This window comes from Capricornis sumatraensis, chromosome 17 (assembly GCF_032405125.1).
Source record: "Capricornis sumatraensis isolate serow.1 chromosome 17, serow.2, whole genome shotgun sequence".
NCBI classification, from domain to species: Eukaryota; Metazoa; Chordata; class Mammalia; order Artiodactyla; family Bovidae; genus Capricornis; species Capricornis sumatraensis.
The window spans coordinates 36,601,644-36,673,732 of record NC_091085.1 but is presented as its reverse complement, the minus strand read 5'-3'; positions in this window follow the sequence as shown (position 1 = coordinate 36,673,732).

Sequence of the window (72,089 nt, the reverse complement as noted above, 5' to 3'; positions counted from 1 at the left end):
GAGAAGAAGTAAGTGAGTAGTGTAATAGTCAGCATTCTTGGTTGTGAACGCAAAATCAATTCCAGATAGTCCAGCTAAATTAAACAAAAAATGGATTTATTAAAAAAACATTAGGTGGCTGGAGGAATTTCCAGGATTACTGGAAAACACAATTGATATTTCATTGCCATGAAATATTGCAGCCATGAACAGTATAGCTAAGAAAAATGGCTAACCTCTTTAAACAATTATTCTAGGAGAAGCACATCCCTACTACCTGCTGCCACGTACCATGCCCCAACCCTGAACCTGATGTCAAAATCTGTGCCACTGATGCCCCAGAAGACTAAGACAACTTGACTACTGATATTATTGGATAAATCAACAAATTTCCCAGTGCAAGGCCAACACTACAAGTCTTGTGTGGCTAAATCTGTTTGGCAAAGCACAGATCATATGTTTTTGCTCTAGCTGCAAAGGAGTCTGGTGAATGTAATTTTTATATCTTACTTTTGGAAGGCAGAATTGACAGTGTGGAAAACTATAAAGATATAAGAATGATTTTGGGCAGCCACAAGTGATACATTTCCAACATAGATTTGTGTTGTAGAAAAGGGGACCTGTTGATTTCATGTAAATTCCTTGATTTAGTTGTACCTAAGCCTGGAAAAGGTCAGTTTTCATTCCAATCCCAAAGAAAGGCAATGCAAAAGAATGCTCAAACTACTGCACAATTGCACTCATCTCACATGCTAGTAAAGTAATGCTCAAAATTCTCCAAGCCAGGCTTCAGCAATACGTGAACCGTGAACTCCCTGCTGTTCAAGCTGGTTTTAGAAAAGGCAGAGGAACCAGAGATCAAATTGCCGACATCTGCTGGATCACGGAAAAAGCAAGATAGTTCCAGAAAAACATCTATTTCTGCTTTATTGACTATGCCAAAGCCTTTGACTGTGTGGATCACAATAAACTGTGGAAAATTCTAAAAGAGATGGGAATACCAGACCACCCGACTTGCCTCTTGATAAACCTATATGCAGGTCAGGAAGCAACAGTTAGAACTGGACATGGAACAACAGACTGGTTCCAAATAGGAAAAGGAGTATGTCAAGGCTGTATATTGTCACCCTGCTTATTTAACCTATATGCAGAGTCCATCATGAGAAACGCTGGACTGAAAGAAGCACAAGCTGGAATCAAGATTGCTGGGAGAAATATCAATCACCTCAGATATGCAGATACACCACCCTTATGGCAGAAAGTGAAGAGGAACTAAAAAGCCTCTTGATGAAAGTGAAAGAGGAGAGTGAAAAAGTTGGCTTAAAGCTCAACATTCAGAAAACGAAGATCATGGCATCTGGTCCCATCACTTCATGGGAAATAGATGGGGATACAGGGGAAACAGTGTCAGACTTTATTTTTGGGGCTCCAAAATCACTGCAGATGATGATTGCAGCCATGAAATTGAAAGACGCTTACTCCTTGGAAGGAAAGTTATGACCAACCTAAATAGCATATTCAAAAGCAGAGATATTACTTTGCCAACAAAGGTCCGTCTAGTCAAGGCTATGGTTTTTCCGGTAGTCATGTATGGATGTGAGAGTTGGACTGTGAGGAAAGCTGAGTGCAGAAGAACTGATGCTTTTGAACTGTGGTGTTGGAGAAGACTCTTGAGAGTCCCTTGGACTGCAAGGAGATCCAACCAGTCCATCCTAAAGGAAACTAGTCCTAAGTGTTCACTGGAAGGACTGATGCTGAAGGTGAAACTCCAATACTTTGGCCACCTCGTGTGAAGAGTTGACTCATTGGAAAAGACCCTGATGCTGTGAGAGATTGGGGGCAGGAGGAGAAGGGGATGACAGAGGATGAGATGGCTGGATGGCATTACCGAGTCGATGGACATGAGTTTGAGTGAACTCCGGGGGTTGGTGATGGACAGGGAGGCCTGGCGTGCTATCACTCATGGGATCGCAAGGAGTCAGACACGACTGAGTGACTTAACTGAACTGAACTGAAGCTTGCCCTTGGATCTTCTTGTTTTGTGAGAAGATAAGTTTCTTCATTTAGTTAACATAATTAACAGTTTTTTGGTTGATTCTATTAATATTTAATGTTTTTATAAGTATAGCTGTTTTTTTTTCCTTCTGATTTAAGCTCCACTATTACAATATCCTCTCAGTTGGTGTTTTACTCTAGGCCTGCCTTCTCTCCCTTTTGTTCATTTTCTTCTCTGGAGTTTTGGATAGTCTTTCATCAATGTAAGCCTGTTCACTCTTCTGATTAAAACCCTTCCTGACTTTCCATTGCCTTAGGATAAAAACATAGTGTTTGTACAGTGTACAGCTCTCTATAATCTGGCCCTCCTTTAGTTTATTTTTTGCTGCTTTCTCTGATCACGTTCTTGGTAGGCTTCATTTTATTCTCTTTCATATCATGTTTTCTTTTCACTTTTATCTGTGCCTTTAGACTGTTTCTGTATTCCTTACTGAGGACTTAAGCCTGGGATACAGTCTCTCATTTCTGAGAGACTGTTCCAAAGAGGTAAGCAAAGGAAGAGACAGAATATATAGAGGTTTTTTGCAAAAACAATCAAACCAAAATAAAAACCAGGCAGTTGAACATCAAAGGATTACTGCTAATTAAAGAAAAACCACACACCTCTAGTTAATGAATTTTCTCCTTTTCTGTGTATGGAAAGATACTGTACAAGAGTCTGGGCTTTTTGAAGCTATTCTTTTAATATGCACATTAGCTATCTTAAGCCAGTATCCTGTTATTTCAGTCCTGTGTTCCCCTCTGGGTGCTAATGAGGGTGGCTGCAGTTGCTGAAGGCTTTTGTCTGCAACATCCTTTGTTTACTGTAAAAGTCTTTGTTCAAGTCCTTGACTTTCTTCTCATTAGGGTTCTTGAGAGAATCAAATGATGTGTTCTGTAGAGGGTCTTCTGGTACAGTGGTCCCCAACCTTTTTGGCATCAGGGACTGGTTTTGTGGAGGACAGTTTTTCCATGACCAGAGTTGGGGTATGGTTGGGGATAATTCAAGTGTATTATATTTATTATGCACTTTTTGTCTATTTGGGCTTCCCTGGTGGCTCAGAGGTTAAAGCGTCTGCCTCCAATGCGGGACACCCGGGTTCAATCCCTGGGTCGGGAAGATCCCCTGGAGAAGGAAATGGTAGCCCACTCCAGTATTCTTGCCTGGAGAATCCCATGGACGGAGAAGCCTGGTAGGGTATTATGTCTATTATTATTGCTTTGTGATATATAATGAACTTATTATACAAGTAACCATAATGAAGAATCAGTGGGAGCCCTGAACTTGTTTTTCTGTAACTAGATGGCTCCATCCTGGCTGTGAAGGGAGACAGTGGTAACTGCTCTCCAGTGCTGACATCACTGCCTCAGCTCCACCTTGGATCATCATGCATTAGATTCTCATAAGGAGTGGGCAACCAAGATCCCTCACATGCACAGTTCACAGTAGGATTTGCACTCCTGTGAGAATCTAATGCTGCTGCTGATCTGACAGGAGGTAGAGCTCCAGCAGTAATACAAGCCATGGATGCGTACATGCTAAATTGCTCAGTCATGTCCAACTCTTTGCAACCCCATGGACTGTAGCCCGCTTGGCTCCTCTGTCCATGGGATTCTCCAAGCAAGAATACTGCAGTGGGTTGCCATTTTCTCCTCCAGGGGATCTTCCTGATCCAGGTATTGAACCTGTGTCACCTGAATCTCTTGCATCGGCAGGCGGATTCTTTACAATTGAGCTACTTGATCTGACAGGAGGTGGAGCTCAGGCAGTAATGCTAGCAGTGGAGAGAAGCTGTAAATACCGATGAAGCTTAGCTTGCTCACAGGCCGGTCACCTTCTGCTGCGCAATCTGGTTCCTAACAGGCCACAGACTGGTACTGGACTGTGGCCCGGGGGTTGGGGACCTCTGTTCTAATATAAAGGTGTACTCAGTTATCTTTTGCATGAGTCACAGTGCTGGGTTCTTCCCTGAGGTGAAGTCTTTGCTGCCCAAGGCAGGAGTGACTTAAACTCACAGTGCGTCTCCTATTTCATTAGATCTGTCCCACCTGATATGTCTCAGATGCTGGCTTCCCCCTTCCCTGGAGTCACTAGAGCTGCATTGTGTCTTAAAAGGATGGACCATAAAAGCCTTTGTTAAGTTGTCCGTATACCCTTTATGTCTGTACTTATATCAGATTGTAAGCCCCTAGAGGAGCAGAGCCAAGTTGTTAACTCACATTCATGGTTCTAAATTCAGTGCAGTGAGCAGATCGGGTTTATCATCATCATGATGAAGAGGAGCTGGAAGATTTTTCTTCCATTATATTGAGTACAACTACTGAATTTTATAGGCTCCCTTGTAGAATTTTCTGGATGGTCTCTTCTTTTTCACTTGAATACCTTATTCCCCTGAAGTGAAATGCAGGATAGAGAGGTAAATGGTCTGAAAACAAATGTACTGTAATACATTCACTTTGGCTACAAAAATAAAACAACCCAAACCTAGTTTTTCTTGCAGTCTTTAAATCCAGATGGTAGTAAAATTTGACATTTCAATTCTGTTTGTGAAATTCATTTTGTTTTTAAATTGGGAAGAACCATAGATCTAAAAATTGTCTGAAGTACTAGGAAGGCCTGGTGAGACCTCTTTAAGAGTGTTATTAATAAGGGCTTCATATTTTAAAGTAAATTTAGAGGCACTGTAAATAGAGCCTGCAAATAACTGTAATGATTGTGACTAAGGACCCTGATGTCAGGCAGTAGTGTGCTGCCCCATACCTAAGATGAAAAAGGCAGAGGACTGGCTTGGACAATGGAGGGAAAAGAGAAATCTGGACAAAATTAGAGACAGTTTAGTAGCTAAATGTAGTTAATATTTTTTAGAGTTCTCATTTTTGTTTATAAGTCTCATTCCAAAAGATACGTTATCACACTCAACAAGTCTGTCTATAAAGTTCTAAAATTTAGATCATGTAAGGTCTCTTTATAAGTAAGTATTTATACTGTAAGGATCCAGTTTAATCAGTTAAGCTCAAGATTTAAAGGTCCAGTGTCCAGAGTGTTCAAAACCTGAAAAAAAAAATGACCCCCTTATACCTCTACCCCTCCATTGACAAGGATTGTTTCTGACTGGGTCTGATCTATATATATATCCCTGGAAGAAATCATAGAAATGAATCAGCAGCTATGTTATAAGTAGTGTATCGATTAAGTTTGTTTTGGTTGAAAGTGAAGAAAGTTTAACCTAAATGATTTTAATTAAAAAAGGAGTTTATTGGCTTTTTAAACAGTCACAGTGAGGTGACTGGCTTAATTGTTGCTTGACACAGATGCTTCAGAAATAGTGTCAAGGGCTGTGTCTTACCTCACATTTTCTCTCTTCCATGTATAGATTTCGTTCTTAGACAGAATTATCTATTGGGGCAGAGAATACTTCTCATTTTCAGCTGATGACCAAAAGCCCTGTTTCTGGTTCTCAATGCCTGCAGCAGGTCATATACTCATCCTTGAATCAGTCACTTTGTGTAAGAGAATTGAATCTGCTGATTAACTTAGTTCTGCCATGCCTTGCTCTCAAGTTAAGAGTGGGGACACGTCATTCATATCACATGGTCTTAAGTTGGTGGGAAGGTAGTTCCTTTAGGGAGTTTCATGATGAATATAGGGGCCAATATGATAGATATCAGCTATAAATAATATTTAGTTAAACTACTTGAAATTTTGATGGAATATTTACTTAATATTGACTGTTTACTGTGTGGTGGAACATGCGAAGATGAGTATGAAAGGTCTTCTCCTTAAGGTTTCTTATGGGGAAACCTGGGAAACCATCTAACTCTTAAAGTAAGGCTGCTATGAGAGCTTTATGTTTTCTAGCTCTGATATATTTAATTATAAGAGTCCGAGTACCTGAATGCTTTGATATATTGTAGGAAGCTACTTTCTCCTCACCTTTTCTCCAGGGAAGCACACATTCTCTGGAGATGGGAGAGAATAAGTTTTTTTGTATTTCTCTCTTCCTTTTACGAACCACATTCTGCATATAGGCTAAAAGGAGAAAGAGTTATTTCTGGCATTGGACTGAAGGAAATTCCTCTGTGTTTATTGCTGCTGTATACATATACTGAACATTTTGTGTGCAGTGACAGTTATAGTTTCCTCCACTGGCTCTGGTTCATGTTCTTTTCTCTCTGATGATTTCTTCTCCGTTTTCTTCCATGTCTTTTCTTCTCCTCCATAAATGCATAATACATAAATGTGTGTGTGCATGTGTGTATAAACAGTTGATATGAGAATATTTAACAAATGGTATGTCTTATTCATTTACTAATTAGAGTGGATGCCACCTATAAACAACCAGCACAGTTGTAGTGGGACACAAAGCCTGTAAAGAAACAGAAACCATATCTCAGATGAGAAAGAGGAGATTCAGAGATACGAAGAAAAGTGTTAGGAAGCCAGTCAAGGGTGAGAGAAGAGAAGAATTAGGTTGTAAGAGAGAGCAAAGTGGAGAGAATGCTCAGTCTCAGAGCTACCTCTAAATTGAGAGGATTTCCTTTTCCCCGAGGGCTGTCTGTGCAAGTTCCTTTGAAATCCTGTTTCCCTTATTGCTCAATTGATTCTTCCACTAAACCACCCTCTTCCCTGGAACACATGTAAGAATTAAAGATTTTAAAATTTAATAAAAATAAAAAATAAAAAAAAAAAAAAAATAAAAAAAAAAAAAATAAAATCTACCTGAGGGACTTTGTTAGCAGAAACTAAAGCTAGCTGTCTAAAATGAGTGGAATCATACTCTCTATAGTGTTTTTTAAATTGCTGTAACAACTTCGTCTTTCTCTTATCAATAGCAGACGCCTCTCAGGTCAATAGATAACAGAACAATGTCATAGCTCTTGTGGCATCTGGTCTTTGTGTTAGATACCTCTATCTCTCATACCTCACATTCTCTCAGCCCCAGTTTTACTCCAGCCATTGCACAGGTGTTACCTTACATGTACCTGCTTTACCTGTACCAGGTATTCCTGTTTCTGCCCTGGGTTTCTCATATCCTATATGGGAAATCCATGGGGACCCATTTAGCATTTGAGCATGGGCATACTTGAAGTATGAGGGAGTTAAACTTCATGGGAAAACCTTCACCAATGGGGTATGAGAGTTGGTGGGTAAATGTTCCCTGATTCTATCTCCTGGAAAGGGACACTGTACATAATTCCTTAGAGGCCTCCAGTCAGATCAAGCTTCAATTTCCCATAGTTTCTGGTTTGGAAATAGACCTTTATATTGGATTTTCCTTCTTCCTGGTCCCATTCCTCCTGGTCCCTTACTACCATTCCCTGGGTTCATCTCTCAAAATAAACTACCTGAACTCAAGCCCTTTAGATTTCTACTTTATGTCCAGACCTAGTCTGAAACAGTTTTGCTTTGCCCTGGATGCATTCTTATTTATTATTTGCTTTTTAATGGACACGTTGATCATTTCCTTTTTTCATTGTTATAATCAATGTCGTGAGGAATGTTCTTATAAATACATCTTTGCATACTTGATGCTTCTTTTCATAGAAAAATATGACTATAAGTTAACTTGCTGAGTCTATTACTGATCAACAGGCACATACATTTCAAAGGCTTTTGATACATACTGGAGCAAAAACATTTGTATTTAACAGTTTCATATGTTTGTCAAAAAAAAATTAGCCACTAACCTGAGTGCATAATCTAAATGACTGATTAGATGTTCCATAACTATAAGCTAGCAGCTCAGTTGTGACTGAGGTGGAGAGACTTGCTTCACTTGATCCAAATAAAACTTACTGCCAGATTCTTTGGGCTTAATTTTGTCCATCACACTTTGGGTCTTTTTAACACTATGGAGTAATAAGTGGCAAGAGATTAAAAATATTAAAATTTAATCAAGAGGCTCACTTTTAGATATTATAAGATGATCAGGCTAGTGATATCGCTGCTCAAGAAAGTTTTCAAAGACACGAAGACTTTTAATCTCTAATGCTGAAATTTTTAAGTTTACTACAAGAAAATTTTTCTTGAAAGAAAATAAAGGGACACCAACAATTTATATATCTCTGTGTCAGTATCACTGAAAAAGTCACAAGTGGCCCTATGTCTCTCTTCCTTGAAGATGCTGTCAGAGTTGACCGAAAGTAAGCCTCCTAAATTCTGAGTCCTTGGAAAAGGTGCCTCTCACCTTTTGCTTTACTGAAGTGATAATAAAGGGAAAGTTATCAAGTAAGCAAAGAAAATGGAGTAAGTGTTGATAGCATATCATATTAAATGCATTCTTATGATTGGACTACCTTGATTGCTTACATATAGTTTAGAATAATACACATGGTGGTGACTTATAGTTGACAATAGACAGTGATTGTAGGCTCCACAAAGGGGTGCTAAGTAGATACTTCGTTAGAAGTATAGCTATTTTCACAGAAAAGAAAATCCTACTGACACTATTTTGACTTATAGCACTTCTTCCACTGTCTTGACCTGCAATAAGTGTGTTGGGCATTAGCTCCTTAGTCAAGAGTGAAAATATTTGTAATGACATTGGTTCTCTGGGAAAACTAAAGTCTATTTACTTTATGTTGATTTAAAATAGCTTTTCCATGAACTTAACTCACATAAATGAAGAATTACTTGCCCTGCAATTTTTTTCTCTTTGTATAAATTTATAGGATATGTGGTTTAAAATATTAATACAGTTTAAAATTGCTTCTCTGTACTACTTCTGTTGATTAAATTTGGACAGAAGAGGTGGAGCCAGAACTTAGAAGCTGAGATATGACAGGAGTTTGAGATAGGCTATGTGGAGCCATTTAAAGCTTTTGAGACTTGAACTAATCAGAACAAATCAGGATTTTCAAAACTATAATCTGGCCAGGATGTACATTTTAGGTTGAAAGAAAGTTGGGGGATCAGTTAAAAAACTGGCTTAGGTGATAAAGGCCTGAGCTCGTTGTGCTGGCTCTAGAGGCAAACATAAATGAGATAAAGGAATAAAAGAGTCATTTGAAAGGATGCAGTGTGCTGAATAATAGAAGGACTGGGGAAAAATGGTCAGAAGGACTATAACTTTGTGTTTGAGTGACTAAGGGCAAGAACTTTGGCTTTTCCACCACTATATCTTTAGTGTCTAAATCAGTGCTTGGCACAGAGTAGATAAATATTTTCTAAAAGAGTGAAGGGCATTTATATCACCAAAAATGAGATGAAATTACCCATATGACCTTCTCAAATTAATTCCTCACTTGATATTTGTGAACCACCCACGTGGGACCCAGTGCAAATATTTACCAACCATATAATGTACACTTTTTCTTCCACCAGCAGACGTGATTTGGCAGATTTGTTTTGTAACATGTACATCATGTTAGCTTTTCAACTTCCTCTAGGAGTGAATTTTAGTCTCTCTAAGGGATAATGCTTATACGACTCTTTCATCTTTGGAACAACAAAGTGATTTTCTGGTCGACCTGGCTGTTTATTTACTTCCTCATGAAGTCATGAAGAGCAACATGTTGCATTAGTATTTGCTTGTTTTGCATGGTATACGGAAACTGGAAAGAAAGGATTGACTTGCAGGGAAGAAGCCTATGGAGCCAGAGTTTATGCCTACAAAATTACTCATTAAACAAGGGTTATAGAATGGAAGGATGATCTAGAAAGCTGAAGTCCTATCCTCAAGAAACTCAGGTGGAGGAGGCCAAAATAGTATGGTAGAAACAACCTATGCAGAAAATAAAGAAATCTCAAGTGACAAGTCTCAAAGACCCTTTCCTGACTCTTATTTTCTTCATATGTTAGAAAAGAGTCTTGAGTTAGGTACTGTTAGATTGCTTCCAGCCCTAAAGTCTACTATGCTTTTTCTAACCTTCAGTGCATTGATAAAAATGTCTATTCTTCACGGTAGCTTCTGTTCAATTTCCTTCTGAATACTTATCCCGTGTTCCATGTTCCTTTTAGTACTTGCTTTAAGCCCTTACCAAACATTTTCACTTATGGAACATTTTCACTATGTTCTGTAGCTTGTTATCATGGCAGCAACTCCTGCTCATTTTGTTAAGATTTGATTACTTAGTCTAAGTCAGACAACACAGCAGTTGTGTTTGGAACAGCTAGTTTGATAGGGTTGTAAAAGGTATCCAGAAATTTGTTAAGAGCTGCCTCAGAACAAATCAGTTTGTCTGCCCTTAGCTACTGTTTATAACCTGCATATTTACACTCTCACCATATTTCTCCTTGAGCCACATTATTCCACTGAGGATTTGGGGACTGTGGTTGGCCCTTTCAACTCTAGTCCATCTCTTGAACCAACTTTTTTACCTAATGCCACATGGCACATAGTCCTATAATAAGCATTATTAAAAGTAAGCAGGTTTCTTGTTAGGTGGCATCTCCTACTTGCTGTAAGAGAAGATCTGAGTTCTTTCTCATATTCTTGATTCAACAGATTTATTATCAGATCACTGTCTATTCTGTTTTTTGAAAGACTACTACATTTCTGAAAAAATTCCTAAATAAATATACATAGTATTGTTGACCCCAGATTTCTTCATATTTATTAGATTTGAATGGTAGAGCTTAACAAGGATGGCATAGATTTCCATTGACAATGTGGTACAGTGTCTGTGGGGGATTGATTCCAGTACCCCACAGATACCAAAATCTGTTGGTTATTCAAGTCACTTATGTAAAATGGTTTAGTATTTACATGTGACTTACACATATCCTCCTATATATTTTATTATTTATTTGTTTACTTTTTTTTTTTTTTTTTTTTTACTGTGTTGTGTGACTTGTGAGATCTTACTTCCCTGACCTGGGATTGAACCTGGATCCACCAGCAGTACAAGTGTGGAGTTCTAATCAGTGGACTGCCAGGGAATTCCCTCATCTTACATATTTTAAATCATCTCTGAATTACTTATAACACCTAATACAATGTAAATGCTGTGTAATTAGTTGCTGGCACATGGAAAATTAAATTTTGTGTTTTAGAATTTTCTGGAATTTGGGGAAAATATTTTAATATGCAGTTGGTTGAAACCACACATGCTGAACCAGTGGATATGGAGTGCCTACTGTGCTGGTTATAAATTATTTGTAAAGATTGAATAGAGATGCAGGGTTTCAGTAGAACTTTCAACCTTTGCCAATAAATGCAATGGTGTTGACTCCTTTTAAAAAGGTGCTTTAAAAAAAAAGACATGAAAATAGCATACAAGTGCTTAAAGGTACTAAAGACCCAAGGTAAAGTGTTACTCCTTTCTCTGGTTGTTGTTTGGATGCTTGAGTCACTGTGTGGGTTAGTAGCTGTCTCATTTGTTGTTGTTCAGTTGCTCAGTTGTGTCTGACTCTTTGTGACCCCATGGACTGCAGCATGCCAGGCTTCCCTGTCATTTACCATCTCCTGGAGCTTGCTCAAACCCATGTCCATCAAATCGGTGATGCCATCTGACCATCTCATCCTCTGTGTTCCCTTCTCCTGCCTTCAGTCTTTCCCAGCCTCAGGTTCTTTTCTAATGAGTTGGCTCTTCGTATCAGGTGGCCAAAGTATTGGAGCTTCAGCTTCAGCATCAGTCCCTCCAGTGAATATTCAGGATTGATTTTCTTCAGGATTGACTTGGCTTGATCTTGCAGTCCAAGGGACTTATGTGAGCTGTCTCATTTATGAAGTTCCAGTGGGGACTCTTGTTAATGAATCCCTCATTCAAATAAGAGACCAACTAAGGCTTTCATTTTAGGAGCTTGTTTCTTAGGGGAACTAATTTACCCCTTGATAAATTCCTCATAGGGAAGTGGAGGCTTGGAGAATGCTTATATTCACATACATGGCATGGGCTTTTTAAATATCTAGACAAAAATAAATCTTATTAAGACTGGATTCCTTAAAGGGTGCCTGCTTTGGTAACTCTGTAGTCTAATAGAGCCCCCACACAGCCCAATTGTCTGTGGTTGGAGATTTCTTTACTGTCTAATCTCATTCAAGTTCACATGCTGCTGAGGGCTACCCTTTTATGAACCACTGCTCCTCTGAGTGTCATGCACTTAGAAGTTTCCTAGGATATCCCTTAAGACACATTTCATATGGAATTCAGCATGCTTTGAGGCATGAGTGGGTATCTATCTGTTAGATGTTTCAAGGATCATGTGTCAGCCTTTGTCAATAGTGTATTTTCACTCTGAAGTTTCTTAGCATGGCTGACACATGGTTTTCATTAGTATGATATTGATTAATTAATGAGTATTGGCTCAGCTTCTATGTGTTTCTCTGGTATTAATTACCATGTGGTTCTTCCAGGTCCATTTTAGTTGTTTACAAAAAAATAATCACCTGCACCACTATTTTCCTCTGAACTCCAGCCCAAGGGATCCTGGGAGAGAGAGATTAACCTGGGAGAGACCAAGAGGATCATTTGCCTTTCTCTAGTCTCTTCCAAGTTTATTATTATGACACAAACTCAGTGCCCTGCTCCTGCAATCATTGCGGTAACTGTCCTAATTCTCTGTATGGCAATGTGGGTTCTTGAGATTGATGAAGATAGGATCCAAGGAAATTCAGAAAAATAGAGCCATAAAGGTTAATGTTTTAAGATATGATTAATATGTCACTACATATTTCAAAATAGCAACATCTAGAAGATTTCCTTACTTTGAAGTTTTATGTAGATGTTGAAAGTAACTGGTGGCCCAACTGATCCTAGATTGCCAAAAGACAATTGCATAAGCTCTCCAAGGGTTCTGAAATCCCTGAGAAGCTGGTGAGAATGCAAGTTGAGTAGCTCAGAGAAGCATTAAGGTTAGTTTCCTGTTCTTGCTCCATGTGACCTGGGGAATAAAAGACTGTGAGTTTTTTTTTATTACTGATTCCAGTCTGTGCATTTGCTCATAGTCCAGTCTTTAGCACTGAGGCTTAATCAACTGATATCTGTGGGATGTTTGCCTCTCTGTGAAGATTTCAGTCAAAATTGGAAGTGGATGTGTAACACTATAGTTCTCTTTCTACTGGACTTTATATATTTATGTGTATGTATATATGTATATATATATATGTCTGTATCTTTCTTAGCAGATAAATTCTTTCTGAGGGATCAGATCCTTTTGTCCTATTGTGTTGATGAGAGAGAAGTTACAGAGTCTGTCTTTTCCTTAAATAATCAAAAAATTATTTATTTATTTATATTATTGGCTGTTCTGGGTCTTTGTTGTTGTGTGGGTTTTTTTTTCTAGTTGTAGTGAGCAGGGGCTATTCTAGTTGCAGTGCGTAGGCTTCTCATTTCAGTGACTTCTCTTGTGGAGTGCAGGCTCTAGGTGCATGGGCTTCAGTAGTGGCAGCCTGCAGGCTCAGTAGTTTCAGTGTGTAGGCTCTAGAGTGTGGGCTCAGTGGTTTTGTTGTACAGGCTTAGTTGCCCTGAGGCATGTGGGATCCTCCCAGACCAGGGATTAAATTTATGTCCAACTACATTGGCAAGTGGATGCTCCACCACTGGACCACCAAGGAAGTCCCTAGTGCCTGATTTTGGTAGCAGTTCCTCTTTTCTTGTAGTCCCCGTGTGGGTAGTCCCATAGAATATTTTGAGTAACAAATTAAAAATTCTCCTGGACAGCAGTGGCTTGACGTGTCCAAGCGGACCTTATGGACTGTAGCTTGCCAGGCTCCTCTGTCCATGGAATTCTCTAGGCAAAATATTGGAGGGGGTTGCCATTTCTTTCTCTAGGGGATCTTCCTGACCCAAGGATCAAACCAGCATCTCCTGTGTTTGAAAGGTGGATTCTTTACCACTAGTGCCACCTGGGAAGCCCTATAATTATGATTATGTAAATATTATTCACATTTATCTAAGTCATGAAAACATTTACTTCTCTATACAACTTTTTGTGGGGTTTTTTGGGAATTAGTAATTTCCATGTTTACAAATTCATTGAGTTTTTTCTGTGCTTACAGTGTTGTTGTTGTTCAGTTGCTAAGTTGTGTCTGACTGTTTGCAACCCTATGGACTGCAGCATGCCAGGCTTCCCTGTCCTTCACAGTCTACTGGAGTTTGCTCAGATTTATGTCCACTGAGTCCGTGATGCTAACATCTCATCCTGTGCCACCCTTTTCTCCCTTTGCCTTCAATCTTTCCCAGCTTCAGGGTCTTGTCTAATGAGTCGGCTCTTCGCATCAGGTGGCCAAAATATTGAAAGTTCATCCTCATCAAGAGGCTCTTTAGTTCCTCTTCATTTTCTGCCATTAGAGTGTATTATCTGCCTATCTGAGATTGTTGATATTTCTCCTGGCAATCTTGATTACAGCTTGTGATTCATCCAGTCCTTCCAATGAATATTCAGGATTGATTTCCTTTAGGATTGACTGGTTTGATCTCCTTGCTGTCCAAGGGACTCTCAAGAGTCTTCTCCATCACTACAATTTGAGGTCATCAATTCTTCAGCAGTCAGCTTTCTTTATGGTACATCTCTCACATTTGTACATGACTGCTGGAAAAACCACAGCTTTGACTTAATGGGCCTTTGTTGGCAAAGTGATGTCTCTGCTTTTAATACTTAAAAGTTATGACCAACCTAGATATTATATTCAAAAGTAGAGACATTACTTTGCCGACTAAGGTCTGTCTAGTCAAGGCTATGGTTTTTCCTGTGGTCATGCATGGAATTCTCCAGTCAAAAGACATAGAATGGCTGAGTGGATTAAAAACAAGACCCATCTATATGCTGCTATGAGAGGCTCACTTCAGATGTAAAGATACCACAGATTAAAAGTAAAGAGATGAAAAAAAAATAGTTCATGCAAATGGAAGCCCAAAGAAAGCTGGGATAGCTATACTTATATCAAACAAAATAGGCTTTAACACAAAGATTGTAATGAGACACAGAAGGGCATTACATATTGATAAAGGGATCAATGCAACAGGAAGATATAACGTTTGTAAATATTTATGCACCCAATGTGGAGAAGGTGATGGCACCCTACTCCAGTACTCTTGCCTGGAAAATCCCATGGATGGAGGAGCCTGGTAGGCTGCAGTCCATGGGGTCACTAAGAGTCAGACACAACTGAGCGAATTCCCTTTCACTTTTCACTTTCATGCATTGGAGAAGGAAATGGCACCCCACTCCAGCGTTCTTGCCTGGAGAATCCCAGGGACGAGGGAGCCTGGTGGGCTGCCATCTATGCGGTTGCACAGTCGGACACGACTGAAGTGACTTAGCAGCAGCAGCAGCATGCACCCAATGTAGAAGAACCTAAATATATAAAGAAAAATATTAACAGACTTGAAGGGAAAATTAGCAATATAGTAATAGTAGGGGACTGTAAAGCCCCACTTATATCCATAGATAGGTCAGAAAATCAGTAGGGAACTATCAGCTGGAAATTACACATTAAACCAGGTAGACTGAACAGATATATACAGGACATTCCACCCAAGAACCCTGGAATATACAATCTTCTCAACTGCACATGGAACGTTCTTTAGGCTAAATCATACATTAGATCACAAGTCAATACTTAATAAATCGAAGATGATTTCAATCATATCAAGTCTTTCCCAACCACAATGGTATGAAGCTAGAAATCAATTATAAGAAGAAATCTGCAAAATTAAAAAAAAAATTTGGGGATTAAACAGCATGCTTCTGAACAACCAATGAATCAACAAAGAAATAAAAAGCAAAATTAAAAATATATATCTTGATACAAACAAAAATGTAAATACAACATGTGAAAAATTAGGGGATGTAGCAAAAACAGTTCTAACAGGGAAGTTTGCAATGATAAGTCCCTACCTCAAGAAACAAGAAAAATCTTAAATAGGCAACATAACTATACTTCAAGAAACTAGGAAAATAAGAACAAATGAAGCCCAAAATTAGTAGAAGGAAGGAAGTAACAAAGATGAGAGCATAAATAAATGAAACAGAGCCTAAAAAGGCAATAGGAAAGATGAGTGAAACTAAGATTCTGTAAAAAGATAAACAAAATTAAAAAACATTTAGCTTGACTCATCAAGAAAAAGGGCAGATTCAAGTATAAAATCAGAAATGAAAGAAGTTACAGCTGATACTGCAGAAATAAAAGGATCACAAAAGATTACTCCTTCCTGAGAAAAAGGTGTGTGGAATAATTTTTTGAAAGATTATGTAGTTAGGGTTTTGCCCTGGCAGCTTATTTGAACACAGGCCTTCTTAATTAGATGGGTGTATAAAATTACTTTGTAGAATTTTAGCGAGATATATGCCCAGGCTTGCCTTGGAAAAGAACAGAGATCATTCTGTCATTTTTGAGATTGCACCCAAGTACTGTGTTTCAGACTCTCTTGTTGACTATGAAGGCTACTCCATTTCTTCTAAAGGATTCTTGCCCACAGTAGTAGATATAATGGTTATCTGAATTAAATTGGCCCATTCTGGTCTGTTTTAGTTCACTGATTCCTAAAATGTTGATATTCATTCTTGCCATCTCCTGTTTGACCACTTCCAATTTACCTTGATGCATAGACCTAACATCCCAGGTTCCTATGCAATATTGTTCTTTACAGCATCGGACTTTACTTCCGACATTAGTCACATCCACAACTGGGCATTGTTTTCACTTTGGCTCCATCTCTTCATTCTTTCTGGAGTTATTTCTCTACTCTTCTCCAGTAGCATATTGGGCACCTATCGACCTGGGAAGTTCATCTTTCAATGTCATATCTTTTTGCCTTAATGACCCAGATAACCATGATGGTATGATCACTTACCTAGAGCCAGATACCCTGGAATGCGAAGTCAAGTGGGCCTTAGGAAGCATCACTATGAACAAAGCTAGTGGAGGTGATGGAATTCCAGTTGAGCTATTTCAAATTCTAAAAGATGATGCTGTGAAAGTGCTGCACTCAATATGCCAGCAAATTTGGAAAACTCAGCATTGGCCACACGACTGGAAAAGGTCAGTTTTCATTCCAATCCCAAAGAAAGGCAATGCCAAAGAATGCTCAAACTACCACACAGTTGCACTCATCTCACACACTAGCAAAGTTATGCTCAAAATTATCCAAGTGAGGCTTCAATAGTACATGAACCAAGAACTTCCAGATGTTAAGCTGAATTTAGAAAAGGCAGAGGAACCAGAGATCAAATTGCCAACATCTGGTGAATCATAGAAAAAGCAAAAGAGTCCCAGAAAAACATCTATTTCTGCTTTATTGACTATGCCAAAGCCTTTTTGTGGATCACAACAAACTGTGGAAAATTCTGAAAGAGATGGGAATACCAGATCACCTGACCTGCCTCCTGAGAAATCTGTATGCAGGTCAAGAAGCAAAAGCATCACTATGAACCAAACATGGAACAACAGACTGGTTCCAAATTGGGAAAGGAGTATGTCAAGTCTATATATTGTCACCTTGCTTATTTAACTTATGTGCAGAGTATATCATGTGAAATACTGGGTTGGATGAAGCACAAGCTGGAATCAAGACTTCTGGGAGAAATATCAATAACCTCAGATATGTAGATGACACTACCCTTATGGCAGAAAGTGAAGAGGAACGAAGAGCCTCTTTAGTTGCTGAAAGTGAAAGAGGAGAGTGAAAAAGCTGGCTTAAAACTCAATATTCAAAAACTAAGATCATGTCATCCGGTCCCATCACTTCATGGCAAATAGATGGGGAAACAATGGAAACTGTGACAGAGTTTCTTTTTGGGGGCTCCAAAATCACTGCAGATGGTGACTGCAGTCATGAAATTAAAAGATGTTTGCTCCTTGAAAGAAAAGCTGTGACCAAGCTAGACAGCATATTAAAAAAATAGAGACATTACTTTGCCAACAGAGGTCCATCTAGTCATAGTCTAGTCATAGTCAAAGCTATGGTTTTTCCAGTAGTCATGTATGGATATGAGAGTTGGACCATAAAGGAGGCTGAGTGCCGAAAAAATGATGCTTTTGAACTGTGGTGTTTGAGAAGACTCTTGAGAGTCCTTTGGACTGCAAGGAGATCAAACCGGTCAATCCTAAAGGAAATCAGTCCTGGGATGGTCACTGGAAGGACTGATGCTGAAGCTGAAACTCCAATACTTTAGCCACCTTATGCGAAGAACTGACTCATTTGAAAAGACCCTGATGCTGGAAAAGATTGAAGGCAGGAGGAGGAGGGGACAACAGAGGATGAGATGGTTGGATGGCATCACCTACTCAATGGACATGAGTTTGAGCAAGCTCTGGTTGTTGGTGATGGACACGGAAGCCTGGCATTCTGCAGTCCATAGGGTCACAAAGAGTTGGACATGACAGAGGGACTGAACTGAGCTGACGCCCAGGTTTCAGCCCTAGAGTTTTTGACTGATAAATAACTGCATTTGGCTCTGTATCTGGGGTATGATACTCAGTATGTATATTTTGAAAAAGCCCTCGGGGTTAATTCTGAGAAACATCTCTGAAAAATAGCTGTTACTTTAGGGCAGCAACTCTAGAGTATAGTCTCAGGAGTGTGGAATCATGGAGTAAAATAGTGTGGAAAAAATTGTCTTTGAAATCAAACTTGAGTTCAGTGACTCCTCTTTAATTATCATAGTTGGTTGCTGTGTGATCTTGGGCACATGTTAAATGGGAATAATGATGATGAATTTGCTTGGGGTTTTGTGAGGTTAAATATGAAAATGCCCACCAAAGCGCCTAGCAGCACAGTAAGTCCTAAATTTCCTCCTCCCAACCCTTGAATGTGATATTGAGAAAATAGGTCAGGGTTAGTGTTGTTTTTTTGATTTTAAGGGAATGGGTAAACCATAGCCTGTATTGTATCAGAAGGGCATAAGTATCAGGTAAATGCTCTGGTGTGAGTCTTTCATTCTTCACATTCTCACAGCATTTGGAAGCTTGATTTATATTATATTGACCTGTGTTTAGATCTTTTGTCACTCAATAATTGCTCTTTAAATAGTTCTGATGGACATTTTGCCTATCCAGTCAGATGACAGATTACACAAAGGTAAGTGTACTCTGAGTAAGAACAGGGTTCTGTGCATTAAAAATTTAGTTCCTCAAATGATAACAACCTAACATTTACCCTCTTTTCTGATTGATTGAGGAGACAGAGCATGAATAAAACAGAGCTTAGGAATTTAGGAGAATGTGATTACCAACTGAAATATCCAGTATGATGTTTCTCAGCAGTTATATGGATGACAACATAATGATACCGATTTACTCGTCTGTGCACGCATATTGGTTGCTTTAAAAACCACTTAGGAAGATAATTGCAGTTAATTCTTTATTTGTACTTACTGTTAACTAGTCATCCCTTTACTGTTCTGGGTGACGATATTGGCATATGTAAAACTGCAGTAAGTAAAACATGCATGGTTTTCATTTTATTCATAAGATCCTTCAGGGAAGAACCTTTCCTTAGTAAATTTCATATTTCCAATCCCTAGAATAGTGTGTGACACACAATAAGCATTCAACATAAATTCTGTTGATAAAACCATTTATATATACATAATGCTGAGTAATGACGGAGGCCAGTAATTCTTTGTGATGCTAAGTATATTTCATCATTTTCAAAACAGAACATTAGTTCTTCTCATACTTTTGGGAATCTGCAGTCTTTGGGGCATTTAATCATAGATATCTGTAATCATTTTACATTACCAAAAGTGTTATGAATTTGGGATTTATGTTATTTGACTTTATAGCATTGCTCCTTTTTAATTCAATACGCTAAATATTCACCAAATATCATCTGTTTTCAGGATTCCTTGAAATTCTATTGTAATGGCAACTTTATTTAAATTTAAGGCTGACATTTGATCATTCAAGCAGTTTACAAATAATTGTATTGATAAGTGTACTTTTAAAGTATTATTACTGTGGACTATGTTAGAACTGTACTACATTTTAAAAATTATTTAGTTACCAAATGATTTTTTCATTGTAAAATTCAGTTCAGTTCAGTTCAGTCACTCAGTCGTGTCTGACTCTTTGCGACCCCATGAATCACAGCACACCAGGCCTCCCTGTCCATCACCAACTCCTGGAGTTCACTCAGACTCATGTCCATTGAGTCAGTGATGCCATCCAGCCATCTCATCCTCTGTCGTCCCCTTCTCCTCCTGCCCCCAATCCCTCCCAGCATCAAAGTCTTTTCCAATGAGTCAACTCTTCACATGAGGTGGCCAAAGTACTGGAGTTTCAGCTTTAGCATCAGTGCCTCCAAAGAACACCCAGGGCTGATCTCCTTCAGAATGGACTGGTTGGATCTCCTTGCAGTCCAAGCGACTCTCAAGAGTCTTCTCCAACACCACAGTTCAAAAGCATCAATTCTTCGGCGCTCAGCCTTCTTCATAGTCCAACTCTCACATCCATACATGACCACAGGAAAAACCATAGCCTTGACTAAACGGACCTTAGTCGGCAAAGTAATGTCTCTGCTTTTGAATATGCTATCTAGGTTGGTCATAACTTTTCTTCCAAGGAGTAAGCGTCTTTTAATATCATGGCTGCAGTCACCATCTGCAGTGATTTTGGAGCCCCCCAAAATAAAGTCTGACACTCTTTCCACTGTTTCCCCATCAATTAATGTAATATAAAAGTCTCATGTTAACCATTTTTAAGTGTATAATTCAGTGACATTTAGGACACTCAGTGTCATGCAACTATTACCACTATCTAGCTTTAGATGTTTTCATCACTCCTGAAGCAAATGGGAGACATTAAGCAGTCACTCCCATTATACCTTCTCCACAGCCCCTCACAACTAATCTGTTTTCTGCCTACTCTAGATATTTCATATAAATGGAATTATACAATGCGTTGCCTTTTATGATTGGCTTCTTTTATTAACATAATATCTTCCAGGTTCATCAATTTTGTAGCATTTATCAGTACTCCATTCTTTTTAGGGCTGAATAATATTTCATTGTGTATATATACTACATTTTTAAAATCCATTTATTTGTTTATGGATATCTGTGTTTTTCCCACCCTTTGGTGTGAATAGTGCTGCCATAAACATTTGTGTATAAGGCTCTGTTTGAGTCTTTATTTTTTATACTTTTGGGTATATACTTACAAGTAAAATTGCTGAATCATATGATAATTCTATGTCTGACTTACATCTGGTAAACTGCCAAAAAGTGTCACCATTTTATATTCCCACCAGCAATGAGTTCCAATTTCTCCATATCCTCATCAGCACTTGTTATTTTTTAAAAATATAGCCACCTTACAAATTATTTGAAACTTTGTTATAAATTCTTATCCTTCCATGGGGCATATTTGCAACCCTCCATTGTATATTTTCTGGGACACCTTTGAGTTTTGGTCCATTGCAGAGTTAAGGACACTCACTTGTCCCTTGGGGAGAATGAGTGGGGTGCTTTGTGTGATTTTGTGGTTAATGCTATTGATAACAGGGCTCTTTGTCCAGTCAGCACTGTGTTGTTTAGATGCCCGAGAATGTCAGACTTGGAGTGTTGCTATTGATTGCTCTGAACAGTTTTCATCTTTGTAGGGAAAATTTGCAGGTTTATGGCTAGAGCAAGGACTCTTCTTGGTGCTATTTTTGCCACATCCAGATAAATCTATTGCAGCAAATACAGGATAAAGTCATCATTCTTACTATTTTGATGTCAGAAAGAGTACATTAGTAATAATTTATCTCTTCTGCTGAAAAGAAGCAGTGTTTTCCTCTGTTAGAAAATTATTTTAAAATGTTGACAACTTTAAGAGTTTTACTTTCTATTTTTTAACATTTTACCTTTTCAGAGACAAATTTACACAATAAAATATACAAGGAGTTGTATCAGTTCAGTTCAGTTCAGTTCAGTCACTCAATCATGTCCGACTCTTTGCAACCCCATGAATTGCAGCACATCAGGCCTCCCTGACCATCACCAATTCCCAGAGTTCACTCAAATTCATGTCCATCAAGTTGGTGATGCCATCCAGCCATCTCATCCTCTGTTGTCCCCTTCTCCTCCTGCCCCCAGTCCCTCCCAGCATCAGGGTCTTTTCCAGTGAGTCAGTTCTTCCCATCAGATGGCCAAAGCATTGAAGTTTCAGCTTCAGTATCAGTCCTTCCAGTGAATACTCAAGACTGATTTCCTTTAGGATGGACTGGTTGGATCTCCTTGCAGTCCGAGGGACTCTCAAGAGTCTTCTCCAACACCACAGTTCAAAAGCATCAATTCTTCTGCACTCAGCTTTCTTTATAGTCCAACTCTCACATCCATACATGACTACTGGAAAAACCACAGCTTTGACTAGACGGACCTTTGTTGACAAAGTAATTAGGTTGCTATTAACTTTCTCATGTACTTTTCCAAAGAACCTATTAGGTAGAAACACAAACGTGAAAAATTTTAACACTACCTGTTACATTATTTGGAAAGAAATCTTAGCTTTGTTTAGAGAAAAACAGTTAATACTAATTAAAGCTTCTCAAAAGATATGTCTTCAAGATGCTAATAGCTCACCTAAGTGGTACAGAAACCATTAGTAAAAATAAGAAAATTAATGAAAGAACAATAGAGAATAAAAGACAAAGAAAGGCAAAGTATATCTAATAGTTTCTAGTGTATAAACATAGAATTTCAGGAAGCTCTATTGTACAGAGACATGCATAGTACGCTTTCAAAAAGTGTAGAATTTGAATAATGTAGGATAGAGAAAATGCTATAAACTGAATTAAAATATTTAACTTAATGAGCCAGACAGTCCAAAGAGGAAGCTTCATTTGTTTTTATCTCCAAAGGAGCTCAACTTTTCTGTTTACTGATCATTCAGCAATGTTTATTTAGTACCTTCTACATGTTAGGTACAGAGATGAAGCAGGGAGAAGAGATGATGAGAAGGCAGGGAATGAGAGGAATGTAAATAAAGATGTGCAGTCATAGAAATCGTATAGAGGTCAGAAGCAGATAGGAGAAGGAACTGACAAAGTAACTGACATTAACACTGACAAAGTAATGATGGCCTGTTAGAGAAGATTAACAAAGGAGATGACTGTAGCTCAGTTTTGAAGGTACATACTGGTTTAACAGAAAAGCAATGCGCAAGGAAATTCTGAGTAGCTAGAACATGGGCTGAAGTGGAGGCATGAAACAAATACAGTATGATCAGGAATTACAAATAATTTGGCATTAGTGGTTCTGAAAGTATAAAGTTTGAGGAGAAATTGTGAAATATAAGCCCAGAAAGATATTCAAGGCCTAGGTCTTGGAGGTTTTATATTCCATGATAAAGGGCATGAAATTTATCCACTTGTAGTGATGCGCCATTCAGTTGCTTTGAACAGAGAACTGGCAATTGAGATTTGGGATTCTTACTAAGATTTTGTATGGAGCAGCATTTCTCCTAGGACTGCAATGTTACCATCTTCTGCAATGCTTTTTTAAAAATTCCGAGGCTTGAATTGTACTGAATTCAATCAGAATTTCCGCGGGGAAACCTTTGGAATCAGCATGTACCTTCCACCTTGTAGTTTCAAGCTCATTCTTTCTCAAGGTAGGATTGAGGGAGTGGGCAAGACTAAATGCAGGAAGATCATCTAGCAGGTAATGTGATTATCCAGGTGAGAAGGTTTGAGACAGCCATAGTGGGGATGGAAGAATTAAGAGAAGATTATGAACTTGGCAGATATTTTGCAGATAAAATCAAATGCAGTTGGTGATTAGACTGAGTGACAAGGAGGGTTTCAATTCAGGTTTCTAGAATAATTGGGTCATGTACAAATAGCTATTATTAATATTTTAAGAAATCATAATTTTCCTTTAAATATATAATTTAAAAATTTTATGCAGTCTTAAATTTGACTTGTTTTTTTTTGAGGGGGGTAAGGTGCCAATTGTTTTGTTGCCATTGAGTTTTATGGTAGAAATAAATGAAAAAAATGCCAATTTATTGATATCTGTTACAGTCAACCTTTCAGGAAAATATTTATTTAGTTTTAATGCCCCAAATACCTACATGCCCCTTTGAATAAAGCAAACAGATTTAGTTCTGATATTTTTGAGAAGACTTATACTTAAAAGAACTTCCAGATGTTCAAGCTGGTTTTAGAAAAGGCAGAGGAACCAGAGATCAAATTGCCGACATCTGCTGGATCATCGGAAAAGCAAGAGAGTTCCAGAAAAACATCTATTTCTGTTTTATTAACTATGCCAAAGCCTTTGACTATGTGGATCACAGTAAACTGTGGAAAATTCTGAAAGAGATGGGAATACCAGACCACCTGACCTGCCTCTTGAGAAACCTATGTGCAGGTCAGGAAGCAACAGTTAGAACTGGACATGGAACAACAGACTGGTTCCAAATAGGAAAAGGAGTATGTCAAGGCTGTATATTGTCACCCTGCTTATTTAACCTATATGCAGAGTCCATCATGAGAAACGCTGGACTGGAAGAAGCACAAGCTGGAATCAAGATTGCCAGGAGAAATATCGATAACCTCAGATATGCAGATGACACCACCCATATGGCAGAAAGTGAAGAAGACCTAAAGAGCCTCTTGATGAAAGTGAAAGAGGAGAGTGAAGAAGTTGGCTTAAAGCCCAACATTCAGAAAACGAAGATCATGGCATCTGGTCCCATCACTTCATGGGAAATAGATGGGGAAACAGTGGAAACAGTGTCAGAGTTTATTTTTGGGGGCTCCAAAATCACTGCAGATGGTGATTGCAGCCATGAAATTAAAAGACACTTACTCCTTGGAAGAAAAGTTATGACCAACCTAAATAGCATATTGAAAAGCAGGGATATTACTTTGCCAACAAAGGTCCGTCTAGTCAAGGCTATGTTTTTTCCTGTGGTCATGTATGGATGTGAGAGTTGGACTGTGAAGAAGGCTGAGCGCCGAAGAATTGATGCTTTTGAACTGTGGTGTTGGAGAAGACTCTTGAGAGTCCCTTGGTCTGCAAGGAGGTCCAGTCAGTCCATCCTAAAGGAGATCAGTCCTGGGTGTTCATTGGAGGACTGATGTTGAAACTGCAACTCCAATACTTTGGTCACCTCATATGACTCATTGGAAAAGACCCTGATGCTGGGAGGGATTGGGGGTAGGAGGAGAAGGGGATGACAGAGGATGAGATGGCTGAATGGTGTCACCGACTCGATGGACATGAGTTTCAGTGAACTCCAGGAGTTGGTGATGGACAGGGAGGCCTGGTGTGCTGTGATTTGTGGGGTCGCAAAGAGTCGGACACGACTGAATGACTGAACTGAACTGAACTGCTACTTACAAGATGTAAGGTCTAACTCATCACACAGCCAAAGCCCTTGAAAGTCTGAGCAGTGAGCTGGAGACACAGTATTCTGCCCCCCCCCCCCGCCCCACCCACAGTGGGGTTTAATAGATTTCTCTATTAACTGATTTTTCAAACTGATTTTTCAAGTTGTGCAAAACCCAACAAAACTCTCAAGTATGTACATTTTTCTCTGTCATTCTTTTTTTCTATCTCTTCAGTTCTAATTCTGTCCTGAAGAAGAGATTCCTTACATACTACGTGTGTCTATTGTTGTTAACTAACTCTTAACTGATGTATTGATACATAGGAAGCAAATCTATAATTCTTTAGGAGTGTGCTAGAAAATATAGTGATCACTCACTGCTTTGCTTTCATATATTTCCCAGCTGTCTGTGCAATTAGGTTGGCCATGTGAATGATTCTGTATAGCAGAATGTGAGTGGAAATGATGTACTCCACTTGTAGGGTCTTCCCTTGTGGCTCAGCTGGTAAAGAATCCACCTGCAATGTGGGAGACCTAGGTTCGACCCCTGGGTTGGAAAGATTCCCCCTGGAGAAGGGAACAGCTAAATTTCATAGGTGACTATTAAGGACATTTAAGTCACAAGTGAATGGAGCTAGTGACAGACTGACAGGCATGGGGGTGACTCTGTTAGTTTAGCCTTAAAACATCATGAAGCCTACCCTTCTTGAGCTTTGTATTGTATTGAATGATATTGTATTGAAATCAGAATTTGTCTCTTACTTGTTTGGTCCTGGTTCCATTGTGTTTTCAGTTTTTTGATTTGCAAAATGGGGTGACTAATACCCATGTAATAGGATTATTGTCAGTATTAAAGATATGCCATATGTAAAATGTCTAGACCAGCGCCTAGCACATAGCAGGTGCCAGAGCCATCCTGGGAGAGCATCAGAGATGCAGTCCCATAATTAACTTTGTAAATTTCTGATATGATTCACAGATGGGTGTTATTTACATTAGTGGCAATTAGTAGTTTTAAAATTCCTATCTAAAAATGGAATTTTCCAAATTCCAATGTCAGAGGGCTCTGACTCACCTGCCCCAGTGGGTGCATAGATAAGAGTGCAAATCAGTGGCAACTATTGTATTTTCCTGTTGCTCTTCAAAAGGAGATGAGGGCAACACTGCCATTGTGAGGGCTGATTATTCTCCAGGCTTGGGCCAGAAAGTCTGAATCTCCATGGCTAGGCTTGTTAGCTAGGCAATGCTGTACAACTGTTTGGATTGATGCCAGTCTAACTGATTTGTTCTAAAGGCTAGAAAAACTCAACTGAGCCATGGGCATAATAACTACAGTTCTAATCATGTTTATCCTCAAATTGTTTCTTTGTATAAATAGCAGGAAGAGTGTTAAATGGGGGTGGAGTGGTGGATTTCAGAAAACTTAAGATCTGATCTCCATAGTTCTGTTTCACTGCTGTGTTCTCAGCTTTACTGCTGTGTGACAATGGAAGCTTTCCAGTTTTGTCAACTTTGAAATGAGAGCTTGGACTGGGGTATCTTTAAGGATCCTCTAGGATCTAAGGATCTTTTCTGTAACCTTTTATAACCCAGACATAATTGAAGTTCCATAAGGCTCAGTCTCTGTGCAAGGATAATTCAAAGAAATGATGTGGTACCCCCAAAATAATTATATATTTTGCCACCACATGCCATGTGGGGTCTTATTTTCTTGACCAGGGATTGGACTTTTTGGGCACACTGTGGCTTGATTGCTCACTTGTTTTTTTCTCTGTACTTGTAGTCAACTCTACATAATGTGTAACCAGAAGGGAGTGTTGTTTCTGAGGAAGGCCTAGGGTTTAGAGAACAAACTGCTAATTAATTTCTTGCAGATTGACACAAATTCCACTTGTCTTGTTTGTGCTGTAACAACTGTAAGGCTATACTCACATTAGTTTTTTTTTTCACTTCTACCTAAGGGGAGCAGGGCTCAATAGTATCTCTGGGATGGTGTGGGTGTGTCCAGGCAGGATAGGCCTGCCCTTGCCTGCAACTGCAGGCCCCTGCCTGATAAGGCCATAAGCTCACTGAAAAGTCATCTCCACGCATTTTGAAAATTTCACTGTGACCCAGGTTGTTCAGTTTGTTGTTTTACTGAATTTCATACTGATGAAAATCAATTAAAGAACAAATATTTATTAAGCACCTGCTGTTGGGAAGATCCCCTGTAGGAGGACACAGCCACCCACTCCAGTATTCTTGCCTGGACAGAGGAATGGTCCATAGGGTCGCAAAGAGTTGGACATGACTGAAGCAACTTAGCACTCACATGCACATATTCAAAATAATTCCCTAAGTATTCTGTGTAATAGTGGCTTCCTGGGTGGCTCAAATGGTAAAGAATTTGCCTGTAATGTGGGAGACTCTGGGTTCGATTCCTAGGTCAGGAAGAGCCCCTGGAGAAGGGAATGGCTCCCCACTCCAGTATTCTTGCCTGGAAAATTCCATGGGCAGAGGAGCTGGTGGGCTATACAGTCCATGGGGCCGCAAAGAGCTGGGCATGACTAAGTGACTAATACTTTCATTTATACTTATTCTATGTAATGCATGGTCACTAGCCTCATACAGTTTTTAAATGGAGAAGTATATATAAGCACATAGAACAATATCATATTAGACCTAAAACTTTTAGGGCAACTTGAATTTTTTTCTTAAGGGAAAATATCTTTGTGATAGGTTGATTGTAATAATATATTGTTTACTGTAAAATATTTTGTAATATATAGAAGTATGAAGAAGAAAATATGAGATGAAAAAATTTAAAAAAATTTTAATTTTTGGCTCACCATGTGGCATGTGGGATCTTAGTTCCCTTACCAGGGATCAAACCCACATCCCCTTCAGTGGAAGCATGGAGTCTTAACCACTGAACCACCAGAGAAGTCCCAGAAAGATGAAAAATTCTGCTTCCTAGAAATATCTACTGTTAAGAGTTTTGATGAACATTCTTTGAGCCATCTTGGTATGCCATACACTCACACATATATTATACATGCATAATTTTACATAAATGGACTTATAACACATTTGCTATTTGTAACCTGCCTTTTTTGACTCGGAAGTACATCAAGAAATGCTTCTCTATCAATAAATGTGTACTGGCATCATTATACTTATACAAGACACCATAATTTATTTAACCAATCTTTTATTAATGAAAACTTAAATCATTTCCAGTTCTTTGAGTGAGTGAGTGAAGTGAGTGAAGTCGCTTGGTCGTGTCTGACTCTTTGCGACCCCATGGACTGTAGCCCACCAGGCTCCTCCATCCATGGAATTTTCTAGGCAAGAGTACTGGAGTGGGTTGCCATTTCCTTCTCCAGGGGATCTTCTCGACCCGAGGATCGAACCCGGGTCTTCCGCATTGCAGGCAGACACTTTACCGTCTGAGCCATATAAATAATCATTGCATATGTATCCAGTTATGCCCTTACATAAATTACCTGGAGATGAAATTGCTATGTCAAAGAATATGAGCATCTAGACTTTTGATACATAATGCCACTCTTCTCTCAAAAACCAAACCCTTGATTCAGATACTATTAGCCCCTTGGCCCACTCTGGAGACCCCTCAAATGGAGCAGGTTTACAGCCTCTTGTGTGTCTCTGCCAAGGTCATTCTCTAGCTTCCACAGTCAGGGAGGCAAGAAGTGCCAGAGAGTTCATGTGACTCCTAACTGATAAAGAATTGGAGGATAAATGCCCCAGTTTCTTGCCCTTTGGTGGGACTCTTCTGAGATGTGTTCTACACAGTCCTTGGAGAAATTCAGTCAGTTGCCTGTACTGAAATCTTGCTCATTAACTCACTTGTTTGCTTTCCTCTGTTACTGCATGACTTCCTCACCCCTTTACTTGGCTTCCTGGGATTTATACTCAAATCCTTGCCTTAGGGTCTGCTTTTGGGGAACCCAAATGAAGACATCTTTTGTATTTCAGATGAAAAGTGTAGTAGGCACGATAATGGGCCCCCAAAGATGCCTACATCTTAGTTCTTGGAACTTGTGAAAATGTTTACCTTACATAGGATTCTGAAGATTGAATCACATATAAAGAACCTTGAGATGGGAAGATTATCCTGGATTACCAGAGTGGCCTCAGTGTAATCATCAGTTCAGTTCAGTCACTCAGCCGTGTGCGACTCTGTGACCCCATGGACTGTAGCACGCCAGGCCTCCCTGTCCATCATCAACTCCCAGAGTTTACTCAGAAAAACATCAGTAATCATAAGAGTCCTTAAAAGTGACAAAAGGAGGCAGAAGAGGAGAGTCAGAAGGAAATGTGAGGAATAGTCAGGGAGATGCAGCATTATTGCTTTGGGAGACAGTGGTAGAGAACCATGAACCAAGAGCTGTGGGTGGCCTCTCAAAGCTGGAAGAGGCAAGGGAATGGACTTACCTTTAGAGCCTCCAGAATGGAATCAGCCCTGGTGGGTCAGCAGACCAAGGGGCAGACCGATTGTAAGGTTCGTGCAGGGTATGAAGGGATGGAGTATAAGGTCAGGCCACTCAAGATGTTTGTTCTCTTGCTCTCTGTACATCCCCTGCCTCCTTCACTGGTACCCTGCACATGTGACTAACCTTCCTCTGAATTAATACTTGCCCCAGGCCCCAACTAGTGACTGTTGTTATCAAAGGGGCGGTGATGGGCATTCCCCTCTCCTGGTTCGATGGCAACTAATGACCCCACCTGATGCTAGTTCCCCAGCCCTGTACCTGGTAATCCCCCTCACCCCACATAGTGAGGACTGCCACCTTGTCCCGCCTGCCTCCCTGCCGTGTGCCACACGTAGGTCCTTGCTTCACATACGTAAGCTCTCTCATACACTAAACCATTGATGTGTCTGTTTTCGACTTCAGGCTCCCTTTTCAGTCTTGAAGTCTGGCAAGCACTGGGCTTGTAGGCCTGTAGGGTGCAACCCAGTAGGACCCATGTTAGACTTCTAACCTATGAAATCATAATATAATAAATTTGTGCCAAGTTTGTGTAATCTGTTATGGCAGCAGTAGAAAACTAAGAAAAAAAAAAAATAATACAAGGCAACTGATGCCAGAAGCATCCTGTGGCAGTGCTTATAGTCCCAAAGGAAAGGCGTGAACAATGAGGCTTGGAGAAGGAGGAAATTGTGAAATGCATTCCTTCCTCATGGTTTGCCTATGGGTAAGTTTAGGGTAGATGATTCAGTGACCACCAAACATAGGCCTGGGCCCAGAAACTCTCCCAGCAAGCTAAGGGTTTGTGTGAGTTTTAATTTACTTGGAAATTCTATCAAGTTTAAAAACTTTCATGTGTGTGAAAACTACCTGGGAAAATAAAAGTTAAAGAAAGATCATCTGGGGAATTTGTTTAAAATGCAGATTTTGGATCTTATTTACCAGAGGCGCTGATTCAAAGGTTTGGAATAGGGCCCAGGGATTAACATGTAAAACTAGATTATTCTGACACATATTGCTTTAGGGACTCTCCTATTAGAAACCTTTGCTCCTTGGTAGCTGGGGATGGGGTCTCCATAGCGCCTGCTTTCTCAGGCAGGTTGTGGAGGGAAGAGCAGAAGAGAAGGAAATCGCTAGAAATTATCTACTGTGGTATCATGTGCAGGAATCCTCCTTTAGTTTCTGTTTGGGAGAGTCAGTCACAACAGTAATTAGAGTTAACTGAAGCCTGATATTAATAAATGGAGGTGGCCTGTGTTACCAGAGACAGAGTATCTGGGCTGCTGGACCCCTGAGGATCTTTTGATCTTGTGGTTGATTTGCCTGCAGTAGCATTTCCTCATTTGGCTAATGGGCATATCATTTCCAGATGACCTTGCAGAGCCAGGGCAGTTCTGCTCTTACTCACTGGAAGAAGTGCACTCAAACATTTGGAACATTCTAAGGATTACAGATGTGCCCAAGGGTGTCTTGGCTCTCCTCTAATTAGGGCTGTGGAGGTCACTCAGAAAGAATTCTTGCATTTGCCTCATGCCTTTTTGAAGGAGGGTCTGTGCTTGTCTAGCTCCAAGCAGCTCTCTGAAATGTCAGGAGATAAGAAATGCCTCTCAGCACGAAGGCTTCCAGACACATATGTGACAAGAAATTTGGCATCAGCTTTACAAGTGTCAGATGTCTAGGATAAAGCAATATGGGTATAGTATTTCTAGTGCTATTTTGGTGCCTTGTGCATGAGCCTGCAGCATTAGAAAAACTGCTTTTCAGCTTTGGGTGATAGCCTTACTGGCTCTCAGCATGCACGTCTGAAAGTACAGTTGGGTCACAAACTGGTGATGGGATGCAGCAAGTCACCCACAGTCATGGTACCAAGCTTCAAGGGAGTGCCTTTGAGGGAACCAGACATTCCTCAGCCTGTGATGACTTGGGTGATACAGCCAGAGCCTTGCATCAGATGATGCCTTAAAAGCATTAATCAACTTTTGCAACACCCGCGTGAAGTTGGTAAACACTTATCCTTGCTTCTCAGACAGAACACTAAAGCATGGAGGGGTCCAGCAGACAGGGTCACAGGGTTAGTTGGTTTTCTTACCTTATTGTTTAATGATAACAGGTGAATGATTTCAGAGCAAGTTTCTACTTTATATAATTCAGGGAATATGTCTCTTGGTGAGAGAACATTTTTGGCAGTTGTGACTCTGTAGAAGACTTGAAGCTCTAAGTCTGGCTGTTCATTGGTTAGGAGCAAATGCCTGGGGCACTTGACTTAATGACTGTCATAAGTGGTGTGAAAATATGTGTAAGAAAAAACAAAATATGGTAATGTAGTGAGGTTGTTACAGCAATAATATCCAAATAGGAATATTGTATATAAAGTCTAGGTGGTAATATAGCCCTTACTCCCAAGTTACTTGACCCTGGCTCTTCTTTTAATTTTATTTCTATTTATTTATTTTTTAAACTTCAGTGATAAGCTGTGGACACCATAGTTTAAGAAACTTAGAAAGAGCTTACAGTGGTGACTCCCCCGAATGATTCAAATGTGGAAAAAGAAGGCCTGTGAGAAAAGATGAAGGCATTGCCTTTAACTTATAGAAAGAAAGTTGATGGAAAGTTATGTGGTCTATAAATATATCACAAGGCATTATTTTTAAAGGCAATTTAATTGTCTGTTGATGACAGAAGTTGAAAAAAGTGGGTATATCCCAGAGCATGAAAAGTTTAAAGAGTCATAAGAAATAATTTTCTGGTGTGAAAGATGGTTAAAAACCAGAATAGGCTACACAGAAAAGAACTTCTCTTTTCTTAAGGTCTCATATAAATAGTCTAAATCAGCAAGCATGGCTAGTTAGCAGGGTTAATGGCTTCACATGATAGCCCATGTATCCTGAGTGAGCTGCCTAGTTAGTGATGGTAATGGAGTTTTTTTTTTTTTTCCTGAACTTTTTTGTTTGAATTAATTTTAGACTTATAGAACAGTTACAGAAGTAGTATGTAAAGTTCCCATATTATTCTTCACCCAGCTTCTCCTAATGTTAACATTTTATACCACCATGGTACAATTATCAGAACTAAGAAGTTAATATCACTATAAAATGGATATCCAAAATTAATATCCAAAAATGAATTGGGACTTTTGAGAGGATGCAGAATAGTTAAGGCTATGGATAACCACATATCCTTCAACAGAAGAAATTACTTTGTTTGATATGTTGGAACTCCACATGAGACTTTGTTTATGCAAGTGATTCTATTGCAAAAAATTAAAAACCCGGGGCTCTAGGAAGAGAGGTAGTTAGATTGACCTCTCCTAGGAAGATTTTGTGCTTTTTATAATTATTTCACTTGTTAAATAATTAATTACAGGGTAAATGTGTTTGGTAATGACATTTATTAATATAACTCAATGTTACAGATTCTTTTTACTGTTTTTTCTTGATTTCTTCAGACTTGTCTTGCCTCAGCAGAATCTTTATACTTGCTTTCTCCCCAGCACCAAAAATGATTCCCGACCCAGAGTCTGTGCTTAATTAATATTTGTTCATTGAAACAAATTGGCACGCTCATGCTTTTCTCATTTTTTCACATATTGTTCCTCTTGTTGTTCAGTCGCTCAGTTGCGTATGACTCTTTGTGACCCCATGGACTGCAGCATGCCAGGCCTCCCTGTACTTTACCATCTACTGGAGCTTCCTCAAACTCATGTTCATTGAGTTGGTGATGCCATCCAACCATCTTATCCTCTGTTGTCCCCTTCTCTTCCTGCCTTCAATCTGTCCCAGCATCAGGGTCTTTTCTAATGAGTCGGCTCTTCAAATCACGTGGCCAAAGTATTGGAGCTTCAGCTTCAGCTTCAGCATCAGTCCTTCCAGTGAACTTCCTAGGATTGATTTCCTTCAGGATTGACTGGTTTGATCTCCTTGCAGTCCAAGGGACTCTTAAGAGTCTTCTCCAATACCACAGTTCAAAAGCATCAATTCTTTGGTGCTCAGCCTTCTTTGTGGTCCAACTCTCCCATCCATGCATGACTACTAGAAAAACTGTAGCTTTGACTAGATGAACCTTTGTCGGTAAAGTAATGTTTCTGGTTTTTAATATGCTGTCTAGATTGGTCATAGCTTTTCTTGCAAGGAGCAAACGTCTTTTAATTTCATGGCTGCAGTTACCATCTGCAGTGATTTTGGAGCCCAAGAAAATAGTCTGTCACGGTTTCCATTGTTTTCCCATCTATTTGCCCTGAAGGGACCTGATGCCATGATCTTCATTTTTTGAATGTTGAGTTTTAAGCCAACTTTTTCACTCTACTCTTTCACTTTCATCAAGAGGCTCTTTAGTTCCTCTTTGCTTTCTGCCATAAGGGTGGTGTCATCTGCATATCTGAGGTTATTGATATTTCTCCCAGAAGTCTTGATTCCAGCTTGTGCATTAGCCAGTGTGGCATTTCACATGATATACTCTGCATATAGGAACTTCCCTAGTGGCTCGGATGGTAAAGCATCTGCCTACAATGCGGGAGACCTGGGTTTAATCACTGGGTGGGGAAGATCTCCTGGAGAAGGAAATGGCAACCCACTCTAGTATTCTTGCCTGGAAAATCCCATGGATGGAGGAACATGGTTAGGCTACAGTCCAAAGAGTCGGACACGACTTAGCAACTTCACTCACTCACTCTGCATATAAGTTAAGTAAGCAAGGTGACAGTATACTGCATTGATGTACTCCTTTCCCAATTTGCAACCAGTCTGTTGTTCCATGTCCAGTTCTAACTGTTGTTTCTTGACCTGCATACAGGTTTCACAGGAGGCAGGTTAAGTGGTCTGGTATTCCCATCTTTTTAAGAATATTCCACAGTTGGTGGTGATCCATATAGTCAAAGGCTTTGGCATAGTCAATGAGGCAGAAGTAGATGTTTTTCTGGATTTCTCTCGCCTTTTCTGTGATCCAGTGGATGTTGGCAATTTGACCTCTCGTTCCTCTGCCTTTTTAAAAGCCAATATGAACATCTGGAAGGTTTCAGTTCATGTACTGTTGAAGCCTGGCTTGCAGAATTTTGAGTATTACCTTGCTAGCTTGTGAAATGAATGCAATTGTATGGTATTTTCAACACTCTTTGGCACTGCCCTTTGGGATTGGAATGAAAATTGGCTTTTTCCAGTTGTGTGGCTACTGCTGAGTTTTCCAAATTTGCTGGCATAGTGAGTGCAGCACTTTCACAGCATCAGTATTTGAAATAACTCAGCTGGAATTTCATCACCTTCACTAGCTTTGTTTGTAGAGATGTTTCCTAAGGCCCACTTGACTTCACACTCCAGGATATCTGGCTCTAGGTGAGTGATCACAGCATCGTGGTTATCTGGATCATTAAGATCTTTTTGTATGGTTCTTGTGTGTATTCTTGCTACCTCTTCTTAATATCTTCTGCTTCTGTTAGGTCCATATCATTTTTGTCCTTATTGTGCCCATTTATGCATGAAATGTTCCCTTGGTATCTCTAATTTTCTTGAAGAGATCTCTAGTCTTTCCCATTCTATTGTTTTCCTCTAATTCTTTGCATTGGTTACTGAGGAAGGCTTTCTTAGCTCTCCTTGTCATTCTTTGAAACTCTGCATTCAGATGGGTAATCTTTCCTTTTCTCCTTTGCCTTTAGCTTCTCTTCTTTTCTCAGCTGCTTCTAAGTCCTCATCGGACAACCATTTTGCCTTTTTGTATTTCTTTTTCTCAGGGATAGTCTTGATCACTGCCTCCTGTACAATGTTATGAACCTTTGTCCATAGCTCTTCAGAGACTATTGGATCTAATCCCTTGAATCTATTTGTCACTTCTACTGTATAATTCTAAGGAAGTTGATTTTGGTCATACCTTAATGGTCTAGTGGTTTTACCTACTTTCTTCAATTTAAGTCTGAATTTTGCAATACGGAGTTCATGATATGAGCCACAGTCAACTCCCAGTTTTGTTTTTGCTGACTGTATAGAGCTTCTCCATCTTCAGCTGCAAAGAATATAATCAATCTGATTTTGATATTGACCATCTGATGACGTCCATGTGTAGAGTCATCTCTTGTGTTATTGGAAGAGGGTGTTTGCCATGACCAGTGTGTTTTCTTGGCAAAACTCTGTTAGCCTTTGCTGTGCTTCATTTTGAACTCCAAGGCCAAACTTGACTGTTCCTCCAGGTATCTCTTGACTTTCTTCTTTTGCATTCCAGTCCACTATGATGAAAATGCCATCTTTTTTTGGTGTTAGTTCTAGAAGGTCTTGTAGGTCTTTTTTGAACCATTCACCTTCAGCTTCTTTGGCATTGGTTGGGGCATAGACTTGGATTACTGTGATAATGAATGGTTTGCCTTGGAAATGAACAGAGCTCATTCTGTCATTTTTGAGATTGCATCCAAGTACTGTATTTCAGACTCTTTGTTGACTGTGAGGGCTACTCCATTTCTCCTAAGGGATTCTTTCCCACAGTAGTAGATATAGTGGTCATCTGAATTAAATTTGCCCGTTCGGGTCCATTTTAGTTCACTGATTCCTAAAATGTTGGTATTAACTATTGCCATCTCCTTTCTGACCACTTCCAATTTACCTCGATTCATGGACCTAACATTCCAGGTTCCTGTGGATTAATGTTCTTTACAGCATCATATTTTACTTTCACCACCAGACACATCACCAACTGGGCGTTGTTTCCACTTTGGCTCAGCCTCTTCATTCCTTTTGGAGCTATTTCTCCACTCTTCTCTAATAGCATATTGGGCACCTACCTGCCTGGGGAGTTCATCTTTCAGTGTCATATCTTTTTGCCTTTTCATACAGTTCACATGATTTGCTCCTTATTCAAATATCTGGTCTTCCCTGTTGGCTCAGATGGTAAAGAATCTGCCTGCAGTGCAGGAGAGCCAATTTCAATCCCTGGGTTGGGAAGATCCCCTGGAGAAGGGAATGACAACCCACTCCAGTATTCTTGCCTGGAGAATTCTGTGGGCAGAGGAGCCTGGCGGGCTACAGTCCTTGGGGTCATGAAGAGTTGGACACTACTGAGGGACTAACACTTCACCTCACATCACCAACCTGGGGAGTTCATCTTTCACTGTCATATCTTCTTGCCTTTTCATACTGTTCACATAAGTTGCTCCTTAGTCAAATATCTGGTCAGGCCTTTCTTGACTGCCCTAACTAAAATAGCATATCTCTGTCTCTCTTACTCTCTCTTTATGTTCTCTATTATTATTTTCTTTTTATTCAAAGTACTTTTCACTACCTAAAAGATACTTTGTTTGTTAATAGTTGTGTGATATCTCTCCTACTAGTAGTAAGCTCCTTGAGTACACTGACCTTGTCTTTTTTTACTGAATCCCTATGCCTAGAACAGTATCAGGTAGGTGAGTTTACATGAAACACTCTTTAAGGTGAATAAATGAATGCAGACATGGTCACCTGTACTTTGTACTTTGAAGATACAAATAGTCAACTTTAGAAAGCTTCACTTAAGCATCTTTGAATTTACAGTTTACATATATGAAAACAAACAGTTTGACTATTTTTCAATCAGATCATTGTACTTCTAATTTTATCTATGCCTCTTACTGATGTTGAAAAATTATTTCTTATTTTAATCTTAAATAGTGATACTGCAGCTGGTAACCCCATAGGCACATTTTTGAGAGAAAATGGATAACTTCCGTGAAAGCCTTTGAGCTCCAAGAGAGATGATAACTACATTCAAGATATTTGTATTGTCATTATTAATTAGTGTTATGCAAAAGTGAAAGAACCACACAGCCCAATCAGTGTCACGGGATTCAGACCACCCACCAGATTCATAGGAGCTCAGATCCTATTAAATGAATTAAAATCATTCAAAATATTATACAAGTGAGCATCCCATCATATGGCAACTGAATTATTTTTTAGGTCCAGCATCATCTGTACACAGAGAAAAATTCACTTGTTATCTGTCTATATGGATGTGAGTGAAGCACTTAGTATATATTTGCTTTTTTTTTTTTTTTAACATTCTTCATGCACAAAGGAAAAAACCTTCATGGTGACAATATTGTGCAAGGTTTGAAAAGGCAGTTTAGGGCAGCCCAGTCTGGAGCTCTTTGCTTTCTTTCGTCATTTGGCCTTTGTATGGTTTAAGAGCTGGATAGAGGCTTCCTATCCTATACTGAGTGTGGTAGGCAGAATAATGGCCTCCAGAGTTGTCATGTCCTAATCCTTGGAACCTGTGAATATGTTAGGTTACATAGCAACAGGAAATTAAGGTTCTTAGAAAATTAATATTGCTTATCGGCTGACCTTAAAATGGGGAAATTATTTTGAATAATTTGAGTGAGCCCATGGTAATCTGCCTGCAATGCAGGAGACCTGGGTTCGATCTCTAGGTCAGGAAGGTCCCCTGGAGGAGGAAAAGACAATCCACTTCAATATTCTTGCCTGGGAAATCCCATGGATAGAGGAGCCTGGCAGGCTATAGTCCATGGGGTCACAAGAGTTGGACCTGATTTAGCAACTAAACCACCACCAAGGTAATCACAGCAACCTTAAAAGAGAAAGAGGAAGGCAGACGAAAGTGTCAAGTGTGTCATGTGAGAAACAATGACCATTTTTGACTTTGAAGTGAAAGAGTATCATGAGCCAAACTCAGGCAGCCTCTAGAAGCTAGAAAAGGCAAGAAAGTGGATTCTCCCCTAGAGCCTCCAGAAAGGAATGCAGCCTTGGTTTTAGCCCAACCCTGGTTTTAATAGTTGATGAGACTCTAATTAAAATACAGAATAAAGATGGGAATAGGACTCACCTATTTCTGACTTCCAGAACTGTAAGATAACAGGTCTGTGTTTTTTAAGTCACTAAATTTGTTGTAATTTGTTAAAGAGTAGCAATAGGAAACTAATGTGCAAGGCTCATTCATATTCCTGTAAGACCCTCCTTTGGACCTACCCAGCATTATCTGCCTTTCCTATTGTATTTCTGCTCTCCTGCTTCAGTGAGATTGGTTTCCTCACTCATGATACATGCATTCTCACTCCCTAGCTCACTTCCAAACTCATCCGTATGTGGGTTTCTATAATTGAGAAAGAATTTCTCCCTCTTGCTAGGATGAATCTGTGTGAACCTGGCTTATTCTTCCCTTGAACTACTAGGTCAACCCTGATGACCCTAAATCTTTAGGTGCCCAGATGTTAAAAGTTTAAACAAGATGAATTGAATTTCTGCCATGCGCCAGTACTGTTGTCATGAAGATGAAGAAGATTAAAAGGCTTATTTTTAGGTACACACATGTTGACCAGCTGAAGAGAGATACACAGAAGCAATTAGGAAACAGCATGCCATATTCTGTAACTGAAATATGTTTGGAGTACTAAAAGAATGGAGGGAAAGGAATGACTAACTGCTTGATAGGGTAGATACGACAGTCACAGATTGGATTTCAATAAACTTTCTCAGGTGAGGGAATGTGTGGGCTCACTCATGAACGATGAGGCAGCAAACATATCCAAGGCCTCTGCTTCATTTATGAAATAGGCCTATTCCATAAATATCAGATGAAATATAAGATAATTTTGCTTTACTTTGGATATAATAGTTGGCAAGTTCTAACTAAAGTACAAAATGAAGATGGCAACCTGATCCCCAGAGACAGATCTGGAGCCTGGCAATGCTTTCAGGGGGCACCAGTAGAGCCTAGCCAGTTCAGCAGTCATTGAATCTTTGTGTGTGCAGGCAGAGCAAGATTAATGTGGGCAAAGAAAGTGATTCCAACGACATTAACATACTGATTGCAGTTAAGTGCACTGCTTGTTCAACAAGTCTTCAGTAGACTAAAAAATATTTAATTAAACTAATGGGAAATGGAAAACATCTCTTATTCATGATATTATAAAAATATGTTTCGCATGTCTTCAGCTAATAGTTCTGTGTTTTTGATTCTCAAATATTTCTATCCCTAGTCATTAATTCTCACTTTTGCTCTAATCCTTGATTGAAAACCCTTACTGGACATTTCTAATTAGAAGTTCTGTCATTACATCAATGTTTATACACCTAAAACCAAATTAATATTATTTAAGAGCCTGTAATCTTTCCCCAAATCTCAATTTCTTTTGTAGGTATCACTAATATTATAATCCTCAAGATTTTCTAAATTGAGAATGAGTTATAACAAAAAATTCTGGAATAATTGTCAGAATTTTGGGGTTTTAGTTTAGATTCTGCCACTCACATACATACTTTTGGTTCATTCACATAACCTTCAGGATCTATTTCCTCATGGGCAGAATGAAGGACCTGGACTGGAAGCTAGGTGACTCACTCATGTATTTAACAAATATATTTTCAGCATCGACAATGTGTTGATCAGTCATTAACAGAGCCTGCTGTGGGGATATGATTGACTGAGCTGGGCACAGATCCCAGCTTCATAGACCTGTTCTCTGAAAGACCCCTGCATCAGTCTTTCACTGTGTCCATTGATTCTGTCCTCAGGGTACCTCTGGGTGGGCTCTTGCTTCTGTCTCACTTTAGTCAGAGAGGGCTCTTACCATCTCGTGCTGAGGTGTCTGCCAGAGCACTTTCTTTGTCTTTGCATTCTCCCCACACTAACCCATGCTGCACAGTGTACTCTTAACCCATGCTGCACAGATGACCCTCCTCCTCAAGAGTCTGATACCTCCTATTGCTTCTTATCAGTGATGTCTTATTTTTTAGACTATTGTCAAAGTTCCCTGTAGTTTGTCCTTGAGTGTGTGCTCAGTCACTAAGTTGTATCTGACTATTTGTGACTCAATGGACTATAGCCCACCAGGCCCCTCTGTCTATGGTATTTCCCAGGCAAGATTACTGGGGTGGGTTGCCATTTCCTTCTCCAGGGGATTTTCCCTACTCAGGGATTGAACCTGCGGCTCTTGCATTGCAGGCAGATTCTTTACCACTGAGTCACCTGGGAAAGTCTGTATGTAGTTTGTCCTTACTTTATGTCTAATTTTATCTCTCTTGTTCAACACGAAACCTATTTTTTGTCAGGCCAGTCTCCTCATTCTTTGCCGATCACAGCTCACACATACATCTCTGCACTTGGTGAATCTCCCTCCTGAGACACTTCCTCCCACCTCACCTCTTGACTAATGGTGTTCCCTCAAGGCTCAGTGAAAGTCCCAAATTCTCTAGGAAGTCTTCCCCAGAATCCACAAGCCACCGTCTCCATTCTCTCATTTATTTTCCAAGACCCTTAGTGTATATTTTTTGTATTTTGGACGTTTGGCTACAGAATGTTATAGCATCCTCATGTGTAGGTCCTCAGCATGATAACATGCTTGGGAACTCTTTAAGCACAGCGACAGTCAGATGTTTTCTGTGGCCCAGCCCAGTTCAGGAACATAAGAGTCAAGGTTAAGACTTGTTGTTGTTGTTCAGTCACCAAGTCATGTCCGACTCTTTGTGACCCCATGGGCTGCAGGACGCCAGGCCTCCCTGTCTCTTACCATCTCCCAGGTTTGCCCACGTTCATGTCCACTGAATCGGTGATACCATCTGACCATCTCATCCTCTGTTGCCCTCTTCTCCTTCTGCCTTCAGTCTTTCTCAGCATCAGGGTCTTTTCCAATGTCATCTGTTCACATCAGGTGGCCAAAGTATTGGAGCTTCAGCTTCAGCATCGGTTAAGACTATGAACTTATAAATCTGGTGGCCTGAGTTCTTAAGATGGCTTCACATTTTCCTGGCTGTGTGACCACAGGTGATTTACTTATCCTCTCTGAGCTTTCTGTTTTCTTATTTGCAAAACTGGGACAACCATATTACCTGCCCCAGTTATTCACTAGTTAATGTGAGTAAAGGGTTTAGAACAGATCTTGGAATATAGTGAGTACTCAAGAAGTTTTAGCTATTATTATTTCATTGAATTATTGTTAGAATTAAATGGAATAACTTGTGTAAAACCCTCAGCATAGTGCCCAGCTTGTAGTAAGTATTCAATTAAAATTAACTGTTATTATTCTTTTTAGCAGATGAGGGGGCTTTGTGGAAAAGAAAATGGCTATAGTCAAAATTGTTGTCAAATATTTAAAATTTATGAGGTACCATTATAATCTCTATTTTTTAAAGATAAGGAAACTGAGGTTTAGTGAGGTTAAGTAACTTGATAAGGTCACACACCTAGAAAATGATGAAGCAGATCAAACACCTGGGAAGTCCAACTGCAGAATCTGTACCTTTTAAACCAATATTCTTATATTCCTGGTCCTGGACTAGGCAATTTAGGGGAAATCTTGATCTGTTAGTGAAAATAAACATGAAATTTGGGTTTTCAGTTCAGATTTTCGTATTTCCCGTCCTGGCCTTACCATTTATCTGGGCAAGATATTTTATCCTTCAGAGGTTATGTTTCCTTATATGTAAGATGGAGATGGTAATACCTCTTTCATATGATTGCAGTGGGAACTAAAGAAGTAACATAAGTAAAGGTCTTCCAGCATAAGACCTGCACTTTAGTAGGTATTCAGGAAATTTTGGACTCCTTCTTTCTCTCCCTTTTGAAAATTTTAGCTGAAAGTGGTACATTTTAGTGCTTTTAATTAGTCTGTGATATGAATTAGAATGCAGCATAGCAATCAGATAATCAGCCCATGAGACTCAGCTTCTGTTGCCCTGACTTGTGTTATAAATAACCAAACATGGCTGGTATTCTTGACATGTGAACACATGGGCACAACTTATCCATGACCATTGTCCAGGGAGTGTCCCTAACTAGATGGAGTTCTTTCTACAAGTTGTGGCACGTTCCAGCAGGGAAAGCCTTTTGCCCAGCAGGTGGGGGTGAGTAAAGAATTTGAGACTGCCAATATAGTCTCAGTTGGGAATGCTCGGGTATGCATATGAGGAGCAGAGAATGCTGGCACTTTGAGCAAGCATTTCAGTAAGCCTTTTGAAGGTCATGTCCCTCTTTGATGAGTATGCCATGGGAATTTTCCAAGGATTGTTTTACTTTAGTCTTTGGACTGAGTTGGTGGTCACACAATCTGTGGTTGAAAATAGCTTGAGTAATTAGGATAGAGAGAACATTAATGTCCCAAGATGTTAATAAAGCCAGCTACTAAGAATTCGTAGATAGGAATTCCCTTCCCAAACTTGATTCCTGAGCACAAGTTATATGATACATTTCAACAGCGAATAAGAGAAAACATTAGTCTCTTGCATATGTTGTAACCTTCAAGTAGGCATTACAGAGGCTACACTTTCCTTTTCTTCCTTTTAAAAATTTAATCAAGACGTGTTACCTTACACAGAGTGGATGATCCCCTGTGACTTCACTGCTCTCTCTCTCTCTCTCTCAGGAACAACTGCTGGCTGGCACAGTCAGCAAAGACAGCACCTTGGGTTTCCATGTGCTTCCCTGTTCTGTTTCCCATCTGATCTCTCATTTCAAGGATCCTTCATAACAGAAGGCTATCTCATTTCATAGGATTAATTTAGGAATAAAATCATTTCCTAAATATATCCTGCATAATACTTTGCATCAACATATTTGAAATATTTCACATCTGTGATAGAGTGAAAGCAGTTAATCATTAAAAATAAAACCCTCAACATTTCTACAGATGTGGTGATTTTTATCAGAGAGACTATATTAAGCAAGTAGTACTCTAAATGTAGATTGTCTGTGTTCAAATTCTGGCTCTACTGCTTATTAGATGTATTGTCTTAGGTGGGCTGTTTAACCTATCTGAGCCTTAAGGCTATCATGAGGATAAAATGAGATAATACACGTAAAGCCATAGTGCAGTGCCTCTCAAGAAACATCAGCTATTTTAAGTACTTTTAATATCAGTATTACAGTGGTCTGCAAGGTTGGACTTTCCAAGAGGTAAATAAGATGGTACTTAAAAAGCCCCTTAGTACTTGAAATTGATTAAGCATATCCTTTTGAAGAAACTTGCTTACCTATAAAGAAAATGGCTGGATGAAGAAGAATGGGATTATTTTTCTGCTGTTTAAATGGGTAGGGGAACCACAAGGGGGGAATGGAGTAGGAGAAATTGGTTGATGGTATTGTCATCTCTGTTAGTCTCTCAATTTGTTATCCAGTAAAAAGATGACATCATAAAAGAGAAAAATTCATGTTAGATTTGCTCAAGCACCTGCTTCTTCACAAAGTCTCTGAGGATTCCATCTGTTTGTCCATCATTCATGCATCCATCCATCTAAATATTTATTGGGAGGAGGAGACAACAGAGGATGAGATGGTTGGATGGCATCACTGACTCAATGAGAGGCATGTAAAGATTTAGGAAAGATCTTGCTGGTATTTAGCCTCCTAAAGTATCAAACATGGCACCTCCTGATGGGTGAGGACTCAGAAGGTATCACAGAGGAGGGTGTCATTGAGCACAGAGCTGACAGTAGGTTGACTCTTGAGTGATGGGCCTGAATTCTCCAACATACCCAGCCCTAGTGAGTATTTCATGCCAAAGGCTAAAAGGAGCAGAGTAGGCCTCATCATAGGACCTTTGCTTGCTTCTCCAAACAAGGGTCTCCAAACCCAGTTCAGAAAGTCAGTGTCAGGAAGGACGAAATGATTTAGAGCTTTTCCCTGCAAAGAGGCTGGGAAGAGCCATTGTTCCAAAGTCTGAGACAAATGAACTGCTGGATTCCTGCTGTGAGGTCACCAATGCCTGAAGATCATGTCTGATTATTTTTGTGAAAGCACATCTTTGTTGACTTCAAAATAAACTTCAAAGGTGATAATCCAATAGTTGTATCATTGGCTGCACCCTTATGAGCTATGGACAGACACTGAAACAGGCAGGAATCAGGCAACTTTCCAGACCACAGATTAAACCTGTGAGTGTGCTGCTGATTTCAGTGTTATTACTGTGCCAATAAAAAGCTCTCAAGTTTTCTGAAGCATGAGAGGCACAATGGATAAAACAGGGGCTTTGGACAACTACTTTTATTCCTTTATGTAGACAAATTAACTTTGGTAAATAACTTCTATGAGCCTATAAAAGCAGTGAGAACATTTACTTTAGTGGTTGTGAATATTAAACTATATGATATGGCCCAGAATAATGCCTGACAAAAATCACTGCAGACAGTGACTGCAGCCATGAAATTAAAAAATGCTTGCTCCTTGGAAGGAAAGATATGACAAACTTAGACAGAGAGACATCACTTTGCCAAAAAACATCTGTCTAGTCAAAGCTATGGTTTTTCCAGTAGTCATGTGTGGATGGGAGAGGTAGACCATAAAGAAGACTGAGCACTGCAGAATCAATGCTTTTGAATTGTAGTGCTGGAGAAGACTCTTGAGAGTCCCTTGGGCATCAAGGAGATCAAACCAGTCAATCCTAAAGGAAATCAACCCTGAATATTCATTGGAAGGACTGATGCTGAAGCTCCAATACTTTGGTAACCTAATACAAAGAGCCGAATCATTAGAAAAGACCCGAATGATGGGAAAGATTGAAGGCAAAAGGAGAAGAGGGCAACAGAGGATAAGATGGTTAGATAGCATCACTGACTCAATGGACATGAGTTTGAGCAAACTCTGGGAAAGAAGGACAAGGGAGCCTGGTGTGCTGCAGTCTATGGGGTTGCAAAGATTCGAACATGACCTAGCAACTGAACAGCAACAACACAATGCCTGGCCAAAAAAAAAAAAAAAAAAGAGAAAGAAAGAAAAAAGGATTTACTTCTAGACTTTCCTTGTTGGATATGGCAGCCAGCCATTAAGTAATTCTCCAATGATTCATTCTCAAGGTATAACAATAGTGAACATTTATTGAATGTTTGCTATGTATCAGATACTATACTGGCTGCTTTACAATGTTACCTCATTCACTCCTTATAATAAGCCATTGACTTAACAGTATTATCCCTATTTTATAGATAAGGAAACTGAGCCTTAGAGAGGTTCAGTCATTTACCTAAGTTCACAGGTTTACCTTAATATTAGAGCTAGGATCCTCTGCTGGGTAGTCTGACTCTGGGGCACATGTCTCCAGCCATGATATCATGACATACACAGACTTGATAAGTGAGGATACCTAGAGCTTGTGGCATTCTCTCCTACACTGTGAGGATGGCTGTGGTCTGCCATCAAGAGAGCCCTGAAGGGAACATGCTACCATTCTGGGGTCTGGTGGTTGAGAGATTTGTGAACATTAGGCAAAGACTTAGAATTTCCATAGACTGGCAAGGAAGGGACTGTATTATGTGGTTTGAAGTGTAGTGTGAATGGTGGGCAGAGTAAAGGTCATAGGAGGACGGTTTATTTTCACAAAAGTAGCAGCTGCCATGTAACTAAAAAGGCTAGGGAAGGGTAGTGGTGTTGAGGTCCTTCACTATTCAAATCCATGAGGTAATGGGGTGACACTATCATCCATGATATCTCATGTGTATGCACAGGATGATGAACTTTAGATTGTAGGGTTTTTATCACTGCAGTTGTTTCTAACAATATGAAGAGTTTCTCCTTTTGACTGTATGAATGGACTGGTGAGGATGTTGGGTCTGGGAACTCAAGGAGGCTGTTTCACTCTCTCTGTGTAGTCTGAAGTTGTCACAAATGCCTCAAAGTGGTTGCTTTGATTGAAACAGCTTTCTCAAACTTTTCTTATCACTTTGTAGTCCTAGCCTTTAGTTTGAGAAAAGAGACTCAGTTTGTTTCTTTTCCTGAACTAGAGATTATTATAGCTGTGTTCAGTGATATCAAGGATGTAACTGATCAGACAGATATTAATACTGCCCAATATTGGGTAGGATATGAAGGAACTGGAAGCCACAATCCTGTTCTCAGGGATATTTTAATTTCGATTAAAGAGAAAACCAAAACACCACTAGCAAAGCTTAATTGCAGTTTTAAGGATTAAGATTACATACATCTAGCAAAGTGGAGTTAATGAAACACTTTATGAGGAAACTCATGAAATTTTACTGGAAAAATTATTTCAGTATTTACAGGTCTGAATACTTGACATTTGGATGTGAGCCTTACTGAATGCTTATGAACAAAGAATGATGATTAATAACTATTTCTCCAAAGAAGGTTGAAATGTTTAGAAGGGATGAAACAAGGCTCTTTTAAAATTCAGCACATTTACTAATAGATGAGGGAATAGATAGTATGGGACACAAATAGTAATGGAAACCTTATTCATGATAAAGAAGAGCAAATGGTGCGGGGTTGTCTCTGTGTCAGCTCAGGGAAGTCATTTGATATCTTTGAACTCAGGTAAGAAATTTTTAACGAAATTACTGAAAGATTATTATTTTCCATGCATTTGCTAAGAGATTTACATATGCCATGTCATTTGGTTCTTACTATAATCCTATGAGGCCTTCCCAGGTGGCGCTAGTGGTAAAGAACCTGCCTGCCAATACAGGAGATGTAAGAGATGCAGGTTTGATCCCTGGGTGGGGAAAATCCCCTGGTGAAGGAAATGACAACCCACTCCAGTATTCTTGCCTGAAGAATCCCATGGACAGAGGAGCCTGGTGGGCTACAGTCCATAGGGTTGCAAAGAGTTGGACACGACTGAAGCGACTTAGCATGCACGTGAGTGCACACACACACACACACACACACACAGAATCCAGTGAGGTAGATACTGTTATAGTCTGCATTTTGAAATGAAAGCTCAGAGAGGTTAAGTAAACTGCCCAAATTTGCACAGCTGCTAAATGACAAATCCAGAGTTCAAATCCTGGAGTCTTTGACTCTGAAGCTGTTTTTGACTATTCCTCCCATATATTTTATGAGGATGGTGATTGGGAGTAATGTAGGATTATTACATTCAGCAAACCTCAGTGATAGGGTTCTACAATTATGAATATTGAGGATTTAATGTGATTTATCTGGAGGTGACTGAGAAACCTCAGTGATAGGGTTCTACAATTATGAATACTGAGGATTTAATGTGATTTATCTGGAGGTGACTGAAGCTGTTTCTCTGGCCATCATTAACTCCTTCGCAAACACCCCACAGCTGCAGGTGTTAGAGCTGATGCCTTGAGTTCAGCCAGATGTGGTGAACAGAGGAGACTCAGATCCAGAAGTGGGATCTGGTGAGGGACTATGATAATGCAGTAATGGGCTATTCAGTTAACCATCTTTTCTCCTGTGTGCTGTGGTCTGTTCAACTCAGATGGATTAACTCTTTGGCCAGAAGTACTTCTCAGCCTCTGGTATTTCTTAACTCAATAGAATATTTTACAAGCTTCAAAAGTAGACACATAAGCACCATATCTTAAAATCAGTTCCCTACTTCAGAGGCTACTGACTGGTTTGTTTACTTTTGGATTCTGTGGATTAAGTACTCAAGCAACTAATTCTTAAAACATTTTTTTTCTTTCATTCAGTGCTTTACTCTTTCTCTCTGCCCTTTTGATTCTTCAATCATACCCTGTAACCTACTCCTATCCTTCTCATTCTGGCCTTCTTTTCCGGTGACCTCTGAGAAATGGTGTTGAGTGATTATGTCAGCACCATCTCATAACCCAGAGGCCTGTATTGAGTTGATTCCTCACAGCTTCTTGAGTGGAGACGTGCGGGAAAAGCTAAATATAGCGTTCCAGTCTTTGACCAGGGCTTCCGATCTACACACTTGAAACCAGCAGTCTCTGGGCACTGTGGTTCTCGCTGGTATTCAGGCCTGAGTACAAATCAGACCTCCATGTTCTTCAAGAAGTGTCAGCATTCATGAAAGTTGAATATAAGTGAGCTACTCTTATTTTTATAATTTCATTTAAATAATATAATTTATTATCATAAATTTACATGTTACTCTACTGCAAATTAAGCTCTACCAGGCTTAGCTCCAAGCACAAAGTATATCCCTTGTGAACATGATCCTTTTCATAGAGACTCTTAGGAGGGACATAGATTGTATTTTATATTTTAAGAAGTCATTTATTTTCAGAGAATTCTGGGACTCAACCACTGTGATTATTTGTCCAGTCTTCCCAAGATCCCACAAAGCAGGCAATGTTGGGCTAGATGGGATAGTGCACTCCATTTATTTATTCACTGCATATTTATAGAATACCTCCCTGTTCCAGGCACTGCTGTGTGTTAGAGCTGTGGGGAGAGTGGAAATGGACTGGGATTGATGCCTTGACTGTAGAATGTGTCACTTGACTCCACACCAGAGAGCCCAGGTGGTCAGAAGTAAAACCACCTAGCAATGGACACAAGGGAAAATGTCTTCTGGTGAAGCGGCTGATTTGACATTGAAGAGAGATTTATGACTGAAGCAAAACAGGGCATGCTGACACTCCTGCTGATTTAGGGCCTCCTACCTAGGGTTGCCTGCCCAGGGTAGCCTCCTATCCTTTAGAACTGGGGGTTATTTTAGGTGCCACCAACTCCTGGGCCACAAGAGGGTGCTTTCCTCCTTTCAGGTTATGCCTTTTGGAAATGCAACTCTTCACACATCTTAAAGCCAAGTTTCCTGGGTCTTGGCAAATTCTGTCTATTCAGTGCGGGCCAGCAGACTTGATTCTAGGGGAAGAGAAAGGCGTAGGTTTGGAAGTGTATGTTTATTTATCTAATATCAGTTTTTTCCACTGAACTGTGGGCTCTAGGACCAGGTCTTGTCTTTTTGCTCATCCTTCTTTTCCTATGTCTGGATTAAATTCTGGCACATACAAGGCCCTTAGTGAATATCTGTGCATTTAAAAACCTGATCTCACTTCAAGTCTCACTTCTCAGTGGTTTTCAACCTTTCTGTGTATCAGAATCACCCAAGGTCAGCTGGCCCAGGGATTCTCATTCAGTAGTCTGGGATAGGTTTGGAAATGTGATTCCAGAAAGCTCTGTGGTATTCTGATTTGAGGGCTGCTGTCCAGTTTTTCCTGCCCTGTACATAGAAATTTCATCTTGTTCCTCTGGACTTTGGGGTCTGTGGTTCCTCAGCTGCTTGAGTCTGGGCAACACATTTCTTTATCTTAAACTTTTTATTTTGTGTTGGGGTATAGCCAATTAACAATGTTGTGATAGTTTCAGGTGAACAGTGAAGGGACTCTGCTATACATATGCATATGCAGCCATACATATCCATTCTCCCCCAGACTCCCTTCCCATCCAGGCTGCCACATAACATTGAGCAGAATTCCATGTGCTATACAGTGGGTCCTTAGTTGTTTATCCATTTTGAATATAGCAACACATTCCTCTTTCTTTAGCATGCCTCCAATATCCCTTCAGTATGACCAAATCTCCCCATTCTCCTCTTCCTGTTCCTCTTCTCATGAGCATCTCTTCCTGTCATCCCATTCTATAGGAGAAGGAGATGTTCCAAGAAGCCTTCACCTGCTGGCCTAGGGAGGACACCTGGGAAGACACTTAAAACATAAGATTTTGGTTGCCACCCACAGGGTCAGCCTCTTTGAAGGCTGATGTTCAGGGCCATCACTGATGGATGACACCAACTTCAGTTACACTTAAATATACACATTGATGCTGGAATAGATACCACCCTAAAGTTGATGAGAGCCCTTCCCTTATAACAGAGGCTGATAACATGGCTGAGATCTTCTCCTGAGAAGATCTTTTTTCTATGTTTTTGAGAAGGAAGTACATATGTATCATGATGAGTTTGGAGGAGAGGAAGTTTTTGGTTTTGTTTTTTTAAACTTGAAAAACTTATTTGAAAAATATATGGGCTGGAGGAAACACAAGCTGGAATCAAGATTGCTGGGAGAAATATCAATAACCTCAGATATGCAGATGACACCACCCTTATGGCAGAAAGTGAAGAAGAACTAAAAAGCCTCTTGATGCAAGTGAAAGAGGAGAGTGAAAAAGTTGGCTTAAAGCTCAACATTCAGAAAACGAAGATCATGGCATCCGGTCCCATCACTTCATGGGAAATAGATGGGGATACAGTGGAAACAGTGTCAGACTTTATTTTGGGGGGCTCCAAAATCACTGAAGATGGTGATTGGAGCCATGAAATTAAAAGATGCTTACTCCTTGGAAGGAAAGTTATGACCAACCTAGATAGCATATTCAAAAGCAGAGACATTACTTTGCCAACAAAGGTCCGTCTAGTCAAGGCTATGGTTTTTTCAATAGTCATGTATGGATGTGAGAGTTGGACTGTGAAGAAAGCTGAGAGCTGAAGAATTGATGCTTTTGAACTGTGGTGTTGGAGAAGACTCTTGCGAGTCCCTTGGACTGCAAGGAGGTCCAACCAGTCCATCCTAAAGGAGATGGGTCCTGGGTGTTCATTGCAAGGACTGATGCTAAAGCTGAAACTCCAATACTTTGGCCACCTCATGTGAAGAGTTGACTCACTGGAAAAGACTGTGATGCTGGGAGGGATTGGGGGCAGGAGGAGAAGGGGACGACAGAAGATGAGATGGCTGGATGGCATTACCGACTCGATGGACATGAGTTTGAGTGAACTCCAGGAGTTGGTGATGGACAGGGATTCATGGAGTCACAAAGAGTCGGACATGACTGAGCGACTGAACTGAACTGAACTGAATGACAGAGAAGCAATTAACCTTTTTAATATAGAGTAAGAAATTGTGCTTCAATAAAAAGCCAGTTTTTATACATACTTAACAATGTTGAACCTCATTCATAATGGAACAGTTAAATGAGATCTTATTTTCCCCCATCAGGTTGACAAAGATTAATAATAATATTAATCATAAAAGAGGAGTCTTTTTATTATATGATTTGGCATTGCTAGAGTAGCACAGATAGTACAAAGAGCTTGGGCCTTGGAGGCAGATGGCCCTATAGAAACCCCTAAACCTGAATGTCTACCTCATTTGGTGTATTTGTGGACAAATCAGTTAACCTCTTTGAGTCTTAACTTCCTTGTCTACAAGGCTGGAGAGTGATCTTGACTTTGTAAGGGTTCAAAACAAGCCTACCCCAGATTTTACACTTTTGCATGAGCATTATTTTGAGAGGCAATTGAGACTCTATATATTGGTTTAAGAGAAACTACTGCCCCTCCCTTTAGTACCTGCTGCTGCTACTGCTAAGTCGCTTCAGTCATGTCCAACTCTGTGCGACCCCATAGACAGAAGCCTGCCATGCTCCCCTGTCCCTGGGATTCTCCAGGCAGGAACACTGGAGTGGGTTGCCATTTCCTTCTCCAATGCGTGAAAGTGAAAAGTGAAAGGGAAGTCGCTCAGTCGTGTCCAACACTTAGTGACCCCATGGACTGCAGCCTACCAGGCTCCACCGTCCATGGGATTTTCCAGGCAAGAGTACTGGAGTTGGGTGTCATTGCCTTCTCCCCCATTTACTACCTAGAAGAATTTAAATTGGGCATTTATCCCAGAAAAGTTATTACTGAAGATAAATTTTTATCAAAGCAGACCCATCTATAGGTTGGACAAACATCTAATCACCAAATTTCAGGCCCTCAGCCCATTCTTTACCTCAGGATGGCACATATACTTCATTTTACCTTCCTGTCTCTGACCTTGTCATGTACATGGGGTTCCTATACTAATGAAATTAAATTAGATTTTCTACTGTTAATTTGTTTCATGTCAATTAAATTATTAGACCAACCAAAAGGGCCTAGAAAGGTAGAGGAAATTTTTTCTTCTTTCCCAACAACTTCACAGAGTTTTAAAATAGCCCAGATCTGGGCACAGTTGCTCTTAGTTAGTTAAAAGTCATCAGCTTATATTCAAATGTCACTATACGATAGAGGTTGATACTTGTATTTGAAATTTTATTTTAAGGATATTGTAAAGGAAGTTGTTTTGTCCATCATGCAGTGTTCCTTTCCATTGGAGAAATTCTTATTTGATCTTAATATCAAGAAGTTTCACTTCTCCTGCTGTGCTTAATCTTATGGATTTGGTGATTTGTATACCTGACTGGTTTTCCTTCTTTGAACTAGCTGCTAGAAAGCCTGGAGCCAAATGTGTGGTCCATCAGTTTCATACATACATCATTATGGTATACAATCTTGGCCTCATACCTGGCTCCATTTATACACTGTCATTGTTTTGTTCTGTTTTTTAGATTTGCTCTCACTTTTCATTTATGTTATTGTTTTAAGTATTCTAAGCTGCTTTTTTAGCCTTTCTGAAAAGATACAGGATAAAAAAGTCATTACTAAAAAAAGAAGTGAACACATTTAAAGCAGTTTTCACAGTGCCTGGCCAATAGTAGGTACATAACATAAAAGTTAATTTTATATTTTCTTATAAACAAGTCTAATTATCATTTGTGGACACAGATTGGCCCCTTGTGGATTATAGTAGAAAGGATGTGGCAAAGTGATTTTTTTCCATAGACAAGTATCCCAAACTGGAAAGGTATTACCACACTAGGTAATAGAAGGTATAACTCTAAAGCAAGCTGAGAGCCCAAATGGTCCAATCTCTGCATGGAATCCCCTCTAAGTAAGCCCAGCCTAGACCACAAATTATTTAAAAGTGATTTCAGTCTTTATTTGGGTCTCTCAAAGGACATGAAAGGGGCATTTGTTCTTATCCGTCAGCTGCATGTCATAAAATGTGGCTTCTTTTCCTTTCCAGTTTTCTTTCACTCACTACTACCCAATGTATCCACTGACAACTAGATTTACCCACCTCCCAACTCTTTATTATGTAGACTGACCAAGCTTCTCTGATTAGAGTTTTCCTTTTTTCTCACGCCTCTCTGGACTTCTTTCCCACTACTCATTCTCTGATTCTATATCATAAAAGATTGATGAACTAGACTGACAAAGACAATTCTTCTGCTTGCAGGTGGGTTGGGGAATTCTCACCTGTTAATAAATCTTCTCTGTCACCCAGGAAATAAAGGGTGATTAATGTGTGATACAGTCCATGGGGTCTCAAAGAGTTGGACACAACTGAGCGACTAAGCACACACACACACACACACACAATGTGTGATAGAAGAAGAGAGCACATTGGAATGTGGCTCTAGCTCAGGAATACATTCAGGCATGTTGGGGCAAAGGTCAGGGCTTAATTCTTCTGGTCCTGCCTTTACCAAGGCTTCCCTTGAGTAAGGGACTTTATGACACCTGTAACTTGGAGGTAGAGTCATGATGCCCTTATGTTGGATGGAGTTGAAGCTATTGGTGCAGAGTACAGGAATAATTTGTTGTTTAGTTGCAAAGTCGTGTCTGACTCTTTATAACCCCATGGACTGTAGCATACCAGGCTCTTCTGTCCATGGAGTTTCTAAGGCAAAAATACCAGAGTGGGTTGCCATTTCCTTCTCTAGGGGATCTTCCCAACCCAGGGATCTAACCTGTGTCTCCTGCATTGGCAGGCAAATTCTTTATCGCTGAGTCACCGGGAAAGCCCAAGAGGATAATGATGGGGGAAAATGATCTGTCCTCTTCTTGGTTTCCTGTGGACTGTGGGAATGGCCATCTAGGCTTGCCTCCCTCTGAGTGGAGTAAGCTGAGAGGACAGTCTTAAATTCATTATACCCAGTTTGCTAATGCAAAATGAGACAGCCAAACACTAGTTACTTTCTTGCTCTTATAAACCTATAAGCTTATTTATCTTTCACATCAGCTTCAGGGTACCTAAAGTCTCTGATGTAAGGTTCACAGTAGAAGAGAACTAGAATGAGAGCTAGGCCAAGTCAAAAAATTGAGCCACAGAAATATTGACCCAGTACTGTGGTTAGTTAATATGATTCTCTTCACATTCTTTTCTTCAGTGACGGTTTATTGAAAGCCAACTTGCCAGTTCTTCTAAATGCTGAGAACATTAAGATGATAGACCAGTGGCCCCTGGTGTCCAGGAGCCATGGTGTAGATAGTAAGGGAGGCTGACCTAAGAAGGATAATCAGAAACATGGTGCTCAGTGCCACAGTTGAGCTATAAATGAAATGTCTTGAGAACCCAGAAGAGGGAGAGAGACTAACTTCAGAGAGTCAGAGAGGAGGAGACACTGGAGTTGGGGTTTAAGTATAAGGAGTCATTTGCTAGGGCTTCCCAGGTAGTTCAGTCAGTAAAGTATCTGCCTGCAATACTGGAGACCTCGGTTCCATTCCTGGGTCAGAAAGATCCTCTGGAGAAGGGATAGGCTACCCACTCCAGTATTCTTGGGCTTTTCTGGTGGCTCAGCTGATAAAGAATCTGCCTGCAATGTGGGAAATCTGGGTTTGATCCCTGAGTTGGGAAGATCCCCTGGAGAAGGGAGAGGCGACCCACTCCAGTATTCTGGCCTGGAGAAGTCCATGGACTGTATAGTCCATGGGGTCGCAGAGAGTTGGACATGACTGTGTGACTTTCACACACACACACACACACACACACACATACACAGAGGCATGTGTTCATTTGCCTCAATTATATTTACCTGATTTTAGTTTGATCACATGACCTTATTAATATTAGAAAACACTGTCTAGCCAAATGTAGTCTTAGCATTTGGTCTTTTGCTTCTGCAGTTATTGATAGACCAGAGTGGAATTCCTGGAATGTTCTGAGCTAAAGAATTTGAAAGATGTCATACATAGTCAGAGAAAAACCACATCCTTAGGGCTTAGCAGATAAATGCTCTGGGACTTTGTTAATGAGAATTATGGGAGACTTTCACTTGGGCCACCCAGTATTTACTTCCTGTGACAGTAACACCATGTAAAATATATGCTGATCAGATGGGAAACGATGGTCACTTGAAGCGTGAATGGGGATCTCCAGATCCAGGACGAATGGACAGAAGTTGCTGTTGCTTGGGATGTTGGGAATGATGGGGGCTCAGCACATACACGGGGGATTTCCTTCCAGCAGGAGTAAGGTTATTGGGTCACAGCATGAAACTGGAGGTCTTGCTGAGCACTTGCTTCAGAATCACCACCAGCAAGGGCAGCAGGGTGGCACTCTCTCTCTGTGGCTTTCCTTAGCACTGCAACGTATTTCTTTCCATTCTTTAGAAATAAATTCTGATTTACAGCTTTATATTTCTTTAGTGTCTGTTGTAAAAGTGACCATTAAATACAGAGTTTTAGTGACTAAAACAGTTAGAGACCACAGCCAGACTGACAGCTTTAGGAGAGAGTTTATTTTCAATTTTTTTTCCCCTCCAGCCTGGCTTTGGCTTTAGATTAGATTGTAATAATCATAACAAAGCTCCTCCCTACCTTTAGTTGAAAGCACATTGTAGACCTGGACGCTTTCTGGGACTTTATGGCAGAATCCCATACTGTTTTAGAACTTTTATCTTCCAGGTTGTACAGCATTTTATGGGTCTCTGTTTTCTATAGCATTTCAGAAACCAGTTCAAAACAATATGAATTTTCTAGGGTGCTAGAAGGATCTTTATGAAAAGCAAATCTCCCTCGCCTCCCCAACCCTGCCTCATTGTCTGCATTGATGTGGCTCTCATTGTGTTAATACTGGATACACAGTAAAGTAGGTTAGTTAAGCTGTTGGTTCTGGAGCCTTATTATCTGGGTATATTTCTCAACCTACCCATTTACTCACTGTGTGACCTTAGACCTCTTACTAAACAATTCTGTGTAGCAATTTTCCCAGCTGTGAAGACAGAACAATGGTAGTGTCAACCTCAGAGGAAGGTTGGGAGGATTTATCAAGTTAAAGTACTTAGAGCACTTAGAACAGTTCTTTGCAGCAGCAAGTGCTTAACATATGTTAGCTGTTGTTATTAGTTCAGAAGCTCATGAAGTTATCTATAATGGATGAATGATACTGAATGGTCTAATAGTCATCAAATAATTCCTCTCTGGTTGGTCTGCATGTACAAGCTTGTTAACATTATAGTTAGGAGATTTTAAACTCTAAACAACTATATTCAATTGGCAACTACTTAGAATTATAATTTCCTAGTAGCTTAGAGCATTGAGGTTGTATATGTTGAGCTCTTCTTGAGAGTATTGGGATTGGAGTCAGACTGTCTAGTCAAATACCAGTTCTATTACTTATGTAGCCTCTTGATGGTTTGGTTCCCTCATCTATATAATGGAGATAATTTCTCACACGATTGTTGTAAGGATAATAAATATAAATGTTTGGAACATGTTCCAAATATTCACAACAGTTGTCAAGGTGGAAAAGAGGAGGGATTGATGGCTTGTGGGTCAGGTTTGTTTATGACTAGTTCCCTGGTAACAAGTGATTGGAGCTGGGGATTTTCTCAGAGTGGCAGGCATCTGACAGCAAAGGGGAAAACACTCAGTCTTTTAAAACTTCAGGAATGTTGAGAGACATTACAAAACTCAGAAGGGCAAATGGCAGTTTGTTGCTGTCAGTATTATAAGTGTGAGGGTGGACACTTAAATTCAGATGAATCATTCTGGATGTGTCCTGTCTCATCCAAGAATTCCACTTGGATAAGATGGGGTGACATCAGCAGAGAAAAGAAAGCAAAGGACCCAGTCTTTCTTCTTACTCCTGGAAATACTGACAGTGGTAGTACTGTCTTGGGATTTATTCACTGTTACAAAGTTCCCAAACTGTAATGGGTGTAAAACTCAAATATGGAACTTGTTTGAAGGCCATCTTTCAGAGTTTCATCCACAGAAGTTCAATAGGCTGTCGGCGTAGTCTGGGAATCAGCTTGTTTTCAGACTCGAGGTGTTTCTGATGCAGGTGGTTAGACTACACTCCGAGAAAAAATGCCTCTAGTGAGACTGGGCAGAGTGAATTCCCCTGCAGAAGGTGACTGCCCGCACCTTGGCGTTTTCCCCAGCATGATGGTTTGCTTCTGGAACTCAGAAACAAAAAATCCAGTTTTGCTTTATTTTGAGCCAAGGCACTGTTTAATAACCGATGTTATTTGTTAATTGTTTCTCACAATACTGCACGGATGACAATATTAATTCTATTCGACACAAGAGGAATCAGGGCCACAAGGAAGATTTCTTTAAGGGTGCAATGTGGTTTGGTGCAAGCATGAATTATGGGCAAACATTATACGGGTCCTTCAATTTGTCCCCAGCCATCTGGGTATTGCTAAACACATCTGTTCCTTCTCCTGGAGAGGATGTTCCAGTGCTGCCACACGATTTAAATTATGTCAAGAGAGAGGGTTCCATTTGTCCACTTCTCTGGTGCGTAGGGACGACTCCCTGGAGCCTTGGTTCGCAGGGACTGGCGTTTATTCAGTGCTTGGGTACTTAACTCTGAATTTTGATTTGGGCATTTGCCAGGCATGATATTCTGCCAAGGCCTTCCCAGTCTGTTCTCTGCTGTTTTGCTCCTGAAGATTTACAGCTAATGAAGGGATAAAGAAAGGTCATGGCGAGAGGCAGCAGCATGTGGTAGTGACTCATGGTCTGGGCCTGGTGAGGAGCCAGTTTGGGTGGAACGCTCCACTAGCTGCTGTGCTTGTTTTCACGGGGCTCTCTGCCATGGCCCTGCAGGAAGCGGTTTCTCGCCTGTTGCCGGTCAGAGGGAAGGCCTGGTCATTCTCTCCATCCCTGTTGTTATGAACTCAGCTGAAGCCAACAAAGCCTGGTGGCCACTTGACAAAGAATCTTGTGGAGTAGGAGTTCAGGAGACAGTGGGATGGGCCAGTCCTGGGAGGGGTCAGGTCTTCAAGATCAGCCACAGATACCTGCCAGGGGCACTTTGACTGTGGGACTGAAGGGAGTCAGAGATGCTGAGACTGGCAGGCAGGGTTTCTCAACCTTGGCACTACTGACATTTTGGACCAAATAATTCTTTGTTGTGGGGAAGAGAACTGTGCTGCACATCATAGGATGGTTAGCAGCACCCCTGGCTGCTACCCAATAGATGTCAGTGGCACACCCCATGCTTCCCCTTTGCCCCCAGTTAATGCAACCAGTAAAAGTCTCTGGGCATTGCCAAGTGTCCCCTGGAAGCAAAATAACCCCTGACTGAGGACCACTGTGGTCTCGTTGAATCCCAGGCATGGGACCAGTGTTAAGAAGATCCACTTTCCATCCTGTTTTCCTCATCCTTTTTCATTATCATCCCTAAAATGTATTGAGCACTCACCATGGGATACATACTCGATTTTGAATTTGTTATCTCATTTAATCCACATGACATCCCAGGATGAAGAAATTCTTATTGTTCTCATTTTGTGAAAAAGAAAACTGAAGTTTATAAAAGTAACTTGCCCAAGGTCACACAGGTAGTTGGGGCTTAAGCACAGGTTTACATGCCTCCTCCTCACCCTGTTGCCACATGTCATGGAGCCAATAATATGTGGAAAATGCTGAGATGCAGGGGAAAAGCTGACATGCAGCATAAAAAAGGGGCTGCTGACCGGAGGCAGGACCTCCACTTCAGGACTGGCATTCAGGATTATAAACTGTAAGCTCTGTGGAGATAATTAAGAGTTTAGATAAACTTGACTACTATGTAGTTGATTCAGATAGAGATCCAGCTACTGGATGCAGGTCAGGGCTTGATCACAGCTGAGCCTCTGCCTGTTTCCAGCTGTGGTCTCCTGTCCATGTCACTCCATCCCTGAGATGTGACACCTGATGGGATCCCAATGTGCCTTTTTCATTTCAGATACTGTCCATAGGACCATGGTATTCCACCCCAAACTCCAGTCCTTCCTTCTGCTTGAATCACTGCTGCTTCTGTTTGGCTCCAGCTGCCAAGTACTGGGGGCATATCTGCTGAGTAACGACATATGAGGCTGCGCATCACCTCTGGTGCACTAAAGATTCTATGATATGACAACAGAAGCTGATGTGATCTCTGGTCTATGTAAAATAGTTGTAGTTTGTGGGAACTGATGACTCTGAATTGAATACCAATAGTCAGAGACAACTTTGGGAAGGTTTGCTGGGCAACAGTTGAGATTTTTAAAGGGAGGGTCAGGGCTTCTGGGGGTGTGCTTTCCTCAGTATTAGGAGCACCAGGTAGAGGTGTAGAAGATGTTACTTGAAACCCAAGTGAGCCTCTTCAGTGGGTCTTTTAAGTATATTTTACACTTAGTGGGGCAGAAGAGATTTTGGAATGCACAGTTGTTTTGTAGTCTGCTTGACACCTAGAACCAAACGGCCTTTGACGTTATCAGACAGCACTTGCTTCAACTACATGGACTTCTGCCCACATCCAGTTAGCATGTAAACTCGTGTGTGATGTGAAAGCTGTGAGTATCTTTGCAGAGGGAGAATTCCAGCTGACTTGCAGAGGGCTTACCTGAGGCCAGCAATAGTGTAAGGGGTTCTTTTTATTTTTATTTTTGGCTGCACTGGGTCTTCGTTGCTTTTTTTCCGCAGGCTTTCTGCAGTTGCAGTGAGCGGGGGCTACTCTTGGTTGGGGTGTGCAGTCTTCTCATTGCAGTGGCTGCTCTTGCTGCGGAGCGCAGGCTTTAGGCACGTGGGCTTCAGTAGTTGCATCATGTGGGCTCAGTAGTTGCTGACTCATGGGCTCTAGAGCTCAGGCTCAGTAGTTTTGGCTCACAGACTTAGTTGCTCCACAGCATGTGGAATCTTCCCAGAACAGGAATTGAACCAGTTTCCCCTGCATGGCAAGGTAGATTCTTATCCACTGAGCCACCAGGAAGTCCTGTTTGGGGACTTTTGCTGCCCTTGTGCCTGATGGGTATTGATGTCCTGCCAAGCTTCCTCCATGTGTTAAAGTATATCTTGAACAGTCACCACACAGGCTTCAGCATTCCTACAAGACTGAAATCATCTCTGCGATTGCCCTGTGTTCTAAATTCCCTCTGCCCTTCCCTGGTGGTCGTGCCCTTTCTAGAGGATATTGGGGTTGATACTGGCTGGTTTAGTGAGGTGTCATTTGAGTATAGCAAGGCTGCTCACGGGAAACTTTTTTGCTTTTGCTCACTGTCTTACTACCTTTAACATATCTTTTAACTATTAGAAAAATAATACAAGTTTATTGAATACAAATTAGAAAATGCAAATAACAAAGGAAAGGAAAAGAAAAATTACCTTTTAATCTTATAACTCAGATATAGCCTCTGTTAACATTTTGGATATGTTCTCATGTTTTTGTTTTGCTTTTTACAAAGGGAGGAATTAGGAGAAATTGCCATAAGACTTGTGGCATATTCTTAGTAGAATATTCAAAATGATGCTTCAATAAATATTGATTTCTTGGCAAATGGGCCCTGATAATTTTTGACAACATACGTGGTTTTAGAAATCTAAATAAGAAATGCCATATATTTTTCTCCTTGCTGATAAAGGGTGTATCTACAGGAGACAGTGTGTGTGCATGTGTGTGTGTGTGTGTGTGTGCATGTATGTATGTAAATGGAATGTCTGTGGCTCCTGAAAAAGAAATTCTGTTGCTGGATTTGCTGACTCACTGCCAAGCCCTGCTGCAGTCAGGGAACAGATTCTGAGTTATTCAAGCCAAACATTTGGCCCTCATGGTTTATTGGCCACTGTGACAGACTTCTCCTCACACCTCACCTCCTCACGTCTTCCTTGTTGGCATGTGGACATATCTGGCATTTTGTTCATTTTGCCTCCTCATCCCCTCCTATTTCTTTCAGTTCCTCTTTAGCATTTCTCAAATTTATATCGGTACCACCACAGTTCCCTAGTGCACAATGTTAGAAATACTCAGACACTTCCTTCCTGAGGTCACTGCAGGAAATCACCGTCTCTTTCTAGGACCCTGTCTGTGCACGCTGTGCCTTTGCAGGGCTCCTGATGTAATGGAGGGGAGGAAGACTGACCTTCATTTGTTCCCAGTCACTCATGGAGTGGTTCTGTGTTTCCTTTCCCAGCCCAAAGTAGATCAGGGCATCAAATGAACCCTAAGTTTTGTCACACGCTGAGGGGGACAGGCTTGGTGGGATGAGGGAGAGGAACTGTACGGCTTCATTGGATGATTCCTTGTAACACTGAGTAGAAGATAGTTTTATACTGACTGGTATGACCAGTAATGCTGTCACTGTGAGGATGCATCTTAGGATCATAGTTTTAAAAAGTTAAAAAAAGAAGTGTTTAGCTCTAGTTGGCAAAGGAACCAGATACAGGGAATGATACTGTAGGTTGCTTGCCTTAATGGATCACGAGGTATGAAGGAGACTGGAATGACATGGACTTTATAGGAAAAACTTGTTTTCGCACTCTGTAGTGTTTTCTCCCCTCCCACAGCCAGTTTTTTGGTTTGCTGTTGGATAATTTTGGAAAAGATCCTCAGCTAAAACAAGGCTAATTGCTTTCTAAGTTGTAATAATTGTCATTCTAAATTTTCATTCTATATGACAGATCATATAGTCACTCATTTATACCTTACAAAACTTCCATGGGAGGATCAATCACCTCTATTTTACAGACATGGAAACAGAGTATATACTTTAAGAAATCTACCCAAGGTCACATAACTGGTCACCACAGCACCAGCGTTCGGGCCAGGAGTCTGACTTCAGAGACTACACTTTGCTCCACCTCCTCTTGCAATGAATCAGGTGGTAAGACTCTGAGTTCCAGACAGACCCTTACTGTGTTATCTCAGGCGAGTTAGTCACCTCTCTGGGCCTCAGTTTCTTCATTTAGCTAAAATATCCTGTGATGCTATGGATGCGTTTATGCCATTCTCCTCCCCAACCCTTCAATTCTTGGAATGCAGGTAGAGAGAGAAATGCAATTTGCCTCAGAAGAAATCCAGACTTGGTTTTGCATCCAGCGCTTCCTTTGGTCTTGATTCCATTTCACCTGCAGGAGAGAGCTGCTATTCTACAGTGGTGGGAGGGGAGGTCTTTGTTAGAAGCAGAGACAATTCCCTTGGGGCAGCTAATCTCATTGGACTAATTCTACTGTTATGAAGAAAGGTTCACCGTAACTTTCACAAGAAAAGGTTTGAGATAGGGCAGTCCACAGAAATGGAGACAATTCGTCAGTTAGGAAGTGCACTATTCCATGTTTTCAAGAAAATTTTTTACTCCACAGACCCGGACATATTTAAAAGGAGAGACAATATGGTTCTGAGGATGAAGCAGTGAATTGGCTGAGGGAAATGCCTTTTTCCTACTGATTTGCCACATGTTCCCCATAAGTCATTTGACCATTTTAGGCTTCTATTTCTTTGGTGAGCTTGCTATGGTAAAGCCTGAAGAATCACCTCTACAAATACTGACTTCTGATGGTCTCATTCAACCTCAGGAAGTTAGGTGTCTCAGCATCTCATCTGTCTGTAAGTCTGCCGGGGTCCTGCTGCCCTGGTCCCTACTAGTTGAGCAGCATTTTCTGACTCCTCTGGTAGTCTGAGTTAATTCCAGCAGTGTGGGGATGGAGGGGTGTGCAGAGAGTCTGCTCCGAGTAGGAAAGCTGCTATAGACTGGAGCCACATAGATCCCCCCATAGTTCTTGTGCTGTCTGACGATGGCCTCAACTGAGATTGAGCTCTCTGTGTGACAGTGGTGATAGCAAACATGGCAAATGGGAAAAAGCTTTGGACTTTGTAATGAGTCACCATAATCAATAAAATAGCTTACTTTGTGACATGATGTGTGGGGGACTATGCGTACATTTGTAAAACTAGTTCTGTTCTATCTGTTACACTAAACTTAAGACTGACTTTCTAATTCTTTATCTCCTGGAACAAAATCCATCCCTCTTTCCCTTTGACCATGAATATCATTCCCATTACCTATTGTCATGGTCTAGCTTTTAGGGACAAAAAGTTAAGCCTCAATTTCTTCTCTCATTCTTTTTACAGTGTCTTTGTTTTCTAACTTTTGTTCTGTGCACTGCAAGACTCACTCTTGTCTCTGCTTCTGACCTTTATAAGAATGTCTCAAGACTCAACTTCCATTAGGTGAGATTATCATTCCATAAATGTCTAGGCAGTGTGCCTAGGAGCAGAGCAAATCTTTGCCCTGACATTGGAGAAGCTGAGCACAGTTACTGTGCTGAGGTGGAGTGGCAGGGGATTATGCCAGAAGGGAAGATTGGCGTCAGTCCCCTATGTCACACTGAAGGGGGTAGATTTTAAGCTATAAACAGCAAGAAGTTCACAGAAGGTTTAAACAGATCACACGCACATGCACACACACACACACATACATCCCCCACCACATGGATTCAAGACTTGTTTGATTAGGTTTCGTTTATAGTTCAATACAAACATTTGATAAGCACCAATTTTGCATCAGGCTCTGTAACAGGTGCTTGGGGTACAAAGATGCAGAAAGCATCACTCTTGCTTTCAGGGAGGAGTCAGAACTACATCATGACATAACAGTATAAGAGAAGTTCAGATTAAGTGCTTAGTCATTTACGCTGAGGAGGACCGTTTTTAAGATTTAAATAAAAATACCTGTGATATTGGTGTGGGAAGAGTAGAAATCGGCAAAGTATTAACTGTAAATTTCTATGCAGTGTTGGTTGTCTTCCTTATCATGATGTCTCCTGCCAGTTTTGGTCCTTTTGATTTGTGAAACCTGGTATTTCACACTTTAGGAAATCCTACCCAGTGGATTTCTTTCTAGGATTCATTAGGTAACATCTATTTGAAGAGAAAAAAAAAAACAAAATGAGAATACCAAGGGAAGAAATCAGTTGGTGCCTGGCCAGATTTGCTTTGTATACCATGAGCCCTTGCCTGTTTCCAAACGTTCTGGGTAAATTGTTTGGAGATTGTCCAGCTGAGACTTCTTATGAATAAAAAATGTTGCTATAATTAATGTCTTGCAGACCCAAGTTACCTTTTCCCAATAATTCACTTGTTATTTATGCTTAGAGACATATATAAGATCAAGTTACCTAAGTGGAGAGGAGGAGGGTGGGAAAGAAAACCAAGCTCTGTTGTAAGGATCAGTTGTCAGAATACTGCTGACTTCATAAACCACTCGGGCTTTTTTTTCCCAGGCAACACTTGATGTATTTATAGCCTTGAAATTTGGTTACCTATCAGTTAGCTTATATGTGAGTCACCCATGAAATATATGCACAGAGACCAGATGTACTAATTGCAAAGGTAGAGCACAGGTGGGAGAGCCCTGTTAAGACCCCCTGTTTTAACAACAGTGGCAAATTGTGGGGAAAAGATAATTTATCATTAAATAACATTAAGACTCAATGGCAGAGCTTTTGAGTCTGGATTTAGAGAGCTGTTCAGCTTTGCTCCTGTCAGGCTGGCCTCCCTGTCTTGGAGTCACAGGTTTCTAGTTTGATGTGGTATGTATGCTTGCTTCATGGAGTGAGAACTGCAGGGAGAGGAGAGTGGTGGGGAGGATGGTAAGGGAGGTTACTGGAGAGAGAATAAAGAGTTGTTTGAGCAAAGTCATTTGTGGTAACTTAATTTGGCTTCAGAAATGACATTCTGACATAGCTGTTAAGAATTGCTTTGCATTTATTTATATTTAAACTTCCAGATTATTCTTTTCCTGGAATGATTTTCCATTCCAGACTCTTACCTGGTGAAATCTGATCCATCTCTCAAAATCCATCTCAAAAGTGACTTCCTTCATGGAAATACAGGTCTTACATTTTCTTTCAAGCATGTACTAGCATATTACATTCAAGCTGATGGTATTATATTTAGGAGGAAGAAAACTTCAAGTTAAAAGTGAACACATTGTCTGGTATTTAACAAAGGTATATTTAAGGTTATTTCATTGATTATTTCTAAAGCTTTCTTCTGTGACTTGTGAAATTGTGGTTTCCACCTAGCCTTATGAGGAATGAATTAGTTACATTCAGGACAGATGGCATATTTTCCTCTCCCCGTGCTTGTCCTTATACAGAAAAAAAAAAAAAAAAGAACCAGATGTTGGGGAATTTTCTTGAATGAAGTTATGTATTCAGGAGCCATCCAGACCTGGAAAATTATTCACTCTGCTCTAAATTTGGATGCAGTGTTCTATCTCTCGACTTGACTGAGTTGTAGAGACCTACCTTCAAACTGTTTTGGCAGCAGAGAAACTGAAAGCCAGATAAATTATTAAATTACAAACAGTGAGCCCCAGTTATTAAAATCAAACCTAACACAAACTAATGTTTTCATGCTGTTTAATAGACTCCAAGACTCCTTTAGAAGGTTGAATGACGGCTAAATGTACCTAACAGCTACAGAGGGAAAACTCCCCCTTGGCGTTTGAGACTTTTGTGGAGCTAGAGTCATATCTGGGCACAGGGAGAGTGTAATCCCTGCAGCCAGTGCTGATCACAGTTGTTGGCAGGTCTTGGTAACCATGCTTCGGAAGCTGCTGGCAATCACTAGGAGGGATGTGGAATTACGTGTGTGTGTTAGTTGTTCAGTCATGTCCGACTCTTTATGACCCCGTGGGCTGTAGCCCACCAGGCTCCTCTGTCTAAGGAATTCTCCAGGCAAGAATGCTTCAGTGGGTTGCCATTCCCTTCTCCAGGGGATCTTCCTGACCCAGGGATTGAACCCTTGTCTCCCCCATTGCAGGCAGATTTTTTACTGTCTGAGCCACCAGGGAAGCCTATGGAATTATGATGTGCCCAACTCTAAGGCTTTTCAATTAGAAAGATTCAGCCACATTCAGTCAGACAAAACATCCATTGTACTCTCCTCTGCCTTAATTCCTTCATTGTATACACAAAGACTTCATTTAAGAATGGCTGAAACTTGAGCTGTCTTTCATTCATTTATTCATTCAAGAGAAAGTTATTGAATGCATATTATATTCTGGGTACTGTGTGAAGTGGAAAGAAGTAAATAGGATCTTTTCCTACCAACCTGTCCAGGCTGGTGTGGGATGAATTGTTCTTGGTGAGTTTATAGGAGGTCCTGGAGATTAGCAGCTTTTTCTAAGTTGCTCATGTATCATTTTAAAAACAATTAAAACATATAAGTAAACCATTAACATGGTTTATACTAAAAAAAAAAAAGTGTGAAAGAGTTACTATTGCAAAATTGCACCATCACACTCCTATCTTCTCGGAAGCCGACACCTTTAACTATTTCTGCTTTTAGTTTGTTTGATATTACCTCCATATCTCTAAAAGCAGACTTACTATATGTTTATTTATTTTTGGCAGCGTTGCATGCTTGTGGGATCTTATTTCCCAAACCAGGGATCAGACCTTCAACCTCAGCAGTGAAAGTGCAATCTCCTGACCATTGGACCACTGTGGAATTTCCCCTACATGTTTGTTTATTCATCGGCTATAGACATTTTATAATGATACCCTAGCAAAATTACTGCTGAGAGGAGTTAGAGGGTAAAGGAAGTGTTTTTAAAAAAAGGCAGGAAGGTATGGATAGCCTCATCTTAGAAAGTAAATGGTCAAGAAATTAAGTCGATTGTTGACTGACCAAGAAAAAGATTTAAGTACATCATTTTGAGTTACAAAAGTAACCTTTACAAGAACTAAAAATAGTAATATAATAACATTACAAAAATAAAGAAAGATGAATGAACTAGAGTCTCACCTACCCTTTTATCAGGAATCAGCCTAAATTTACACCTATAATGTCAACCCTTAAGAAGACTTTCTGCTCTTGAAGGACTGGGGTTGATTTGTTTATGCAGGAAGAGAGATGGCTCTTTTATGCAGACTTTCTTTACACCTCACCTTTTGTGCCTCCAAATGGGTTTGCCCCTCTTAGAGGAGTTTGAATTTTCGTTTCACCTTAACTTGGAGCAAGTAAATCACTCGATAACCTGTGCTTCTTCTCATTGTAGTTTCCTGCTCAAGGATTTTGCATCCCTGGGCTGGAATGAAATCAGGCAGAGCCCCAAGGTTTGCCTTTGACAAGCTTGAATCTTTTCCACAGAGGAAAATATCTGCTTTGATGCTCATTTTTGGGGGGCCTGAATCAATGTGTTTGGGATTATGGCTGGTTTTTGGGTTGCAGACCTGTTTTATTCAAAATTATAATGAATATTTTTAGATCATGTCTGATGAAGAAAACATTAAAAATATGCATACTCATGTAGAAATTACTTCAGACCAAATGTTAATTGATGGATCCATTCACTCCATACAGCTAATCTTTACTGAATGCTTAATACTAGGAACTGAAAATAAGAAAGAATAAGATACTTTCTCCAAGAGGAAGCCTTAGCAGCTGTGGAGGCAGTGAATTACCTACACAGAGAATGATTAGTACTACACCCGTTTGCTTTGCATTAGAGAACTTCAGCATAGCTCTGTAGCCAAAGGTTTTTATATCCAATGCTACCTGCCTGCTCAGTTGCTTCAGTTGTGTCCAACTCTTTAAGACCGTGTGGACTGTATCCTCTGTCCATGGAGTTCTCCAGGCAAGAATACTAGAGTGGGTTGCTATTCCTTTCTCCAGGGGATCGTCTCAATCCAGGGACTGAACCCGAGTCACCTGCATTTGCAGGCAGATTCTTTACCGTTTGAGCCACCAGGAAAGCCCTTTATTTCCAATAGTTTCCTATAAACAGGAGTTAAAAAAAAAAGGCCAATCTGATATGTTTGCGAAGTGTAGGTTTTTTCATGTAGGTAGACCATTTCACAGCATGTGATTGTTTTGATCTGTCACTATGTGTCCTACATCCCAAAAGAGACTAAAATGGATTGGCTTGTGTTTCCCACACTGGGAGCTTAGAAGTACTACCAATACTGTACATTGTTGGTTTGAAGTGTCAAAGAGAAAATTTTCAGTTTAGAATTTAATCAATCATTCTTTATTTTTGCTATAAGTGAAAGTGAAAGTTGCTCAGTTGTGTCTGACTCTTTGTGACCCCATGGACTATACACCGTCCATGGAATTCTCCAGGCCAGAGTACTGGAGTGGGTAGCCGTTCCCTTCTCCAGGGAATTTTCCCAACCCAGGGATCAAACCCAGGTCTCCCGCATTGCAGGTGGATTCTTTACCAGCTGAGTCACTAGGGAATCCCAAGAGCTAAATATATACTACATTGTACACTTTTAGATCTCCCCTCCTTTCTGAAAACAAAACCAAACCCTGCCTTTTATTAATTAGCATGATAATCTTTCCAAAGGTGACTAGGAAATTGTTTTAGGTTAGTTCCTATTTAGTGTAGTTTCCTGAATGAATATTTATTTTGCAGTGTGAGATCTACCTGTTTCTTATTAGAAGCCCAAGTGAGAATTCAAAGTGTGTGTATGTGTGTGTGTGTGTGTATGCATGTGTGTCTATGTGTGGTGGTGGTGGTGATGGTGGGGACATTACTTTGAAATACATCAGTATAACTCCTTATTCTTATTCATTATTATTCATTTGGTTCCTCTTAAACAATATGAATAGGAGAACAACATTTATAGATCACTTAAAACATTTTCCTAGAAGAAAGGGTACAAATTAGCCTACTTGAATCACTAGCTTTGCAGAGGAGAATGAGCAGAAGATATATTTAATCTTCCATCAAAGACTTTATTTGAAATTACTAATATACAGTTTCACTCAGAACACTGTGAAATGAGTTATTAGAACATTTAAACATGATCATCCTTTTTTTTATTAGAAGCATTATTCCTTACTCCTTTTGTTAGAAAAACACCCTGCAGTGTGTGCAGATCTGTTTAATTGCAATGCTTTTATATTTTTCCTCAAATGTATTTGACTTATTTTATAAATATTTCAAGTATGTAATTGCTATTTTGCTTTAACAAAAATCACAGATGTATTTAGATAATCTAAGGACTTAGAATCCATTTGCTCCCATGTCAGGTTTATAGGAGAAGTAAGTATGATTTGTTGACTTTATGGACTTTATGGACTAAAGGAAAGTCTCTCACCCCCCATAACCCCCTGCTGTACATTTTCAGAATGAACACCTAAGGAATGTAGTGAAAGCTGTGATATCAGATAGACTTGGACTCCAAGCTCAGTTCTTTTACTGAATAATTGGGTAACCTTGATCAAATCCTTTATCTTATTTTAGGCCCTGGAATGTTTTGCAGAAATTATTGATAATAATATCAAACCTGCCAGACTAATATGAAGATAAATAGATAATATTAGGCACCTAACAGAGGGCCAGGCAAATAGTAAGTATTCAACACATGAGATTTCTTTTCCTGTTGGCTTGTTTTAATTGATAGAAGAGGCTTGCTAAGGAGAGTCTTGAGGTACTGATCCCAATCAGCAGATATTCATCTGCTTTCTAAAAAATTACTGGGACTAAGAACCCTTGATTTAACCTGGGACCATCTCTTCTCTTCTGTACACTATGTAAAGAAGTGTATCTTTATCCTCATCCATCCTTATCTTTGTGGTTCACCAATCATTACAATAGCAAATGTGAAGATGTAGCGGTTGTTTGGAATGGAGAAAAGTGGAGCAGATGTAGAATCCAGGGCCTGGCTAAGGGTGCAGGGAAGTTTGAATGAGGTGGACTGTCTGGGAATCCAGAAAAGCAGATGCCTTTGCAAGGCTGTTCAAGTTGGGGATAGAGGGGACAGGGCAGGGAGGCAGGCAAAGGTATGCTCCTTATTTGGGCAGAGGCAGCTATGTGCATCTTCAGAGAATCCATCCCACAGCCAGTGAATGCTATTTGCTCCTGGAAACTATCTGGGAAATTATCCATGTTTTCATCACTTCACTTTGTAGCTCCGTGCCTGAACAGTGCTCACTGACACACTTTGAAGTTGTCAGGTGAGTGTATGTTCCTCAGTTCTGTCTTGTCACAACAAAGATTTGGAGTGACGGACTTTAAAGCCCTTGGTGTGTCACAGCTCTTGGGTCTTGGACAGACCGTGTTATAGCTCTTAGGTCTCGAACAGACCGTGTTATAGCTCTTAGACAAATCAGTGTTACAGCTCCACATTACAGCTCTATTTTATTTAGAAAACAGCAGGAAAATCCATCCTCAAGGTATGAGGGCATGTCAACCCAAAGACGTGAAGAGAAGAGCACCTCAGCACATGGGAGAGAGAGAGAGAGACCCCTTTGGCTCCTCTTTTTATGTCTTTTCCTCTCCCTGGGCCTGCCCTATGTAAACTGTGCTTGCCAGGAGTGTTTGTTCTACCTGAGGTCCTCACTCCGGTCCCTGGACATTCCTTTGTTCTGTTTTCGCGGGCTTTTCCCTTCCTTATCTTTTAGCCACTGCCATTCTGGACTCCTGTTTCCTATTCTAACTATGTAACAAAGTGAAACTGGTTACTTCAATTAATGGCGTAGTCTAGTGACTTCCCTTCCAGATACACCTTTCTTAAGGCTTTGTGCTGGAGAGGGTAAGCTGCAGGCATGAGCTCATGTGGTTTTTGTGTGCTGCTGTCCTGCTATGGCCAAAGGGGTAGCTTTGTCTTAAATGCAGTGCCTTGAAAACGTGGGATGTCCAATGCTTTCTCTGGTATTGTTGCCCAGAGAATGAGTAGGTTGACTCTATTTGTTGTTATTTGTCCCCTATACTACTTCCCTGGGTCAATTTGCAGCCCACTGTAGAGGTGTGATGGAAATTGAAGTGGCAAGGCCAAATCTCCATTGACCATCAGTCATTCTGAGGCCTGGAGAAACCAAAAGCTGCCCTGGGGGTTTCTACCAACTCTGGACTGAGCTAAAAGGATCACCAGGCCTTCCTGGGAGTGGAGACCTTTTTTGCACCTCTCACAGTGCCCTGGGCAATGTTGTAACCACAAAATAATTGCTCAGTAAATACTTTCTGAATGAATCAATAAAAGTGGATGAATAAAAGTGTCTTTGAGACAGGTTCTTTTCATATTTGCTTCTTACACTTGTCTGCTGTGCTTATCTTTGTCATCATTGCCAATATCATCATTATAGTTGTAATCAGTAAGAAACATCTATCAAGTACTGATAAAAAGGGTGTGGTAAAAAGGAAAATCTAACAACATACAATCTAAGTGGAATTTGCAGGGAGCAGGGTTGTTATTTTTCAGTAATTAAGTCATGTCCAACTCTTTGCAACCCCATGGACTGTAGCACGCTAGGCACCTCTGTCTTCCACTAGCTCAAGGAGTTTGCCCAAATTCATGTTCATTAAGTCAGTGGTGCTATCTAACCATCTCATCCTCTGCTGCTGCCTTCTCCTTTCACATTCAATCTTTCCCAGCATCAGGATCTTTTCCAATGAGTCGACTCTTTGCATCAGGTGGCCCAAGTACTGGAGTTTCACAGTTAGTTCTTACAATGACTATTCAGGGTTGATTTCCTTTAGGATTGATTGGTTTGATCTTCTTGCTGTCCAAGGGACTCAAGAGTCTTCTCCAGCATCACAGATTGAAAGCATTGGTTCTTTGACACTCAGCCTTCTTTAGGTCCAAATCTCACATCCATACATGACTACTGAAAAAAGCATAGCTTTGACTATATGGACCTTTGTTGGCAGTGATGTTTCTGCTTTTTAATACACTGTCTAGGTTGTCATAACTTTCCTTTCAAGGAGCATGCATGTGTATGTATTAAGTCACTTCGGTCACGTCCAACTCTTTGCGACCCTATGGATCATAGCCCACCAGGCTTCTCTGTCCATGGGATTCTCCAGGCAAGAATACTAGAGTGAGTCACCATGCCCTCCTTCAGGGGATCTTCCCAGTGCAGGGATCGAATCAGCATCTCTTATGTCTCCTGCATTGGCCGTCAGGTTTTTTACCACTAGC